Source organism: Capra hircus, chromosome 22 (assembly GCF_001704415.2).
Source record: "Capra hircus breed San Clemente chromosome 22, ASM170441v1, whole genome shotgun sequence".
Taxonomy (NCBI): Eukaryota; Metazoa; Chordata; class Mammalia; order Artiodactyla; family Bovidae; genus Capra; species Capra hircus.
In genome coordinates this window covers 111,390-183,478 of record NC_030829.1, presented here as the reverse complement: position 1 = coordinate 183,478, position 72,089 = coordinate 111,390, and the positions used below count along the sequence as shown (strand labels likewise).

Below are 72,089 nucleotides of genomic sequence, written 5' to 3'. Positions count from 1 at the left end.
AATCCTTTGTCTCTACTTTTTTTTATATCTTTTGCCCTACATCATTCTGTGGAGATTAGCTTGCCTTTTTGGACGTCTACGGTCTTCTGCCAGTGTTCAGGTATTCTATAGGGGTTGGTCACATGCAGATGTATTTTTGATGTAATTGTGGGAAAGGTAATATGCCCATTCGACTCTTCTGCCACCTTGTGTGGGTCTCCCAAATAGATTTTAGAACAAAGTCCATTGCCAGGAGCCACCACGGGAGATCCCACCCATGACAAGGTCATGTGTAAGAGAACTGTTAAGCAAGGCTTCAGGACTCGAGGGGCTCCCTAGAACTGCTCGAGCATCTACCCCAAACCCAGAATCTGTCTGTCTTACTATTTCATGACTTTCACCAACTCCTCTGACATTAACAGGAGGCTATTCCTGACCACCTTTCTCTGGAGAAAATCAACTTAGGGCTATAGCTAATAAGTTTCTTGGACATGAGAAAAATATTTCAAATCAACCCCCCTCTGTTAGCATTCTAGCTTGCTTGGCAGGTATATCCAGACTCTTGCAGCAACGCATGTGATTATTTACAGCCTCCCAACTGTGAGAGGCATGGAAAGCCTAAAACATAGAGCCTTTCAAAGAGTTAAAAGTTATTTGAGTAGTGCTAATGTAGGATTTCATTACTGGGCCAATGCTTGTTGCTAAGTTCCCATATCTCTTATCCACTGTGCACCTGGGAGTGCATTAGTTGACATAGTTGGAATGTAAGAAAAACAAGTGTAGCCTTGAAATTAACCACATCAAACTTTTGAGCTAATTGGTTCTTTCTTGTAACTCACTGCACCTTTGCTCCATGAGAAATGAAACTTGTTTAATACGTTTTGAGGCTGACATAGATTAGAAACATACGAAAAATCATTTCAAGGGAAAATAAGTTTTTTGGTTGAACAGCCTTTATCAAAAGAGGGTCATAAAATGTTCACAGGCCTCCAAGGCCAGAAGATAATGTACACAATATTGTTTATGGGAAAGGTTTGCAGAAAAATCCTGGTTTCGATAAAGAAAAAACAGATGTAATATTTGGGCTGACTCTGTATGACTTTGCATCTTTCATTTCCCTCCATGTATAAGACAAGGTATAAAAGTACCTTTTAATAATAAAGCTATTGGGCCTTGCTTGAAGAAGCTTGGTCACCCTGTGTTTTTCTTTTTCTCTCTTTTTTTCTCTCTTACTTTCTTTTTCAGGCTAATCTCTTGGAGCATAGAGGCTCCCTGCATTCACTTATCTGCCTGGGTTTCTAAGAGCTGAATGGGAAGACGTTCTGTGTTTTCACTCCCTCGGGAGACCGGGAAGGCACCTGTGGCCTCCGTGAATAGGGCAAATTTCTTGTCTCAAAGTTTTATTGGCTTTCTATGTAAACCAAGGAGTATCAGCCTCTTTCTTTCTTCTATTTTCTTATCTACAACATTCTTTCCATATCTCTCTAAATCAATCACCGACGCCGTTTTTCCTTCAGGTTCCCCTGGATCCTGCAGGGGCTGGACCCCGGCAGTCCATGAAGAAAACAATGGACATTACATAATGATAAAGGGAAGAAGAAGGTTATATTAAACGCTTTAACATATGCACCCAATAGAGGAGTCCCCAAATATATAAACAAATAATAATACAAGTAAAGGGAGAAATGGACAATAATACAATAATAGTAGGAGACTTTAACAATCTACTGACACCAATGGACAGATATTTCAGAAATGAAATCAATAATGCAATAGAGGTCCAAAATGACACAATAGGCCATTTGGACTTAATTGATATCTATAGGACACTACATCCAAATACATATTCTTTTCAAGCAGACAGGAAAAGTTCTCTGGGGTGGACCACATTTGATGTCACAAAACAAGTCTCAACAAATTCAGTTGGATAGAAATTAAAGCAATCATCTTTTCCAACCACAGTCATATGAAATTAGAAATCAATTGCAAAAAGAAAAATGGGAAAAGAACAAATATGTGAAACCTAAACAAAATACTACCAAAAAAATCCAATCAGTCAATTATGAACTCAAAGAGGAAATCAGAAAATACCTCAAGACAAATGACAATGAAAACATAGCCTTATAAAATGTATGGAATGCAGAAAAACAGTTCTAAGAGGGAAGTTCATAGCAATATAGGCCTTCCTCCAGAAACAAACAAACAAACAAACAAAAAAAACAAATGGAAACTCAGATAGAAAAATCTAACTTACCACCTAAAAGAATTGAGAAAAGAAGAACTAACAGAACCTAAAGTCAGCAGGAGAAAGGAAATAATAATAATCAGTGAGGAGATAAATAAAATATATATTAATATTAAAAACAATAAAAATGATCAATGAAACTAAGAGCTAATTTTTAAAAAGGTAAAGCCAACAAACCTTTAGCCAGATTCATTAAGAAAAGAGAGAGAGAGGACCCAAATAAACAAAATAAGAAATGAAAGAGGAGAAGTAACAACCTCAGGAAAAAAAAATCATAAAAGAATACTATTAACAGTTGTATTCCAACAAATTGGTCCACCTAGAACAAACAGACAAGGTTCTAGAAATATAGAGCCTGCCAAAACTGAGTAAAGAAAAATTAGGTAATTTGAACAGGCCAATCACACGAAGTGAAATAGAATTTGCAATAATAATAATAAAAACTCCATGTGAACAAAATTCCAGGATTGGACAACTTCTTCAGGTAATTCTACCAAACATACAAAGAATTTACACCTATCCTCCTCAAAATATTCCAAAAACTTGAAGAAAAAGGAACACTCCCAAATTCATTCTATAAAGTCACCAGCACCTTGATTCCAAACTCAGACAAAGACACCACACCAAAAAAAAGAAAGAAAAAAGAAAATTACAAGTCAATATCTGTGATGATTATAGATATAGAAATTATCATAAAATGTCAGCAATCTAGATCCAACTACACATAAAAAAGGATCATACACCATGATCAAACTGGATTCATTCCTGGGTCAAAAGTGTGGTTCAACATACACAAATCAATCAATGTGATACAATACATTAACAAAAGGAAAGACAAAAAATATGATAACCTCAACTGATGCAGAAAAAGCATTTAACAAAATTTATTATATGTTTATGATAAAAACTCACCAAAGTGGGTATAGAGGTAACACATTTTAACACAATAAAAGCCATTTATGACAAACCCACAGCCAACATAACACTCAAAGGTGAAAAGCTGAAAGCCTTTCTGCTAAATTCAGGAACATCTCACCATTTCTATTCAATATAGCATTGGGAATTCTGGTCACAGCAATTAGACAAGAAAAAGAAATGAAATATATACAGTTTGAAATGGAAAAGGTAAGATTGTCACTATCTGCAGATAACATAACATTACATAAAGAGAACCCTCAAGTCTCCACAGAATTATTATCAGAATAAATGAATTCAACAAGGTAGAAGAAAACAAGAAAAAATCTTGATACAGAAATCTCAAGATACAGAAATGTTTTGGATCTTTACACTAACAATGAAATGCCAGAAAGAGAAAGAAGAAGAAACAAAACAATACCATTTAAACCTTGTCCACAACGTGGAAGAAATGGACAAATTCTTAGAAAAGTACAACTTTCCAAAACTGAACCAGGAAGAAGTAGAAAATCTTAACAGACCCATCACTAGCACAGAAATTGAAACTGTAATCAGAAATCTTCCAGCAAACAAAAGCCCAGGTCCAGGTGGCTTCACAGCTAAATTCAACCAAAAATTTCGAGAAGAGCTAACACCGATCCTACTCAAACTCTTCCAGAAAATTGCAGAGGAAGGTAAACTTCCAAACTCATTCTATGAGGCCACCATCACTCTAATACCAAAACCTGACAAAGATGCCACACACACAAAAAGAAAACTACAGGCCAATAACACTGATGAACATAGATACAGAAGTCCTTAACAAAATTCTAGCAATCAGAATCCAACAACACATTAAAAAGATCATACACCATGACCAAGTGGGCTTTATCCCAGGGATGCAAGGATTCTTCAATATCCGCAAATCAATCAATGTAATTCACCACATTAACAAATTGAAAAATAAAAGCCATATGATTATCTCAATAGATGCAGAGAAAGCCTTTGACAAAATTCAACATCCATTTATGATAAAAACTCTCCAGAAAGCAGGAATAGAAGGAACATACCTCAACGTAATAGAAGCTATATATGACAAACCCACAGCAAACATTATCCTCAGTGGTGAAAAATTGAAAGCATTTCCCCTAAAGTCAGGAACAAGACAAGGGTGCCCACTTTCACCACTACTATTGAACATAGTTCTGGAAGTTTTGGCCACAGCAATCAGAGCAGAAAAAGAAATAAAAGGAATCCAAACTGGAAAAGAAGAAGTCAAACTCTCACTGTTTGCAGATGACATGATCCTCTACATAGAAAACCCTAAAGATTCCACCAGAACATTACTAGAGCTAATCAATGAATATAGTAAAGTTGCAGGATATAAAATCAACACACAGAAATCCCTTGCATTCCTATACACTAATAATGAGAATGTAGAAAAAGAAATTAAGGAAACAATTCCATTCACCATTGCAATGAAAAGTATAAAATACTTAGGAATATATCTACCTAAAGAAACTAAAGGCCTATATATAGAAAACTGTAAAACACTGATGAAAGAAATCAAAGATAACACAAATAGATGGAGAAATAAACAATGTTCATGGATCAAAAGAATCAATATAGTGAAAATGAGTATACTACCCAAAGCAATCTACAGATTCAATGCAATCCCTATCAAGCTACCAACAGTATTTTTCACAGAGCTAGAACAAATAATTTCACAATTTGTGTGGAAATACAAAAAAACTCGAATAGCCAAAGCAATCTTGAGAAAGAAGAATGGAACTGGAGGTATCAACCTGCCTGACTTCAGACAAAGCCACAGTCATCAAGACAGTATGGTACTGGCACAAAGACAGAAATATAGATCAATGGAGCAAAATAGAAAGCCCAGAGATAAATCCACACACCTATGGACACCTTATCTTTGACAAAGGAGGCAAGAATATACAATGGAGTAAAGACAATCTCTTTAACAAGTGGTGCTGGGAAAACTGGTCAACCACTTGCAAAAGAATGAAACTAGAACACTTTCTAACACCATACAGAAAAATAAACTCAAAATGGATTAAAGATCTAAACGTAAGACCAGAAACTATTTAACTCCTAGAGGAGAACATAGGCAAAACACTCTCTGATATAAATCACAGCAGGATCCTCTATGACCCACCTCCTAGAATACTGGAAATAAAAGCAAAAATAAACAAATGGGACCAAAGCTTCTGCACAACAAGGGAAACTATAAGCAAGGCTGGAAAGACAGCCTTCGGAATGGGAAAAAATAATAGCAAATGAAGCAACTAACAAAGAACTAATCTCAAAAATATACAAGCGACTTATGCAGCTCAATTCTAGAAAATAAAATAAAATAAAATAAACTGTGGAAAATTCTGAAAGAGATGGGAATACCAGACCACCTTGACCTGCCTCTTGAGACACCAATATGCAGGTCAGGAAGCAACAGTTATAACAGGACATGGAACAACAGACTGCTTCCAAATAGGAAAAGGAGTACGTCAAGGCTGTATATTGTCACCCTGCTTATTTAATTTATATGCAGAGTACATCATGAGAAACGCTGGGCTGGAAGAAGCACAAGCTGGAATCAAGATTGCCGGGAGAAACATCAATAACCTCAGATATGCAGATGATGACACCACCCTTATAGCAGAAAGTGAAGAAGAACTAAAGAGCCTCTTGATGAAAGTGAAAGAGGACAGTGAAAACGTTGGCTTAAAGCTCAACATTCAGAAAACGAAGATCATGGCATCCAGTCCCATCACTTCATGGCAAATAGATGTGGAAACAGTGGAAACAGTGGCTGAATTTATTTTGGGGGGCTCCAAAACCACTGCAGATGGTGATTGCAGCCATGAAATTAAAAGACGCTTACTCCTTGGAAGGAAAGTTATGACCAATCTAGACAGCGTATTAAAAAGCAGAGACATTACTTTGCAACAGTGGTCCGTCTAGTCAAGGCTATGGTTTTTCCAGTGGTCATGTATGAATGAGAGAGTTGGACTATAGAGAAAGCTGAGCCCTGAAGAATTGGTGCTTTTGAACTGTAGTGTTGGAGAAGACTCTTGAGAGTCCCTTGAACTGCAAGGAGATCCAACCAGTCCATCCTAAAGGAGATCAGTCCTGGGTGTTCATTGAAAGGATTGATGTTGAAGCTGAAACTCCAATACTCTGGCCACCTGATGTGAAGAGCTGACTCATTTGAAAAGATCCTGATGCTGGGAAAGATTGAGGCAGGAGGAGAAGGGGATGATAGAGGATGAGATGTTTGGATGGCATCACCAACTCAATGGACATGGGTTTGGGTGGACTCCTGGGGTTGGTGATGGACAGGGAGGCCTGGCATGCTGCGGTTCATGGGGTCTCAAAGAATTGGACATGACTGAGCAACTGAGGTGAACTAGGTTTGCCATAGCCTTTCTTCCAAGGAGTAAGTGTCTTTTAATTTCATGGCTGTAGTCACCATCTACAGTGATTTTGGAGCCCAAGAAAATAGTCTGTCACAATTTCCATGGTTTCCCCATCTATTTGCCATGACATGATGGGACTGGATGCCATGATCTTAGTTTTCTGAATGTTGAATTTTAAGTCAGCTTTTTCACTTTCCTCTTTCACCTTCATTAAGAGGCTCTTTAGTTCCTCTTCACTTTCTGCCATAAGGGTGGTGTCATCTACATAGCTGAGGTTATTGATATTTCTCCTGGCAATCTTGATTCCAGCTTGTGCTTCACCCAGCCTGGCATTTCTCATTATGTACTCTGCATAGAAGTTAAATAAGCAGGGTGACAATACACCGCCTTCATGTGCTCCTTTCCCAATTTGGAACCATTGTTTCTTGTTTGGTTCTAACTGTTGCTTCTTGGCCTGCACACAGATTTCTCAGGAGGCAGGTAAGGTGGTCTGGTATTCCCATCCCGTTAAGATTTTCCATAGTTTGTTGTGATCCACACAGTTGAAGGCTTTTGTGTAGTCAATGAAGCAGAAGTAGATGTTTTTGTAGAACTCTCTTGCTTTTTCAATGATCCAGTGGATATTGCCAATTTGATTTCTGGTTCTTCTGCCTTTTCTAAATCCAGCTTGTACATCTGGAAGTTCTCAGTTCACACACTGTTGAAGCCTAATAGCTTTTTCAGGTCAGTTCAGTTCAGTCACTCAGTCCTGTCTGACTCTTAAATCACAGCACGCCAGGCCTCCCTGTCCATCACCAACTCCTGGAGTTCACTCAAACTCACCTCCATCGAGTCAGTGATGCCATCCAGCCATCTCATCCTCTATCGTCCCCTTCTCCTCCTGCCCCCAATCCCTCCCAGCATCAGAGTCTTTTCCAATGAGTCAACTCTTTACATGAGGTGGCCAAAGTACTGGAGTTTCAGCTTCAGCATCATTCCCTCCAAAGAAATTGCAGGGCTGATCTCCTTCAGAATGGACTGGTTAGATCTCCTTGCAGTCCAAGGGACTCTCAAGAGTCTTCTCCAACACCACAGTTCAAAAGCATCAATTCTTTGGTGCTCAGCCTTCTTCACAGTCCAACTCTCACACCCATACATGACCACAGGAAAAACCATAGCCTTGACTAGGTGGACCTTTGTTGGCAAAGTAATGTCTCTGCTTTTAAATATGCTATTTAGGTTGGTCATAACTTTTCTTCCAAAGTGTAAGCATCTTTTAATTTCATGGCTTTTTAGTTTGATATAATTCTGCTTGAATGGGTTTACTTTTGTTGCCTGAGTGTTTGGTGTCATATCCAATAAATCATTGCAAAATCCATTATTTTGTTTTTTCTATGTTTTCTTCAAGAGTTTTATGGTTACGGGTTTTATGTTTATGCCTTCAATGCATTCTTGTATATTATGTGAGATAAAGATCTAATTTTATTCTTCTGCATGTATATATCCAGTTTTCCTGTCACCATTTATTGATCAAACTTTTCCCCAATTTTGCATTTTTTGAGGGGAATGGTGCCACATGGTTTATGGATTCTTAGTTCCTTGACTAGGAATTGAACCTGAGCCCTCAACAGAGAAAGCTTAGAGTTCCAACCACTGGACAGCTAGGGAATTCCCAGTATTCTTTATACACTTCTTAAAGATCTGTTGACTGTAGAAGTGTGGGCTTATTTCTGAGCTCTCTACTATGTTCCATTGTTTTATGTTTGTTTTAATGCCAGTACCATAGTTGTTTTTTTTTTTTATGTGCTACTTTTCTTTTATTCTCAACTCAAAGACCAGATAAATTCAAAGTTTTTTCTTTCCTTGAAAAGAAGATTAAAATAAATATCTGAAACAGCATCATTGCTAGATAGTAGGAAAAGGACAAGTAGATTAACTCAAGCTCAGTTCTGGCACACCGACTTGAGAATGCCAACTCTCTCTCTTAGGAATGAAAGATATTTAAATACAGATTATTCCTTCTGTACTCTTTAGTTTTGTATAATTTTAATTGTTTTATAATATATTTTCAAGTCAGTAAGTGTAATGCCTTCAGCTTTGATCTTCCTGTGTAAAACTGCTTTTCGTATAAAAGGTCTTTAATGGTTTCAAGTGAATTCTAGGTTTATTTTTTCTATTTCTGTAAATAATATCATTGGGATTTTGGTATGGATTGCATTGAAACTATAGATCACTTGGGTAATATGGATATTTTAACAATGTTCTTTCAATCCACGACATGGCATGTTCTTCCATTTATTTATGTCTTCTTCAATTTCTTTCATCAGTGTTTTATAGTTGTTAGTGTACAAGTCTCTCACCACTTTGATTAAGATTATTACCAACTTTTATTATTTTTGATGCTATTATAAACAATATTTTTAACTTTCCTTTTTGTACAGATTTTTGTGTATAGGTATGCCATTGATTTTTGTATACTAACGTGTGTATGTTGCAAATTTACTGAATTCACATATTGGTTCTAACAGTTTTTGGTGGCATCTATAGGGTGTTCTACATAGATCATGTCATCTGCAAACATAATTTTGTTTCTTTCTTTCCGATTTGGTTGCTGTTCCCTGTTTATTGCTTAGTTGCTCTTTCTAGGACTTATAGCATGATGTTGAACAGAAGCGGCAAAAGACAGCATTCTTTTTTGTTGTTATTTCTGATTTAGGGGGGAAATTTATAGGCTGTCATCGTTGCTCTGGGTTTTTCACATATGACCCTTATTACAATGAAAAATTTTCCTTCTATTCCTAGTTTTAGTGTTCTACGTTGTGAAAGATTATTGAATTTTGTCAAATGCTGGCTTTTTTTTTTTTTTTTTTTACTGTGTGAATTGAGATGATCGTGTGTTTTTTCCCTTCATCATATTAATTATATGTTACAAGATTACATCATATGGCATCATATATTACATAGAAAGATGTTCATGTGTTGAAGCATCCTTGCATTCCAGGAGTATATCCACTTGGTCATGGTGTATAATTCTTTGCTGTGTTTCCGTGTTGTATTTGGAAGGCTTTTGTTGAGGAATTTTCCATCAGAACTCATAGGGCATATTGATCTGTAGTTTTCTTACAGTGTCTTTATCAAGCTTTGGTATCAGGGTAATATTGACTTCATAAAATCAGAGGTGCTCTTTATTTTGGAAGAGTAAGAGAAGTATTGGAGTTAGTTTTTCTTTAAATGTTTGTTGAAATGCACCTGGCCATCAAGTGAAGCTATTTAGACAGCAGTTTTCTTGTTTGGGAAGTTTTCTGACTACCACCTCAATGTCTTTTACTTGTTACAAATTAATTCAGACTTATTTCTTATTGAGTTATGGTTGACAGTGTGTTTCTAGGAAAACTTTTTTAGGTTATCCAATTCGTTGGTATACATCTATTATAATGCTCTCCAAAATTATTTTTGTTTCTGTAAAATCTGTAGTAATGTCCTCATGTTTACTTCTGATTTTAGTAATTTGAGTCTTCCTTTGTTTTTTCTTAGTGAGTTGAGAAAAGATTTGTTAATTTTGTTCTTTTCAAAAAGTCAACTTCTTAAAAAATATTTGGCTATGCTGGGTCTTAGTTGTGGCATGCGGGATCTCCTATCTTCATTGCAACATGTGGAATCATTTTAGTTTAGGCATGAGGGATCTTTAGTTGTGGCATATGAACTCTTATTTGTGGCATGCAGGATCTAGTTTCATGACCAGGGGTCAAACCCAGGACCCAAGCACTGGGAGCACAGGATTTTAGCCAGTAGATCATCAGGGAAGTCCCAGAATCAACTTTTTACTTCATTGATTTTTCTCTCTAGTTTATCCTCTACTCTTTATTTTCTCTGCCCTAATCTTTTTCTTCTGTTTTCATTTTGCTAGCTTTGAGTGCTCTTCATTTTGTTTGTTTGTTTTGTTTTTCCTTAAGATACAGAGTTAGGTTATTAATTGGAGGTCTTTCTTCTTTAACACAGATATTCACAAGTATAAAATTCCTTCTTAGCCTTGATTTTGCTGTGTCACATAAGCTTTAACATATGGTGTGTCTTATTTTCATCATGGTATTTCCTAATGTTCCTTATGATTTATTCTTTAATCCACTGGTTTTTAGAGTCAGTTTTTTAATTTCCACATATTTGTGAATTTTCTAGTTTTCCTTCTTTTTTCTACTTTCATTCCACTGTGATCAGAAAAGTAACTTTGTAGTGTCTTTAAAGATCTTTAAAGATGATTTGTCTTTAAAAAAATTTGGCCTAACATAGGGTCTATTCCAAACAATGTACCATGTACACTTGAGAAGAATGTGTACTCTGCTGTTATTGAGTGGAGTGTTCTATATATGTCTATGTGGACTGCTGGGGCAATCACATGGGCCAGCTGGGGCAATCACGTGGGCCAGCTGGGGCAATCACGTGGGCCAGCTGGGGCAATCACGTGGGCCAGCGTGGGCCCCCGCCGTGCGTGCTTGCTGGCCCAGTAAACAAATTATGTTGCTGCCATCAGTGCCTATAACCACCCCAGACTTTATATCCCAAGGACATTCAGGATGGTTAAGAACAGGATACTGGTCTTAGATAGTTAAGGTGCATGTCAAAGGAATGTTTATAATGAGCCTATACTCTTGAACCTTGCCATACATTGAAAAATGATAAATTCATTAACTTGAAATATCTGGCTTTTCTTTAATTAATCATCTTTTGAAGTTCTGACTACCTGGTTTTTGTTGCAAAACTTCTATGTGTCCTGTCTCTCCCTTACCTCTTCAGAGCAGTCCCTCACAGCTATATGAAAGGCTGTCTTCTGGAATTAAGTCCTCAGAAAGCCTTAAAACATAATTGCCAGCTTTTAGATTGTGCACTTTTTTCTAGTTGACACCTGTTAAGTAAAACTGACTTGTAGTACTGTTTAAGTTATCATTTTCTTTTGTCTGGTTATATCTACTATTGAAAATGATCACTGAAGTATTCAACTATGACTGTGGAACTACTTCCCCTTCAATTCTGTGAATGTTTGCTTCATTATATTTTGAGGCTCATTTTTGTACATATATGTTTATAATTAGGTCTTGTTGAATTAACTTTTGTGTATTTCATAATGTCTTTATCCTTTGTAAGTTTTAAAACTGAAGTCTATTTTGTGTGAATTAGTATAGCCTACTCAGGTTTCATTTGGTTAATATTTACATGGAATATCTGTTTCCATCCTTTCATTTTCAGTCTATCTTTACATCTAAAGTGAGTCTCTTGAAGACTATATATTTGGATCATTTTTCTAATCCATTCAGCTATCTCTGCCTTTTGATCAGTTTGATCCATTTACATTTAAAATAACTACTCATGAGGAGGAACTTCTTACTGTCACTTTGCTACTTTTTAAAAAGTCTTATAGGCTTTTTTTTGGTCTCTATTATTGCCGTCTTTTCTATTCAGCTTTTTTTTTTTGTAATGACATGTTTCTAGTTCCCTTCTCACATATACTTTTCTGTATATTCTATAGATATTATCTTTGTGGTGACCATGAGGAAAACATATAACATTCTAATGTTATAACAATCTAATTTGGATGATACCAACTTAGCTTCAGTTGCATACAAAAACTCTACTCCCTAAAAGTTGTTTCCTCTTTATGTTAATATCACAAATTACATCTTTATATGTTGTATGTCCAATAATATATTTATAATATGTATTTTTAAAGTCTTGTTGGAAATAAAAAATGGAATTGCTACCAAAATTAAAATAATATTGCCCATGCATTTCTTTTATATTGTCCATGTATTTCTTTTTTGGATCATTACATCTTCATACTGCTGTGAGTTACTGTCTAGCATCCTTTCATTTCAAACTGAAGGACTGATTTTACCATTTCTTACAGGTCAGGTAGCATACAAATAAAGTCTGCTCTGCTCCGTCCAGTTCAAGGTGATAGGAATGTGGGGATTGGAAAACAGGATGCTACCATCTCAAGACCAAGACCACTGCCACACTAGAGAATGAGTAGGGCAATGGAATCTGAAAATGCCACTAAACTTTTGTGTCATTTTAAAGATGGCTTTTTCTTGCTTGAATGTTTGCTTGGTTGCTATGAATCTTTTGATTTTTTTCAGAGTATCTACAAAATCAGTTCAGACAACTTGTTTGCTTTCTTCATGTTTCTTTCTATGGGAAAAGGAGAGCTTGGAACATCCTAGTTTGTCATTTTGTCAAAATATTGTTTTTTAACCTATTAAATTTGCAATGATAAAGAAATAATAAAATTTATTGAGAGTTTTGGCAAACTGGCACCATCATTGGTGTTGGTGACTGCTGGAACAGCAATCTCTATGTGGGTATGTTAGTATATATATGTGTGTGTGTGTGTGTGTGTGTGTGTGTGTGTACATGCATAAGTATATATGTTTGTGTGTGTTTGTGTAATTAAGTAAAAAAAATACAAACAGAGATTATATATGTATCTGAAGAGGCCTAAAATACTAGTATCATCCTGGGAACTTAGCTTAATGAAATACTCATGGGTATATATACAGAATTTTGGCTATATTTATATTTATAGTCCATATTCTCTATAATAATGAAATATTGGAAGCAAAATTTTGTCTAATAATATATATGGAAAAAGTGAAAGTGTTAGTCGCTCAGTCATGTCCAACTCTGTGACCCCAAGACTGCAGGACTGCAGTCCGCAAGCCTGCCCATCAGGCTCCTCTGTCCATGGGACTATCCAGGCAAGAATACTGGAGTGGGTTGCCATTTCCTCCTCCAGGGGATTTTCCCGACCTGGGAATTGAATCTGTGTCTCCTGCACTGCAGGCGGACTCTTTACCATCGGAGCTACCAGGGAAGCCCAAAGTCATAGCTGTGGAGCCCTGTATGAAGGTCACAGGACAAAAACCTCTGGAACTGACCAAGTCTCATAGCAACTGTTACCTTGAGCCTCTGGATCTAAACAGGCCAGTTCCCTGACCCCATATTAGGTAAAATGTCCACCCTATTACCCACCCTGAGCTTCAATTCCTAGATCAGGGAGATGCCCTGGAGAAGGAATAGGCTACCCACGCCAGTAGTCTTGAGCTTCCCTGGTAGCTCAGCTGGTAAAGAATCTGCCTGCAATGAAGGAGATCTGGGTTCGATCCCTGGGTTGGAAAGATCTCCTGGAGAAGGGAATGGCTACCCACTCCAGTATTCTGGCCTGGAGAATTCTATGGACTGTATAGTCCTCAGGGTCGCAAAGAGTTGGCCACAACTGAGTCGCTTTCACTTTCACTTTTCATTACCCACCCTACAGAACTCTAACCAATCACCTAATGCCACCATTCCAGCAGGAATTTTCTGTGTCTTGAGGCTATAAAAATTGGCTATAATCCTGCGAAAGGGTTCTGCTGTCTCTCAGGCTGGCCTTCTGTTCTAACAGTGCTTCCCACTCTAATAAACTTTATTCTCCTCTCATTCTGCCTCATATGAAAAGTAATTAGCCTCCAATTAAAATAAATAAATTTAAATTAAAAAACAAAAGCAAACAAACAAACAAACAAAAAAAGAAATGCTTTTCCAATCCACACATGGACCACAATAATAGGGGTTGGTTAAAACATATGATGGTCCACCATGCAGTGAAATGCTACATACCTAGTATAACTCATATTGAGGAAGAATATTTACTTTCATTGAACTAATACTAGTCATTATTTCAAAACATATTTTAAAACCAACAGCTTATTTTTAAAAAACATTGGACCTCCTCTGCTCCAATGGCAACTACTGCTGCCTGGAATCAGGCCACTTTATCAGTTGCCCATTCCCCAAACTCTTCCTTAACCCTCTAAGATTCACGCCTACTTTGGGTCTCACAAACCCCTGTAGCTTTACTTTTCAGCTCACATTTACAGAGCATTATCTTCTGAACTCAAGGCATCAATCGTGACATTCCATTTTACTGAAGGAAAGAGGATTCTCAAAACATTGGATGGGTTCTCTGGAGGTTAAGAGGCTGAGAAATGGAATATTTCCTCCCATATCATTAAACAAGAATGTCACAGTCACCAGTGATTACAGCTACCATGGATGGTAAGCTGGTGAGCCACAAGGGAATTCAGAAAGGAAAGAATACCTGCCATCCCAATGTTCACTGCAATACTATTTATAATAGTTAGGACATGGAAGCAACCTAGATGTCCATCAACAGAAGAATGGACAAAGAAGTTGTGGTACATATATGCAATGGAGTATTACTCAGCCATAGAAAGGAATGCATTTGAGTCTGTTCTAATGAGGTGGATGAACTTAGAGTCTATTATATAGAGTGAAGTGAGAAAGAGAAAAAAAAATATTGTGTTAATGCATATATATGGAATCTAGAAAGATGGTACTGATGAACCTACTCACAGGGCAGCAATGGAGACACAGACATAGAGAACAGACTAATGGACATGGTGCAGGTTGTGGGGGGAATGAGAGAATGGGACAAATGGAAAGAGTAACATGGAAACATATACACTTGTTATTCAGTCACCAAGTTGTATCCAACTCTTTGTGATCCCATGGGCTGCAGCATGCCAGGCTTCCCTGTCCCTCATCATCTCCCAGAGTTTGCCCAAGTTCATGTCCATTGAATTAGTGATGCCATCCAACCATCTCATCCTCTGTACACTACTGTACATAAAAGAGACAGCCAATGGGAATTTGCTGTATGACTCAGGGAACTCAAATGGGGACTCTGTAACAAACGAGAGGGGTGGGATGGAGTGGGAGGCGGGAGGTGAGAGGGAGGTTCATGAGGGAGAGGATGTAGGTATACCTATGGCTGATTCTGCTGAGTTTTCCAAATTTGCTGGCATATTGAGTGCAGCACTTTCACAGCATCATCTTTCAGGATTTGAAATAGCTCTACTGGAATTCCATCACCTCCACTAGCTTTGTTCGTAGTGATGCTTTTTAAGGCCCACTTGACTTCACATTCCAAGATGTCTGGCTCTAGATGAGTGATCACACCATCATGATTATCTGGGTCGTGAAGATCCTTTTTGTACAGTTCTTCTGTGTATTCTTGCCACCTCTTCTTAATATCTTCTGCTTCTGCTAGGTCCAGATCATTTCTGTCCTTTATTGAGCCCATCTTTGCATGAAATCTTGCCTTGATATCCCTAATTTTCTTGAAGAGATCTCTAGTCTTTCCCATTCTGTTCTTTCCCTCTATTTCTTTGCATTGATCGCTGAAGAAGGCTTTCTTATCTCTTCTTGCTATTCTTTGGAACTCTGCATTCAGATGCTTATATCTTTCCTTTTCTCCCTTGCTTTTTGCTTCTCTTCTTTTCACAGCTATTTGTAAGGCCTCCCCAGACAGCCATTTTGCTTTTTTGCATTTCTTTTCCATGGGGATGGTCTTGATCCCTGTCTCCTGTACAGTGTCACGAACCTCATTCCATAGTTCATCAGGCACTCTATCTATCAGATCTAGGCCCTTAAATCTATTTCTCACTTCCACTGTATAATCATATGGGATTTGATTTAGGTCATACCTGAGTGGTCTAGCAGTTTTCCCAGCTTTCTTCAATTTAAGTCTGAATTTGATAATAAGGGGTTCATGATCTGAGCCACAGTCAGCTCCTGGTCTTGTTTTTGTTGACTGTATAAAGCTTCTCCATCTTTTGCTGCAGAGAATATAATCAATCTGATTTTAATGTTGGCCATCTGGTGATGTCCATGTGTAGAGCCTTCTCGTGTTGTTGGAAGAGTTTGTGTGCTATGACCAGTGCATTTTCTTGGCAAAATCTATTAGTCTTTGCCCTGCTTCATTCTGTATTCCAAGGCCAAATTTGCCTGTTACTCCAGGTGTTTCTTGACTTCCTACTTTTGCATTCCTGTCCCCTATAATGAAAAGACATCTTTTTTGGGTGTTAGTTCTAAAAGGTCTTGTAGGTCTTCATAAAACTGTTCAACTTCAGCTTCTTCAGCATTACTGGTTGGGGCATAGACTTGGATTACTGTGATATTGAATGGTTTGCCTTGGAAATGAACTGAGATCATTCTGTCATTTTTGAGATTGCATCCAAGTACTGCATTTTGGACTCTTTTGTTGACCATGAAGGCTGCTCCATTTCTTCTGAGGGATTCCTGCCTGAAGTAGTAGATATAATGGTCATCTGAGTTAAATTCACCCATTCCAGTCCATTTTAGTTCACTGATTCCTAGAATGTCAACATTCACTCTTGCCATCTCCTGTTTGACCACTTCCAATTTGGCTTGATTCATAGACCTTACATTCCAGGTTCCTATGCAATATTGCTCTTTACAGCATCGGACCTTGCTTCTATCACCAGTCACATCCACAGCTGTGTATTGTTTTTGCTTTGGCTCCATCCCTTCATTCTTTCCAGATTTATTTCTCCACTGGCCTCCAGTAGCATATTGGGCACCTACTGACCTGGGGAGTACCTCTTTCAGTATCCTATCACTTTGCCTTTTCATACTGTTCATGGGGTTCTCAAGGCAAGAATACTAAAGTGGTTTGCCATTCCCTTCTCCAGTGGACCACATTCTGTCAGATCTCTCCACCATGACCCGCCCATCTTGGGTTGCCCCGCAGGCATGGCTTAGTTTCATTTAGTTAAACAAAGCTGTGGTCCTAGTGTGATTAGATTGACTAGATTTCTGTGAGTATGGTTTCAGTGTGTCTGCCCTCTGATGCCCTCTTGCAATTCCAGTAGAGCTATTTCAAATCCTGGAAGATGATGCTGTGAAAGTGCTGCACTCAATATGCCAGCAAATTTGGAAAACTCAGCAGTGGCCAGAGGACTGGAAAAGGTCAGTTTTCAATTCAATCCCAAAGAAAGGCAATGCCAAAGAATGCTCAAACTACCGCACAATTGCACTCATCTCACACGCTAGTAAAGTAATGCTCAAAATTCTCCAAGCTAGGCTTCGGCAATACATGGACCGTGAATTTCTGATGTTCAAGTTTGTTTTAGAAAAGACAGAGGAAGCAGAGATCAAATTGCCAACATCTGTTGGATCATCGAAAAAGCAAGAGAGTTCCAGAAAAACATCTGTTTCTGCTTTATTGACTGTGCCAAAGCCTTTGACTGTGTGGATCACAATAAACTGTGGAAAATTCTGAGAGAGATGGGAATACCAGACCAACTGACCTGCCTCTTGAGAAATCTGTATGCAAGTCAGGAAGCAACAGTTAGAACTGGACATGGAACAACAGACTGGTTCCAAATAGGAAAAGCAGTACGTCAAGGCTGTATATTGTCACCCTGCTTATTCAACTTATATGCAGAGTACATCATCAGAAATGTTGGACTGGAAGAAACACAAGCTGGAATCAAGATTGCCGGGAGAAATATCAATAACCGCAGCTATGCAGATGACACCACTCTTATGGCAGAAAGTGAAGAGGAACTAAAAAGCCTCTTGATGAAAGTGAAAGAGGAGAGCGAAAAAGTTGGCTTAAAGCTCAACCTTCAGAAAATGAAGATCATGGCATCTGGTCTCATCACGTCATGGGAATAGATTGGGAAACAGCGGAAACAGTGTCAGACTTTATTTTTTTGGTCTCCAAAATCACTGCAGATGGTGACTGCAGCCATGAAATTAAAAGACGCTTACTCCTTGGAAGAAAAGTTATGACCAACCTAGACAGCATATTCAAAAGCAGAGACATTACTTTTCCGACTAAGATCCATCTAGTCAAGGCTATGGTCTTTCCTATGGTCATGTATAGATGTGAGAGTTGGACTGTGAAGAAGGCTGAGTGCCGAAGGATTGATGCCTTTGAGCGGTGGTGTTGGAGAAGACTCTTGAGAGTCCCTTGGACTGCAAGCAGATCCAACCAGTCCATTCTGAAGGAGATTTCTTTGGAAGGAATGATGCTAAAGCTGAAAACTCCAGTACTTTGGCCACCTCATGCGAAGAGTTGACTCACTGGAAAAGACTTTGATGCTGGGAGGGATTGGGGGCAGGAGAAGAAGGCTACGACAGAGGATGAGATGGCTGGATGGCATCACTGACTCAATGGATGCGAGTCTATGTGAACTCCGGGATTTGATGGACAGGGAGGCCTAGCGTGCTGCGATTCATTTGAGTCGTGGAGAGTTGGACACACTGAGTGACTGAACTGAACTGAACTGAACTGATGGCTGATTCATGATGATGTGTGTCAGAAACCAACACACTATCATAAAGCAATTTTCCCTCAATTAAAAATAAATAAAATTAAAAAAAAGAGAGAATATATGCCATTTAGCAGCTGTCAGACTGCAGTTATTACCTACAGTGAGCCTCCAGGAAGCTCAGGATATAAAAACAGGATACCTGCCCCAGAAAGCTGGAGTACATATCAAAGGAATGGTTTCAGGAAGCCCAGACTCTTTTATCTCTCCATAGAGAGAAAGTGCTAAATTCCTTAACTTGGGTTATCTAGTTTTCTTTAATGATAACGTTTTGATATTCAGACTACCTGTCCTTTGTTACAAAACTTCTTTGTAACTTGGCTCCTCCCCTCACCTTCTCCAAGCAGTTCTCTCAGGGTCACTTGAGATGCTGTCTCCAGGCTTAAAGTCCTAAAAATTCCCACTGAATAAAACATAACTCTCAGCTTTTAGGTTGTTAATCTTTAAGTCAACAAGGCCATCTACCAGGCAATGTATTAATCACTTTAGAAATATTAACTCATTCAATCCTCATAGAAAGGAAGGGACCTATCATTATCCTCGTTTTTTAACTGAAGAAACTGTAGCCCTGGGAAGGTTCTATCTTCCTATGGTTCCACAGATGGTAATTAGTACAGGTAATCATCTAGGTATTTTGGCTCCAGAGCCAAGGCTTTCAGTCACAACTTTATTGTCTCTTAACTCTTATTGTTAGTAAAAATAATGAAATAATGATTAATAATATTTAATATAACACAGAAGTGTAATCAACAATGATTTTCATTATCCAGAGCTTTTTACTAAGTGTTCTTACTTATAAGAGCTCGTTTACCTCTGAAAACTCATTTTGCTGAGACAAGAACTGAGGTTCAAGTACTCATCATTGATGCTGTGAAACCCACTGCAGGAATTCCAGAGCCATCACTATGGATAAACAGTATAATGTAAAGAATAATTTTAAAAAGTGCCCTCACAGTCCTCAAGGCTTCACAATGTGATTTTACACATCTTTTACAACGGATAACTGACTCCGAGGCTAACATTCACGCAACACAGTACACCAAGTAAGAAATAGCAAAGTTACTGTTTTAGTTCATAGCAACAACACATCTTCACACACCAGCGCTAAAGAAAAGGATTTTCTTAAGGAAATCAAACTCAAATCTGGGAGGTTCTGACTTCATCTGGGTCCTGAAGCTGTTTAGTGGCCCCAGGGCAGGTTCTCTCGCTGGTTTGGCACCGAGTCTTCCAGCGACTGCTGGCCTCTAGGTAGCGGTGCACCTGAGCAGGTGGGAGGATCAGGCCTGCGGGTCGCGCACCGCCCTCGTCCTCGGTGCCACCCAGCGCCGTCAGAGCGCCCACTGCCCCCCCGCCCCCCACTCTGGGCGCTCGGAGCGGGCCCTGGACCCCCTCCCGAGGCCCCACCGCCCTAGACGCTCAGAACCGATGCCCGGCTTCAGCCTCATCTGGCCGCCGGCGCGCTCACACCGTTCTCCCGCTGACCCCGGGCCCTCCCCGCCGTCTCCGCCGCCTGCTGGTGGAGTCGGGCCGGCGAGAGGCCCCTCCCCGGCGGAGCGGCTCAGCGCGGAGGAAGCACAGGCGGCGACAGTACCGAGGCCTCGTCGCGCTCATGGCGTCGGCCGGGTGAGTGCGGCGCTCGCGGCCGCGCCGGTGCGGGCTGCGCGGTGGGTGCTCTGGCCCACCGCCGGCGGCCTTCCCCGGCTCGCGGCTCCGGACCCTCGCCCGCCCTGCCCTGCGGCCCTCCGCTGCCGACCTTGGTCGCGGACGGCCGAGGCGGGGGCAGGGGCGGGCTGGGGGGGCGCGGGCTGAGGCTCTGAGCGTGGGGGGCGGGATCGGGGTCCCGGGCCGCGGAGGCGGGCAGCGCGGGGGGGACGAGGGCTTGGAGCGCGGGCGCGGCAATTCCCCACCCCCACTGGCGCCCGGGGCCTGGAGCCGCAGCGCCCGGAGCTCGGCTGGGGTTTGCCACCCTGCCTTCCGCATCTGTTTTCTCCTCTTGTTTTCGTTAGAGTTGATGCTGGGCTCTCATCGCAGTCAGGACGCAGCCTGAATGTCCCCTAACGTCAGGGGTAAGGGTAGGGTCAGCCCTCGACTTGGCCAGGTCGGGGCCTCCTTCTTGATCTGGGCCGTGGGCCTGGTTACAGTGGCTACCGCGATTCCGACATCACCTCCATTCTACCGTCTTGGTGTTAAAATGTTCTTTTAGGAAGTGATGGTGACACAGAGTTTGTAATTAAAAAAAAAAAAAAAATTATTGCAAAGTAAAACCTCAGCAATTCATTATGATCATGAAAGCTAGGACTGACAGAATTAATCAAACAGAGGAGGAAAATTAGTCTCAAGGTCATTGCTTTAGTTGTTACTAGTATTCATTTGACTATTGTCCACTGTTGAGAGTGTCATAGACCTAGTGGCTGTGATAACAATTCAAGTTGTACATCCTTTCACATCTCAAAGGGCTTTTACCTGTTCGTGGTGTGGGGGTGGGGTTGCTGGGAGGTAGAAATGATGGATATTACGACCCTTACAGGTGATGGGAGTTCACTCATGCCATGGCTTAATGAACTGACTCAGTGGAGTGGGTCTTAATGGAGCAAGCTGGATTTGACTCCAGCCAAGTCATGGGCATTTTCCATCTACCTGCCGTCTTTCTAGGTTTGGGGAGGAGCAGTCAGAAGTACCCAGTACTTTGAGGTTGTAAATATAATAAACAGTCATTCCTCAGAAGGCCGGGTTGATTCACCCAAAGGTTCAAGGTCCCACTGTGTTGCTGGCCCTCTTGTCAGGAAAGGGTGAGGCAGGGCAGACTGGAAGTAGCAGGGCTGGCTGAGCCTGTGTGGGGCTTCCATGAGGCCCTTAACAAGTCATGGTGCATTAGGTGTCCACTACTTTGTAGTCATGGGTCAGAGGTGGACTTAATACTGGGCTGGTATGCCCTTCTGTGAGCCGATAGTCCCTAAACTGTGTCCCTGTGGTAGATCACATAAGTGCAGATTTGATATTTGCAGTTTGAAGTAGTTTTGAGTGATCTCATAAGTCTGCAGTTGGTGCTTATTTCTTAGAGGTACCCATTTGAAAACTGAGGTCACATTTTTTGTATACTTTATTTTCATTTCATGGAAAGAACTATGTACTTACTATGGTATGTACAAATTTGGAAACAGTCCGCATCTCCAGATGTCTGGAGATTTTGCTGATAGACCAGTGTCTAGCCAGGCAGACCTGGTTTCTTAATCCTTTGGCCTTTCCAAGTCAGTCTACTAGACGAGGTGCTGCAGGAATAAGTCCAGAGATTCAGGGCAGGGATAGAGGGGAGCCATGATTTCTGCTGGGCTGTATATGGAAGAGCCTCCAAATCTAGTGTTCTTTCCTAAGTGTCAATTTCCATAAGAGAATTGGTAAGGAAAGAAGAAATTCTGACAATTTTTGAGGACCTTACCAATGTGCTAGACATTATACAAAAGAAAATGGCAAAATGAAGTCATGAAAGGGAAAAGATATATTTGAGATGACTCACAGCTCAGTGTGTTTGGAGCTACGTAGAGATAAGGCCAGAGTTGGAGGCAGGGTCAAACTGCAGGACCTAGCCTCCTTTTGTGGGTTTACTGCCCACTGTTCATGGAAGGATGTTTGTCATACAGTTCTTGGGCAATTCATGTGACAGCAGTTTGGAGGTGGCAGAGGGGACAGGAGAGATGGAGCTCATCAGCCTGCTACCATCTACTCTCTTCTGCAGGCCTCCACTCCTTACAGCCTGCATCTCTTCTTTACTCTGCCTGCTGCTTCATTGTTGGGGGTTCTTTGGGTTCTACAGTCTCTCTCTATTAATTCCTACATAGCACATATTCTTTGCATGATTGCATCCATTTCTGCAGCTTTAAATGTCCAAATCAAAGGTTCTTAACCTGGGGTTCATAATTTATAGGTGGACTTCCAAGGTCCTTCATTCCTCGAAATTGTGTAAAGTATTTGGATATACTTGAATTTGTATGAAATACTAATAAAGAATTAGTATTCTTTATTATATAAAGACATTGTACAAAGTGTGTATTTTCCTGGGACCAAAGTCTGTGGCCTTCATCACCTGCAGCCCGTCTTGAAGGGGCTCCTACCCAGAGCAACTTTACAACCATCCATCCATACCTATCTAGAGGGATAGCAAACCTAGTTAACTGTATTTTTTAAATCAGGCCATTATTTTATCAGAGAGACATGCTCCACTCTCCACCACCCCCTGCCCCTTCTGCCATCTTAGTTAGGCAGGTATCCTGACAGACATTCTCTATTGCATTTACATGTTTTATCCTTCCCCCCATTTTTTAATTTATTATTTTACACATAACATAAAATTTGCCATCTTAAACCTTTGCTCTCTCTTTTACATAAGTGGTCTCATACTGTTCTGTAGCTTGCTTTATTCATCCAGCAGTATGCTTTGAAATGCTTTCCATGTGAAAACAAAAACAGATCTACCTAAAATTTGACATTTACATAATATTCTGTCATGCTTATGTTATCTAGTTAAGAATGCTTTCAGTTTTCTTCATAAGATAATGCTGTACAATTGGTGTCTCCCTATGGACATGCACAAGTGTTTTTCTAAAATAGATACAATGAATTATGGTCAGAGGACCTGTCTGTTTTTTAGCTGATGCTACCAAATATCCTTATAAATGATTGTACCATATTCCCTTTCCACCACCACATTGTAAGGGTCCTCTACACCTTCCAACATGTGATGACATCAAACTTTAAAAGTTTTGCCTGTCTGATGGAATTATTAAATCAAGAAATAGTAAGCTAATAGTATCTCCATTCACCCTGTCTTCAAAATAGAAACTTCATCCCTGACTCCTTATATCTCCTTGGTAGCTTAGTCGCTCAGTAGTGTCCAGCTCTTTGCGTCCCCATGGACTGTAGCCCACCAGGCTCCTCTGTCCATGAGGATTCTCCAGGCAAGAATACTGGAGTGGGTTGCCATGCCTTCCTCCAGGGGATCTTCCCAACCTAGGGATCATACCCAGGTCTCCCACATTGCAGGTGGATTCTTTACCATCTGCGCCACAAGGAAAGCCCTTGGAAATAGTCCTAATTTCTTTGATCTGGTTGATAACATTGAACTCTAACCACTGATAATATCCCATAAGTAAACTCATACCCTCAGGTTTTTGTTTTAGAAGATGTGGTCATTGTAACACTTAAGTAGTCTCTATACAGGGCCTGGAGTGATGATGAGATCTGTCCTGGACTGAAAGTAGGGGAAGCAAGGAGAGCCACCGAACACCTCACCTGCCCTCCTGGCCACTCCCCCTGGATTCTTCTCCCTTGGCAGCTGAAAGTAGCTCCCATTAACATCGACTGGACATTTAAAAGTACCCCAGACTTAACTGCAACCTTTTGTCTTTCCAGTCCAGGAAGATTCTCTCCAACACCAACATTTTGTGGGAAAGGAAAGGATCCTGGGCTTCCCCTCCTGGGAAGGACTCAGCTTTCCCACTGAAGCCTGTTCTGGTCCAAATGGACCACAAGAGCTTCAAGCTCTGCACACTGGGTGGAGAATGGGTCTTCTGGCCAGGCAAGGGGAGGAAGGAAAGGGCCCACAGATCACACCATGAAGATGAGACACTGAGGAACTCACATGAGGTATATATATCTGCTCCTGGGTGAAGTCCAAAAGAGCCCTGAGCCTCTGCTCAGGAGCTGCTGTGGCTTCCAAAGAATCCATGCATGTGGCTTTGGCAGCAGGATGCAGACTTCACTCTTCCTCTGTAGATCTGGGGTTGCCCAGTGAACCAGCAGCCACCCCAGTGGGTCCCCACTGGAGAAAACTAGAGAACTGGGAGGGTTGGTATAGCTGACGCATCCCTGGCTCTGCAAGAGCAGCTCACCAGACTCCACTTACATGCTCACGGGTGTCAGATGTGCCAGTGCTTCGTCAGATGGAGTGCCATGTGGTGACTTCTCTCTCAACTTAAAGGAGAGCCTCTTCTTACCCATAACCGTGAGTGTCAGGAGTTTTCCAGCCCAAGGGAATGTTCTTTTAAATTTAGATCCTGCCTGCTTCTAAGGAGTGTGTTTTTAGGCCCTCTTGAAGTGTTTTTGTATATGTTATTTAAGCTTCATAGTAACCCTATAGTAAGTACTATTATTACCTGTATTCTAAGGATAAAGAAATTGAGGCCCAGCACGACTGACTTCACTTTCACTTTTCACTTTCATGCATTGGAGAAGGAAATGGCAACCCACTCCAGTATTCTTGGCTGGAGAATCCCAGGGAGAGAGGAGCCTAGTGGGCTGCCATCTATGGGGTCGCGCAGAGTTGGACACGACTGAAGCGACTTAGCAGTAAGAAGTTTAAGTTAAAACTTGATGCCTAACAGCCCCATTATGGATAACTGGTTTAAATTTATTTACTGAGGCACAACAAAAATGTTCGATTCAGTATTTTGTTCTGATCACAAAGCACATGCAGCATCTCTGGCATGCTCGGAATGAAAGTGAAGTGAGGAGGTGTTCACTTGGTTTATTGGAGCAAGAAGCTGTTTTAGTGGAGTGGTTATACCCTCAATTTTGCTTGTATGAACTATGGCTGAGTGTAGAATAACTTAGACACAGCTCTTTCTTTTAAAGAAGAATTCCCTCTAGGAGGTTTTACATTCCTATTGAGATGACCTGCATGTCAGGAAGGCCTTTTTTTCTGTTGTAGTTCAGACGTGGTTCTGTCTTAGATTCTCTGCATTGTAACTTCTTATAAAACTGTTAGTTGTCTTAATTAACAATGCACATGGTAAAATTTTCTTTTTTTAATTTTTATTTTTACTTTATTTTACTTTACAATACTGTATTGGTTTTGCCATACATTGACATGAATCCACCACGGGTGTACATGCATTCCCAAACATGAACCCCCCTCCCACCTCCCTCCCCATAACATCTCTCTGGGTCATCCCCGTGCACCAGCCCCAAGCATGCTGTATCCTGCATCAGACATAGACTGGCGATTCGACTCTTACATGATAGTATACATGTTTCAGTGCCATTCTCCCAAATCATCCCACCCTCTCCCTCAATTTTCAAAATGAACGTAAATGAAAACTCAGGCACCTTGCCTCCTGCTCCTGTCTGAGCAGCTGGCATCCTCATTAGAGAAGCATCTCCCTGGGAGGCAGGGCACAGTGTGGATTCCAGTCCTTCTTGTTCTGTGTTAAACCCAGAATGCCTTTTGGAGATATCTTTGTTACTTTGCTTCTATTTAGCTTAGCTCTTTCTCATGGATTTGTAGATCTTTGTACATTGAGAAAACTAACTTTCATCCTTTGTGTTACACATGCTTTTCCACTGTCTGGCCTTTCGACTTTATGAAGCCTTTCCTACTCTGAGATTTTTTTTTAAGTCTTAAATATTTATTTCAGTGCGTTTTTGTTTCATTTTCTAATTTAACTCTTTGATCCAGGTAGTTTTCATTTTGGTGAAAGGAGTAGTAAGAATTTACCTTTTTTTTTTCCAAGTTGTTATAACTGAATAATCACCAGATACTTAGAGCTACCTGGATCAGGGACAAAATTCCCAACTGTATTTGGGCCTACTCTGGGCTCGTCTTTTACTATTTGTGAACCAGCAGGAGAAGGGGATGACAGAGGATGAGATGGCTGGATGGCATCACCGACTTGAGGGACATGAGTTTGAGTGAACTCTGGGAGTTGGTGATAGACAGGGAGGCCTGGCGTGGTGCAGTTCATGGGGTCGCAAAGAGTCGGACACGACTGAGGGACTGAACTGAACTAACTGAACTACAGCTTTAATTTATTGTCGTTTATACTGTGTTTTACTGTCTGGCAGGTTTTGTCCTCCTTCATTACTATTCTTTTTCAGAATTTTCCTGATTATTATTGTACAGATATTCCTGAATAGAGTCAGCTTATCTGTTTTTGAACCTAAATTCACTTACAGGTCAATTTAGTTAGAATTGACTTTAAAATTATGGTAAGCCTTTCTTTCTCCAAAAAGGATATGGCTTTTCATTTATTCAAGTCTTTTATATTCTTTAGTATTTAGAAATTCTTTTCATTTAGAGGTTGCACATTTTTATGTATATTAAATTTTTTTTTCTTTTTTGATACTCTACATGGGAGTCCTCCTTTCACATTGTTAAACTTGTTTGTATATAGGAAGGCAATTGGGTTATTACAATTTTTTTTTTGTATGTCCCCAGCTTACCGAGTTCTCTCATTGCTCACAGCAATTTTTCAGTTGATCTCTTCTATTTTCTTTCTGTTATCACAGATAAATAACAAGTTGATTCTTCTTTTGCTATGGGCAGACTGTGTATCTTTTGGGTCCATGGTGGAATGCTGTTTTTCCTAAGTGCCCCCATCCCCTGTGCTGCTCAGCATCTCCAAGGAGGTTGTTTGTGGGTCCTGGGCCAGAACATAAGCATTGGCTTGCTCATGGTGCCCTCCAGCCAGGCTCATCTATGGCCTTCCCATTTGAGACAGTAGCACCTCTATTGAGTCTTAACATTTGAGGTTTACCAGACTCTTTCTCACATGCTCTCCAGTCCTGCACAGAGTTCAGAGCCCAGCCCTGTGTTGTTGCCTCTGGTGCTGGCACCCAGATCTGATCTTCCTCATCCCTAGTCTGTTCTCAATAGATAAAGGCATATTGACTTACACTCAGACCACCTTCCAGAATAAAAGCCGGAGTCTTTTCTATGACCTGGAAAGTTTGGTCTTACCTGACCTCTTCTGTGCCTTCCTCCTACTCAGTCCATAACAGTTGCACCATGTTCCCACTGAACATTGAGCACCTTCTGGCCTGTGTGGTGCCTGGAACACTCTCCTCATGGAGCCAGCCATATGCCCCCACTTGCCAAGCTCGCACTTGATGTCGCCTTCTCTAGGAGGCTCACCCTGACCTAATTACTGCGGTCTGTGCTGCCCATTCACCACATGTCTGGTACCCTGATCCTAGCCTACATTTTCTTTCTTTCTTCCATGGTGTTTTAACACCTCCCAGTGTGTCTTCAGGTATGACCTAAATCAAATCCCTAATGATTATACAGTGGAAGTGAGAAATAGATTGAAGGGCCTAGATCTGATAGATAGAGTGCCTGATGAACTATGGAATGAGATTCGTGACATTGTACAGGAGACAGGGATCAAGACCATCCCCATGGAAAAGAAATGCAAAAAAGCAAAATGGCTGTCTGGGGAGGCCTTACAAATAGCTGTGAAAAGAAGAGAGGTGAAAAGCAAGGAGAAAAGGAAAGATATAAGCATCTGAATGCAGATTTCCAAAGAATAGCAAGGAAAGATAAGAAAGCCTTCTTCAGCAATCAATGCAAAGAAATAGAGGAAAAGAACAGAATGGGAAAGACTAGAGATCTCTTCAAGAAAATTAGAGAAACCAAGGGAACATTTCATGCAAAGATGGGCTCGATAAAGGACAGAAATGGTCTGGACCTAACAGAAGCAGAAGATATAAAGAAGACGTGGCAAGAATACACAGAAGAACTGTACAAAAAAGATCTTCATGACCGAGATACTCATGATGATGTGATCACTCATCTAGAGCCAGACATCTTGGAATGTGAAGTCAGGTGGGCCTTAGAAAGCATCACTACGAACAAAGCTAGTTGAGGTGATGGAATTCCAGTTGAGCTGTTTCAATCCTGAAAGATGACACTGTGAAAGTGCTGCACTCAATATGCCAGCAAATTTGGAAAACTCAGCAGTGGCCAGAGGACTGGAAAAGGTCAGTTTTCATTCCAATCCCAAAGAAAGGTAATGTCAAAGAATGTTCAAACTACTGCACAATTGCACTCATCTCACACACTAGTAAAGTAATGCTCAAAATTCTCCAAGCCAGGCTTCAGCAAAATGTGAACCGTGAACTCCCTGATGTTCAAGCTGGTTTTAGAAAAGGCAGAGGAACCAGAGATCAAATTGCCAACATCTGCTGGATCATCGAAAAAGCAAGAGAGTTCCAGGAAAACATCTATTTCTGCTTTATTGACTATGCCAAAGCCTTTGACTGTGTGGATCACAATAAACTGTGGAAAATTCTGAGAGAGATGGGAGTACCAGACCACCTGACCTGCCTCTTGAGAAACCTGTATGCAGGTCAGGAAGCAACAGTTAGAACTGGACATGAAACAAGAGACTGGTTCCAAATAGGAAAAGGAGTACCTAAGGGCTGTATATTGTCACCCTGCTTATTTAACTTCTATGCAGTGTACATCGTGAGAAACGCTGGACTGGAAGAAACACAAGCTGGATTCAAGATTGCCGGGAGAAATATCAATAACCTCAGCTATGCAGATGACACCACCCTTATGGCAGAAAGTGAAGAGGAGCTAAGAAACCTTTTGATGAAAGTGAAAGAGGAGAGCGAAAAATTTGGATTAAAGCTCAACCTTCAGAAAATGAAGATCATGGCATCTGGTCCCATCACTTCATGGAAAATAGATGGAGAAACAGTGGAAACAGTATCAGACTTTATTTTTTCGGTCTCCAAAATCACTGCAGATGGTGATTGCAGCCACGAAATTAAAAGACACTTACTCCTTGGAAGAAAATTTATGACCAACCTAGATAGTATATTCAAAAGCAGAGACATTACTTTGCCAACAAAGGTCTGCCTAGTCAAGGCTATGGTTTTTCCTGTGGTCATGTATGGATGTGAGAGTTGGACTGTGAAGAAGGCTGAGGACTGAAGAATTGATGCTTTTGAACTGTGGTATTGGAGAAGACTCTTGAGAATCCCTTTGACTGCAAGGAGATCCAGCCAGTCCATTCTGAAGGAGATCAGCCCTGGGATTTCTTTGGAAGGAATGATGCTAAAGCTGAAACTCCAGTACTTTGGCCACCTCATGCGAAGAGTTGACTGATTGGGAAAGACTCTGATGCTGGGAGGGATTGGGGGCAGGAGGAGAAGGGGACGATAGAGGATGAGATGGCTGGATGGCATCATGGACTCGATGGACGTGAATCTGAGTGAACTCCGGGAGATGGTGATGGACAGGGAGGCCTGGCGTGCTGCGAATCATGGGGTCACAAAGAGTTGGCCATGACTGAGCGACTGAACTGAACTGAACTGAACTGAGTGTATCTTCTATTTAAACTTTCAAAAATAGTTTAATGTCAATTTCTCTTACCTCCTTGAATGTAAGCTAAGAGCAGAGGTATTTATGTCCTTCCCAGATATATCCTGAACTCCTAGAAAAGTTCCTAGCAGTAAATAAATATGTGGATAAATGCAGGAGAACAATGCCTTATATAAACTTGCTTCACATATGTAAATCTCTCTGAATCCTTATAGCAACCTCATTAGGTGTGCAGAGCAGAGATGGCCAGCTTTGTTTTAAAGATTAATGTGCATGTATTCTGTAGGGTTTGTATAATGAGTGTTCACAGTATCTCTCCAACCCAGCCCTAGTAGAAGCTCCTGGAGGACTGGGGCAGCATTAGAGCTATTTCCTTGTGTATGGTGATCCTACATGGCATGAACCTGGGACGAAGACCTGTTGCTCATTACACCTGTTCTCTCCTTGGGACCCTCTTAGGTTGGGCTGTTTCAGTGATTATTGCCCTAGGGCCTTGCTTGAGGGGCATTGGCTGAGGCCAGGACACATTTGCCTGACATATGACAGGTATGCTCTTTCTCAGTGTGCTACCTTTGCTGCCATCAGGAAATTCTAGGTGTATAAAAGCAGGACAGCAGTGGGCTCCTCTGCCATGATCCCTGCACATGCTAGTGTGTTTCAGGGACTAAACTGCCAGGCTGCAGAGTGCTTGTCCATTACCTGTTTTATAATAACTTGTCCTCGTGTGCTGTTTGATGGAACTTTTTCACGTATGTTTTCTCAGCCAGTCCTCACAGCTGCACAGTGAGTTTTAAACTTTTCAGTGGCTGGTCACCTTGCAAAGGTGGGATGGTCCCTAGTTTTGGCTGAATATTGTGGATCAGTTGTGTCCCCTCTGAAACATATATTGAAGTCCTAACCCCTAGTACTTGTGATTGTGATCATTTTTGAAAATAGGCTCTTTGCAGACAAATGTGATTAGTTAATTTGAGGTTGCACTGAGTTAGGGTGGACCCTAATCTAGTGACTGGTGCTCTTATAAGAAGCAGAGAACAGAGACAGACACATACAGGCGAGAACCCATGTCAAGACAGAGGCAGAAGCTAATACAGCTGTCAAGAGCCATGTGTATATTGTCTTAGTTTGGTAGCAATTCTGTAACAAAGTACCACAAACTGGGAGGTTTAAAGAAATCAGAAATTTTTTTTCACAGTTCTGAATGTCTAAAACTTAGGTGTCAGCAGTATTGGTTCCTTCTGGAGGCTCTTTCTGTCCTAAGCCTCTCTCCTACCCTTTGGTGGCTGCTGGCAGTCCTAGGTATTCCTTGGATTGTAGACACATCACTCCAATCTCCACTTCTGTCGTCAAATTTTTTTTTCCCCGTGTAATCAAATTTTCCTCTTATAAGGATACCAGTTCATTGCGCTAGGGGCTCACCTTACTCCAGTATAACATTGTGTTAATTTAACTAATTAGATTGGCTAAGATTCTATTTCCAAATAAGGTTACATTCATAGTAGGGAGGTAGGATCTGAACATAGCTATGGGAGACACAGTTCAACCCACCAAGAGGGTTTCAAAAGTTATTACTAATTTAGTGACACTTTCTGGGTAGAGCAAGTAGCCTCAGGTTAGGTTTTATTTTGGGGGCTGTGATGGAGTAAGGGTCCCCAGCCAGCACCAAAGGAGGGAGACCTCAGACTCTCTTGTCTGTTGGCCCAGATGTTGGGCAGGGAGGAAAGTGGAAGATCTCGAAAGCTATTAGCATCAAACAGCAAAACAAACAAACAAACAAAAAAACAAAACAAAACAAAAAAAAAACCCAGGGTCAAACTCTCTATTATCCAAAGTTATCAACAATATACTGTTAACTGCATTATGGTAAGCAACACCCCTGTATTTTGTCTCCGTTTGTTTGATTTTCTATGCTATCTTATTTTATTGGAACCACTTAGTGAAGGAGCCAGGTTTGTTGCTAGGAATTAGCCCTGCTCACAAGGTTTGGACAGTTTATTCTTAGCCTTGAGGGACAAGGAATGTTTGATTCTGAGGTGGTAGCATGCTTCTCCATTTCAGAGGTGGGTCTCCTGAATCAGAATCTTTAGGTATATATAGAAAAGTTCCTCACGTAATTCTGTTGTGCAGTGTAAAAGGAAAGAATGAAGGAGAAGCAAGTGTGCCTTGTTCTGTTTCCTAGGAGGGACAGCCAGTGCGGCAGACAGCTTGGGGTTGTCAGAGTCTTGATTCTGCCTGCCAGACTTGAAGGGAGCCTGGTGTACAGACCAGGATGTCTGCTTCCTAAACTTAGAATTGTTGGACACACTTGGTCCTCAGGATGGCATTCAGAGCACCTCTTGTCCTGGAGAGAAGCTTGTATGGGAGGTGCCTCCAGAAGGGAAGTTGAGTAATGGTGCCATGGTCCCGAGGACACTGGCCTGGGCAGCACAGACCAGGAGCCAGGGACTGAGCTGAGTTCCACTCGTGGTGCTATGCTCTGGGGTCCTGAAAGGACCAGCGTGGGTCTCAGGAGAAGACCGAGAGCCTTTAGATAACCCTTCCTTTAAATAACCCTTAAAGGAAGCAAAACAGGACACATAGAATATAGTCCTATATATTCACTAATGCAATAAACTGCAGCAGCACAAATAGGTCAAAAGTGAGAGACAGGTGTAGGGGAGAATTGGTTAATTAATATATTGAGTAATTTTTCAAAAGAGCAAAGGCATTTTCTTGGTATTTTTCTGTATTATACATTTGTCTTATAGTAATTTTCAAAAATTGCTTTGTAGAAAGCCACCTCCCCCCATGTCTGGGACCAATGGAAACACTGTTTTTATTCCCTTGGCCTGATCTACCTGTGCACAGGCAGCAGTAGGTTTGGCAAGACTTGGAATTGGCAGATGGGCTGGTTTTTATAATTTTTGTAATTACCAGCTGTAATTATCAGTTACCTAAAACCTATCTGAGCCTTAAGAATTAATGAGCCAAAAGAGAACTAGAAGATTCATGTCTGGGTTCTGGCTTTGCACTCCCTAGCTTGGTTATGTTGGGCAGCTTAGGCTGCCACAACAATGAACCACAGGTTAGGTGACTTAACATTTGTTAACATTTGTTCCTTGCAATTCTGGAGGTTGAAAGTCTCAGAGCACAGAGAAGGCAGATTCAGTTTTCCTAAGGCATCTCTTCTTGGCCCGTGGATACCACTGTCTTACTTCCCTACATCGCCTTTTTCTGCACACCTTCAGAGAGAGAGAGCAAGCTCTTGGGGGTCTCCTCCTCTCATAGGACACCAATCCCGTCAGATCAGTGCCTTACGCTGGTGACTTCATTCAACAGTAATTACTCCTCTAAAGGTAATATATTCAAATATAGTCTCACTATAGAAATTTGGGGGAATATAATTCAGGCTGTGCAATTATTGAAAGCAGAGTTGTAAACTAAAATGCATGGCACAAAGGTGAGATTCTGCTGCTGCTTTCTCTTGCAAGACTTGGCTCTGCTTCCAGTTGACAACACAGAGACTCAATTAGATGTGAAGTTCTTTGATGAGAAAAAAGAAGAGATTTATATGTATATTTTTTAGAAATGAGCACAAATTCAGGGTTGTCCCTGTGGTAGTTACACTCTTGTCTTCTACCTCTTGCATGGAAAAGAAAGGGCTGAAGTTAAGTTCCTGTCTTGGGGACTCCTGACAAGTGTATCCTGAGAGCCTGTGTGCAGGGGGAAGAGGCCAGGGAACACCCTGGGTGGAACTCCCTGTCCTCTGCCCTTGTCCTCCCTGTGTCTCAGCACAGGGCTCCATGTCACCTCCAGGACAGGCCTGCTTTTTCCCCTCTGGAAAACTATTTTTAACCAGTCATGGTTAATTTTTTATTCTTTTTACAAAAGCAGTATATGTTCTTTTCAGAAAAATGAAGAGAAGACAATGAAAACTTCTATTTTTGTCAGCAATAGGATCAGATTTAGTCAGAGCGTTGCCTAGTACCCTCCAATGATAACCTGGAGTAGGAAATAGCAACCCACTCCAGTATTCTTGCCTGAAAATCGCATGGACAGAGGAGCCTGGTAGACTATATAGTCCATGGGGTCGGAAAGAGTTGGACACAACTGAGCACACACACACTGCACTGTTAAAATGGCTAAAACAGCTGTGAACACCATAACCACTGGGGTTACAAGAACTCTTTTCAGAGAAGGCTGAGGATGTGACCTTCAAGGAACATGCTGGAATAATAACCAATGGTCCTGAAATCCTTCTTTCCTCTAGGAGGATGAATTTCATTAACACAAAACATTTGTTTTGCTGATGAATTAAATGGAGCTAGATTGCTTGTCTCTAAGGGGGCCTGCCACAGTGTTTTACACTCTTGGAAAAACATTGGTTTGAAGGGGCAGCAGATTACAAGTTTTCTTGGGGCAGACACACATCCAGTTCTCACCCTGACCCTGACTAATAGCATTACTTTAATAGCTCATTTAGCTTTATTAAATCAATACGAGCCTCTTCTATTTAAAAAATTCAACTAAGACAAAGTAAACTGATACCATACTACCCAGAAATGACTAACACTATTAACTTTAAGGCATTTTGTTTGGAAATAACTTCTACTTAAAGATAAGTTACAAAATTAAAAAGGCACCTCATACAGAGTCTCCTATTCTTAATCTTTTAGCTCATATTACCATTCCCATTTATCATTCTATGGGTATGCATGTGAATACACACACACATAAATACATACATATATACTTTTTTCTCTTAACTAGAACTTAAGAAAAAGTTAGAAACTAACTTGCATATATCATTACCCTTTATCCCTAAATTCTTCAGTACTTTATTTCCTAAGAGTAGAGATATTCTCTTACTTAACCATAGTACCAGTTATCAACATCAGTAAATGTGACATGGATAGCACCTATATTTCAATTTAGTCAATAGATCACAAAATGTCTCCTTCTGGTTTAAGATCCAGTCTAGCGGTAGTTACTACATTTTTCCCTTGTCTCTTTAGCACCCTTAATCTGGAAAGCTCCTCAATATTTTTTTTTCTTTTGAGACATTCATTGTTGTTGTTTAGTCATGTCCAGCTCTTTGTGACCCTATGGACTGTAGAGAAGCCCCATTCTCCAGGGTCCTCTGTCCATGGAATTCTCCAGGCAAGAATACTGGAGTGGGTTGTATTCTCCAGGGGCTCTTCCCAACCCAAGGATCAAACCCGGGTCACCTTCATCACAAGCAGGTTCTTTACTGCAGAGCCACCAGGGAAGCCTAAGACATTCATGCTTTGTGATAATATTGTTTTCCCCTGTCACAATACATTTCATTTTGGGTTTGTCTTTATGATTATATCAAGGTTCTACAGTCTCAGCCAGAGTGCATAGGTGATGATGTGTACTTCCTCAAGGTACCACAGCTGGAGGCACATACAGCTATCTATCCCCATGTTCACTGGCTTTGCTTACCCCATCAAGTATAATTGCTAGTTTTTTTCTTTTTTCCTCCTGGCACCTAATAAGCAATCTGTAAGGAAACATTATGGGCCTGGGCAAATATCTTGCTCCCTGTCAACATTATCTTGCCAGAACAGGCATCCATTGGTGTTTCTAGCTTGAACCATTCTTTATTAGGATAATTCTAAAAGTGATGCTGTGCTACCTGCAGCACCCTCCACATTAGCGTTCTATTATAAGCAACAGCCCTCATTTCCTCCCCCTGCCATTTGTTTATCTGTTTTTCAATGGTTTTAAATTGATTACTGTATTTAATTATATTCATGCTCAAACTGACTAACACTTGGTAGTGGGAGCCCCTTCAAGGTGGCTTCTGTGTCCTATGATGTACCCCAGCATTTTCTTTTTTTGAGTACTTCCTAGTTTTCAGAGGGATTCCCTGGTAGCTCAGCTGGTAAAGAATTAGCCTGCAATGCAGGAGTTCAGTTCAGTACAGTCACTCAGTCGTGTCCGACTCTTTGCGACCCCATGAATTGCAGTATGCCAGGCCTCCCTGTCCATCACCAACTCCTGGAGTTCACTCAGACTCACATCCATCGAGTCAATGATGCCATCCAGCCATCTCTTCCTCTGTCGTGCCCTTCTCCTCCTGCCCCCAATCCCTCCCAGCATCAGAGTCTTTCCCAATCAGTCAACTCTTCGCATGAGGTGGCCGAAGTACTGGAGCTTCAGCTTTAGCATCATTCCCTCCAAAGAAATCCCAGGGCTGATCTCCTTCAGAATGGACTGGTTGGATCTCCTTGCAGTCCAAGGGACTCTCAAGAGTCTTCTCCAACACCACAGTTCAAAAGCATCAATTCTTCAGCGCTCAGCCTTCTTCACAGTCCAACTCTCACATCCATACATGAACACAGGAAAAACCATAGCCTTGACTAGATGGACCTTTGTTGGCAAAGTAATGTCTCTGCTTTTGAATATACTATCTAGGTTGGTTATAACTTTTCTTCCAAGGAGTAAGCATCTTTTAATTTCATGGCTGCAGCCACCATCTGCAGTGATTTTGGAGCCCCCCCCCCCAAAAAAAAAGTCTGACACTGTTTCCACTGTTTCCCCATCTATTTCCCATGACGTGATGAGACCAGATGCCATGATCTTAGTTTTCTGAATGTTGAGCTTTAAGCCAACTTTTTCACTTTCCACTTTCACTTTCATCAAGAGGCTTTTTAGTTCCTCTTCACTTTCTGCCATAAGGGTGGTGTCATCTGCATATCTGAGGTTATTGATATTTCTCCTGGCAATCTTGATTCCAGCTTGTGTTTCTTCCAGTCCAGCGTTTCTCATGATGTACTCTGCATATAAGTTAAATAAGCAGGGTGACAATATATAGCCTTGACGTACTGCTTTTCCTATTTGGAACCAGTTTGTTGTTCCATGTTCAGTTCTAACTGTTGCTTCCTGACCTGCATACAGATTTCTCAGGAGGCAGGTCAGGTGGTCTGTTGTTCCCATCTCTCTCAGAATTTTCCACAGTTCCTTGTGATCCACACAGTCAAAGACTTTGGCATAGTCAATAAAGCAGAAACAGATGTTTTTCTGGAACTCTCTTGCTTTTTCCATGATCCAGCAGATGTTGGCAATTTGATCTCTGGTTCCTCTGCCTTTTCTAAAACCAGCTTGAGCATCGGGAAATTCACAGTTCACATTTTGCTGAAGGCTGGCTTGGAGAATTTTGAGTATTACTTTACTAGCGTGTGAGATGAGTGCAATTGTGCAGTAGTTTGAGCATCGTTTGGCATTGCCTTTCTTTGGGATTGGAATGAAAACTGACCTTTTCCAGTCCTGTGGCCACTGCTGAGTTTTCCAGATTTGCTGGCATATTGAGTGCAACACTTTCACAGCATCATCTTCCAGGATTTGAAACAGCTCAACTGGAATTCCATCACCTCCACTAGCTTTGTTTGTAGTGATGCTTTCTAAGGCCCACTTGACTTCACATTCCAAGATGTCTGGCTCTAGATGAGTGATCACACCATTGTGATTATCTGGGTCATGAAGATCTTTTTTATACAATTCTTCTGTGTATTCTTGCCACCTCTTCTTAATATCTTCTGCTTCTGTTAGGTCCAGACCATTTCTGTCCTTTATCGAGCCCATCTTTGCATGAAATATTCCCTAGGTATCTCTAATATTCTTGAAGAGATCTCTAGTCTTTCCCATTCTGTTCTTTTCCTCTATTTCTTTGCATTGATTGCTGAAGAAGGCTTTCTTATCTCTTCTTGCTATTCTTTGGAACTCTGCATTCAGATGCTTATATCTTTCCTTTTCTTCTTTGCTTTTCACCTCTTTTCTTTTCACAGCTATATGTAAGGCCTCCCCAGACAGCCATTTTGCTTTTTTGCATTTCTTTTCCATGGGGATGTTCTTGATCCCTGTCTCCTGCACACTGTCATGAATCTCATTCCATAGTTCATCAGGCACTCTATCTATCAGATCTAGGCCCTTATATCTATTTCTCACTTCCACTGTATAATCGTAAGGGATTTGATTTAGGTCATACCTGGATGGTATAGCGGTTTTCCCTACTTTTTTCAATTTAAGTCTAAATTTGGTAATAAAGAGTTCATGATCTGATCCAGTCAGCTCCTGGTCTTGTTTTTGTTGACTGTATAGAGCTTCTCCATCTTTGGCTGCAAAGAATATAATCAAGCAGGAGACCCCCATTCAATTCCTGGTTCAGGAAGATCCACTGGAGAAGGGAATGGCTACCCACTCCAGTATTCTGACCTAGAGAATTCCATGGACTGTCTAGTACATGTGGTCAGAAAAAGTCGGACATGACTCAGATACTTTCACTTTCACTTTTAGTCTTCAGAAATGAAATGCTCAGGCTCATCTTGTTCTTTTGCTGCTCCAGCTCTGGACTCTGTAATTTCTCCAAGGAGACCTGATACTTTTTAGTGTGGTGTGATATTGAAGGGTACTTGGTATGCTCGCTGATACCGTAGTGTCTTTGCTTCAGGCCTTTTCAATGGACAGAGCTAGGAAACGTATGCACATGTACACAGATACACGAACATGCATGTAGAAATCATGAGTGCATACCTGTACCTCCAGTCCCAGGATACCTCTGTGAATTCTTTTTCTAACTTCCTCCTTTCCTTATTTGTGTGCCCTTTCTTCAACAATGGAATCCTGACTTCTGGCAAATGAACACATTTAATTATTCCCATAATATTACCTTAAATAATTTATTCTTAAATAGATTATACTTATCAAGGCTACTTAAATTAATTCAGGATCATCCCTCCCTGCCCACACTATTAACTTTTGATGAACATCCTTCTAGATCTCCCTGCATACACCTTTAGATAGAAAGACAGTTTTATTAAATAGTAATCACACTCTACATACTCTTCTGTAACCTGGCTTTTCCCCAACCAATGAAAATATCATTAACATCATTCCATATCATACAGCATCTTTTTTTCCCACAAAATGAGATCCACAGAATATTTTTTAATGATTACACAATAAGACTGTACCATAATTCCTGTTATTGGACTTTGATTTAAAAGATGTCCAATTTTTCACATAGTAGTGTAAAACAATGAAAATCTATCTTTTATCCACTTGGCATCAACATATTTGTAACTAAATTTTAATTGTTTCAGTAGGATAGAAGTGGAATTACTGGTCAAAGGGTATATATTTTTTTATGCTTTTCTGGATGGCTGTTGGCTCTGTTCCACAGTTTTTGAGTGCTGATTTTTTTAGACACATGTGGGCCTGGCTTCAAGATTCTAGTTTTGAGGATCTGAAGTGTTACCAGGATTTGTAGTTTTTAAAGGCTTCTTAAGAGATTTTGATGTGCATCCAATTTGATAGGTGAAAGTGGTATTTCATTAATTTAATAATAATTTTCTTCTGAAATTGTTTCAGACACTCAGATTTGGGAGAAGTAGCATCAGGAATAAAAGCTTCTGAGAGACGAACAGCTGTGGCCATTGCAGGTAAAGTTGGGTTTGGGCCCACCTTGGAGCAAATCCATTTCTTCTGTCCCACTGGGATTCTGGATTCCAGCACCATACTGGGCAGGATCATGGACCTCAAAAATAAATAAGCATAAGGTTTTTTATTTTTCCTTTCACAAGAAGATCCATTTAAGGGTCTTTTAAGTTTCCCTCATATATTCAAAATAGGGTTCACTTTTGAAAAGGTATTTGCCACAGTTTTACCAGGAACACTGGTAAATCACTCCAATTTGAGCACATTGTTATTCCCACATCCTGAGCTGTGTTGAGGGTGACTGTCTAGTTTCTAAACCGGGCACACATGAGAATGAACAGTGTGTTTTGTTGGGACAAGAGGAATAGATTGCGACTGTCCTAGTAGACTGGAGCTTATAATCTTTCTGAATATGGTCCATATTAGCTGGTTTTCATTTCTCTGGGAATTTGGGGTATGGGGTGGGGCTGTAGCTGCCCCTCATGACTTCAACCAGAGTCTAGACATCTTAACTTCTTTTAATAACTTCATTTTGGATCTGAAAGTAAAGTGAAAGTGTTAGTCGCTCAGTCATGTCTGATTTTTTGCTACCCCATGGACTGTAGCCTGCCAGGCTCCTCTGTCCATGGAATTCTCCAGGCAAGAATATTGGAGTGGGTAGCCATTCTCTTTTCCAGGAGATTTCCCCAACCCAGGGAAGCCCCCATTTTGGACCTATCTTTTATTAATTTGGTGCTTCTCAAAATGAATGTGTCCTATTGGATATTAATAGTGTTATGCAAAAATAACCCTACAAAAATATGCAAATAAGTTTGGGTTAATCACATTTTATTTTATCCATTCAAACAAATATTTGTTGACTATTTACCATGTGTTGGCTTTGTTGTAGGGATTGTGAATATAAGAAACAATAGTGAATGCAATAACCAAAAATCCTAGTCTTTTTGGAACTTAAGTTCTAGAAGGTAGGCACTGTGGGAATTCATGGTCAGTTGGTCAAGGCTAAGCAAAGTTGAGATCAAGCAATAATTGCTCAAAGCCCTTCAGTTTCTCAAGACCTTGAATTGTACTATTCAATACATTAGCCACTAGGCACACATTTAAAATTAAATAAAATTAAAAATTCAGTTCCTCATTCACACTAACCATATGTCAAGTGCTCAGTAGCCATACAGCTAGTGACTGCATGTTTAACAGGGTAGATATAGAACAAGGCAGTCTATTGGCAGGCAGTGCTATAGAAAATCAGGAAGGAAAATTTCAGGGTGGGCTGGGGAAAAGCAGTGGACTTACTGGCTTATTGTGAGCTAGGTTGCCCTATTTAGTTTTTTACAACAGCCTCATAAGATAGTCATTATCAGTTCTTTGTTTCATTGAGGAAACTGAGGCTCAGAGATGTTCTGACCCTTCTCCAAAATTCTACCTTCCCACTGAATAAGGCTTTTATAATTATTAAAAAAAAAATTTCTTCCTGAGGAATATGAATTCCTCTTAAGCATATTTTTAAGACCTAAAGCAAGCTTTTTAACCTATAAGATTTTAAAAAAGTTACATTGAAGTATAATATAAATATGGAAAAGTGCCCATATTGTAAGTGCATAGCTTGATAAAGTTTCACAAAGACTGACCTATGTTAGCCAGCATCCAGAAGAAGCTAAACAAAAACATTACCTAAGAAGTCCACCTTCTAATCACTTCCTACGCTGACTTTGCCAGACATAACCAGTCTCTAGACTTCTAAAAGCTTAGATTAGTTTTGCCTGATTTGTGCTTCATATAATTATCCTATAGAATATATTTGGTTTTGCTTTATCTCAAGTCTGAGGACTCTAATTACTTCATAACTTTTTCTTTTAAAAAAAAATAATCTAAATCATTGAAGAGAATTCTGGAAGATGGCACAGCAAGATGCGCCAGGAATATCTCTCCTCACCTGGACAGCAGTTGCACTGGCAGAATCTGTCTGATGTAATTACTCTGGAACTCTGAAGTCTGATGGAGGCTCCCAACTTCCAGGGGGAGAATTAGAGGGTAAACTGCAGTTAATTGTGGTCCGTTTCAGCTCTTAATACAGTAGCAGCTACCCATCTCCACCCACAGCCAAGTGGCAGGCAACTGGGTACATGGTCTTGGAGTAACTTGACACAGCATGTGGGATCCAGGGTGAGCAAAAAAACCCCATCCTCTAAATATCCAGTATCAGTATCTGTGCTCTAATTGTGGATTGCTGTTTCTGATCACAGAACTGAAGGCAAAGAGGGGGGCAGCAATTGTCAGAACTCCAAACACTGTTGCAAGCCCCTCCCCCTCCAGCTGAAGGGCCTTAGAGGGGGAATCAAAAGATCAACACCTTCCTATCTATCATTATTTGCTTATTTCTATTTTGTAAGCCACACATTAAAGAGTAGAACATTCAAAAACAACTGCATATATATGAAAAATTAGAAAATAACTGTGCATTCCCAGGAAAATGCACAAAAAAAGATCAGAGAAGACTTTACATCTTAAGCTGAATCTCAGCACAGCAACAGCCAACAGCAATCAAAAACAAACAATAAAAAAATAACAGTAGCAAACCCTGAGTAAGGGGAAATAATCTGATTTCCATAGTTAGCACATTATTAGATTCAAAGGTGTTCAACAAAAACATCACAAAGCATAGAAAGAAACAGGAATATGTGGTCCATTCAAAAGGAAAAATATATCAACAAAATCTGTCCCTCAAAAGACTTTGTGGCAGATATATTAGATAGACTTTAAAACAACAATCCTAAAGATGCTAGAAGAACTAAAGGAGGATATGGAGAAAGTCAAGAGAATGGTGAGTGAACAAAAGGTGAATATCAATAAAGAAATAGAAAGCCTAAAAATAAGCCAAAACAAATTCTAGAGCTGAAGAGTACAACAACGGAAATGAAAAATTCACTAGCAGGATTCAAAGGCAGACTTGGCAGGAGGAAGAATGAATTAGTGAACTTGAAGATTAGACTGTGGAAATTATCAAAGCTGAGAAACAGAAGAGGAAATATTGAAGAAAAGCAGACAGAGCCTGTTGGACACCATCAAAAGGACCAAGATACTCATTGTAGGAGACCCAGAAGGAGAAGAGAAAGAAGCAGAGAGAATATTTGAAGAAATATGGCTGAAACTTCCTGAATCTAAAGAAAGATGTGTATGTAATCATCCAAAAAGCTCAATGAATTCCAAGGAAAATTAATTTGGAGAGACCTACACCAAGACACATAATACAAAGAAAAAGAAGAAATCTTGAAAGCAGCAAGTGATAAGTCACTACAAGTGATTTTCAAAGAGATTATCTGCAGATTTCTCATTAGAAACTTGGGAGGCCAGAAGATATACTCAAAGTGTTTAAAAAACTGTCAACCAGGATTCATATATCCAGCAAAACTGTGCTTCAGAAAGGAGAGAGAAATCAAGACATTCCCAGATGAACAAAAGCTGAGGGAGTTTGTGACCACTAGTTATCCCTAGAAGAAGTGCTTAAGGGAGTGCTGCAAAGAGAAAGGACATTAGACAGTAACCTTATGCTGTATGAGAAATAAAGATCTCAGTAAGGTAGATACATGGGCAATTATATAGCTAATATTATTGTAACAGTTGTTTGTAACTGCACTTTTTGTTTCCTATGTGATGTAAGAGACCAATATATTTAAATTAAAAATTAATGTAATAGCTAGCATTACTGTAACATTGATTTGTAATTCCAAATCTTGTTCTGTGTGCGACTGAACTGAACTGAATTTAGGAGACTAATACATTTGAAGAGGTATTAGTTTATGTTTAGGGGCACACATTATATAAAGATGTAATTTTGTGATATCAAAAAACAAAAGGGGTTTTTGGCTTTACAGCATGTAAACAATTTTAGAGTATATGTTGTTGACATTAAACTAGTGTAAATTCAAATTAGAATGTTATAAATTTAGGAGACTAAATGTAATCCCCATGGCAACCACAAAGGAAATTGTTATAGAATATACACAAAAGGGAATCAAGAAGGAATTTAAACATTTTACTACGAAAAAATAAATAGACACAAAAGAAGAAAGGAATGCAGGAAATGAGGGACAAAAATATATAGCACAATGACAGAAATAAGTGCCTCCTTATCAGTAATTACTTTAAATGTAAGTGGATTAAACTCTCCCATCAAAAAACAGAGATTGGCAGAATTGATAAAAACACATGACTCAATTATATGCTGTTTATAAGAGACTCACTTTGAGATCCAAAGACAACTTGTAAAAGTAAAAAGATGGAGAAAGATATTATGTGCAAATAATTATCAAAAGAGAACTGCAGTGGCTATAATAATTTCAGATGAAATAGGCTTTAAGTAAAAAACAACTACAAGAGACAGAGAAGGACATTACATGTTAACAAACATTTCAATACAGCAAGAAGATACAATAATTATAAGCATTTATATAATGTCAGACCATCAAAATATAAAAAGCAAACCTGAGAGAACTGAAGGAGAAAATAGACAGTTCTACAGTAATAGTTGTGGATTCCAATACTCCACTCAAAATAATGGATAGAACAACCAGACAGAAGATAAGTGAGGAAATAGAGGCCTTCAACAACACAATAAACCTACTAGATCTAAGAGACATATGCAGAACATCCCCCTCCCCCGGCCAGCAACAACAGCAGCATACACGTTCTTCTCAACTGGACATAGGATATTTTCCTGGGTAGACCATATATAGGGCCACAAAGTAAGTGTCAGTGGTTTCTAAAAGATAGATATCATACAAAATATCTTCTTTGACTGTAGTGAGATAAAGTTAGAAATCAATAACAATCTGGAGAATTCACAAAATTTTGGAGACCTAACAATGTCCTTTCAGACAACCAATGGATCAAAGACAAACTCTCAAAGAAATTTAAAAAATAGTTAAGACATGAATGAAAATATAAACACATCATATTAACACTCATGGACTGCACCCAAAGTGGTACTAAGGGGAAATTTATAAATGCTCATGATAAAAACAAGAAACATCCCATATAAACAGACTAACTTTACAACTTTTAAGTTGTAACAGGAAAAGAAAAACAAGCTAAACGCAAAGCTCACACAAAGAGAGAAAGAATAAAAGATTAGAGCAGAGATCAATGAAATAGAGAATAGAAAACTAATAGATTCCAGTTCAAGATGGTGGAGTAGAAGGATGTGTGTGTATCTCCTCCCGTGAGAGCACCAAAATTGTAACTAGTTGTTGAACAACCATCAACAGGAGGATGCTGGAAACCACCAAAAAAAACAGTGCACATCCAAAGACAAACAAGAAGCTGCAGTGAGACAGTAAGAGGGGCACGAAGAGAAAGAGAAAGGACCTGGGAAAATATTTGAAGAGATAATAGCTGAAAATGTCCCAAACATGGGAAAGGAAATAGTCAGCCAAGTCCAGGAAGGACAGAGTCCTAGGAAGTAAAAACCCAAGGAGGAACACACCAGGACACAGACTAATCAAACTGACAAAAATTAAATACAAGACAAAATAGTAAAAGCAACAAGGGAAAAACAACAAATAACATACAGGGAACTCCCATCAGGCCATCAGCTGATTTCTAAACAGAAACTCTATGAGCCAGAAGAGAATGGCATGATTTATTTAAACTGATGAAAGGGAAGAACCTACAACCAAGAACTTACTCTACCCAGCAAGACTCTCCTTCAGATTTGATGGAGAAATCAAAAGCTTTCTAGACAAGCAAAAATTAAGAGAATTCAGCACCACCAAACCAGCTTTACAACAAATGCTAAAGGCACTTCTCTAGGCAGGAAACACAAGAGTAGGGAAAGACCTACAGAAAATAAACCCCAAACAATTAAGAAAACAGTAATAGGATTATACATATCTATCAGTTCAGTTCAGTTCAGTCACTCAGTCATGTCCGACTCTTTGCAACCCCATGAACCGCAGCATGCCAGGCCTCCCTGTCCATCACCAACTCCCAGAGTCTACCCAAACCCATGTCCATTGAGTCGGTGATGCCATACAACCATCTCATTGTCATCCCATTCTCCTCCTGCCCTCAATTTTTCCCAGCATCAGGGTCTTTTCAAATGAGTCAGCTCTTTGCATCTCGTGGCCAAAGTATTGGAGTTTCAGCTTCAATGTCAGTCCTACCAATGAACACCCAGAACTGATCTCTTTTAGGATGGACTGGTTGGATCTCCTTGTGGTCCAAGGAACTCTCAAGAGTCCCTGGTGGTCCAGTGGTTAGGACTTTGCACTTTGACTTCCCAGGGCCTGGGTTCACTCCATGATCCAGAAACTAAGATCCTATAAGCTGTGTGGCATGCCCCCCACCCCAAAATAGTAAATTTTATGTTACGTGTATTTTAACACAATTTTTAAAAACGGAAAAATACTGAAGGAAAAAAGTGTTTTATGGTGAACAATTCTATGACATTTAGTACATTCATAAACTTATGAAATCACCATTTCTTATTTATTGATTTCCAAAACAATTCCATCACTTGAAAGTAAAACTCTACCCCTTGAGCAGTTTCTCCCATCTCTCCTCCCAGTTTCCAGGCTGGACCACCAATCTGTATTAAGTCTTTGTTTATATTTATGTTAAGTATTTTCCTATAAATGAAGTCATACAATATATGCCCCCTCCTTTTTTTTTCACCTAGCATAGTGTTTTGGAGTTCCTCCATATTGTTCCTTTTTAGAATTGAATTATATGCTATTGTATGGATAGACCACATTTTGTTTATCTATTTATCTGTCAGTGGCCATTTTGCTCTTTGGTTCCACCTTTTGGCTATTGTGAATAATCATGCTATGAACATGCATGTACATGTACTTGTTTGAGTCCCTGTTTTAAGTTCTTCTAGGTATATACCTCAGAGTGGAATTACTGAGTCAAATGGTAATTCGGTGTTTAACTGTTTGAGGAACAGCCAAATTGTTTTCCCAACAGCTGCGCCACTTAAAGTCCTATCAGAAATGTACAAGGGTTCCGATTTCCCCTGATCCTGTCAATGCTTGCTACTTTCCATCCTTTTTTAAAATCACCATCCTAACAGATGTGCAGTGCTATCTCACTGTGGTTTTGATTTGATTTCACTAGTGACTGATGATGTTGAGCATCATTTTATGTGCTTGTGACCATTTGTATATTTTTTTAGAGAAATGTCTATTCAAGTTCTTTGAATATTCTGCTTTTCAATTAAGTTTTTTTTTGTCTTTTTTTGTTGTGAAGTTGTACTTGTTTACATATTTCAGATACTAGATCCAATCACATATGGTTTGCACATATTTTCCACATTCATAGGTTGTCTTTCACTTTCTTGAGAATGTTCTTTGATGCATACAGAATTTTACTTTGATGAAGTCCAGTTTATGTATTTCTTGTGGCCTGTGCTTTTGGACTAGTAATCCTAGAGCAAATCATTATCTTGTGTGTGTGGTTATTACTACTTTGGGTCATATTTGGGGTTCTAAGCAACTGAAATTTACATAGGAAAAACTGAAACCAATAATAGTACTCAAAATAAACATTGTACCTTCACTTGAATTTTCTGGTAGAAAGGTCCTAACTTGATGAAACTAAATGTGTATGTATGTTTTTTTCTTCCAGATTTAGAATGGAGAGAAATGGAAGGAGATGACTGCGAGTTTCATTATGGAGGTAGAAATTACAGGATTTGGCAACAGATTGGATTAGGGAAAGAGATAAGGAAGTGATAGGTAAAGATAGGCAAAGTGAAAAAAATAACTGGGATTTTAGATTTTGAACAATTGGGAGAAGTTACTACCTTAGTAAGAAAGAATGGGGGTTCTGAGTTTAGCCTAAATTAATTTGTGTCAATTCAAGCCCCCTGATTTGATTGATATTTCATTTTCCTTTGCTTTTTTTTTAGAGGGTCCGAATGAATCTCAGGATAGTGACTTTCCAATAGGTATGTTTCATCTCTCTGCTCTATCTGTGTTATTGATGGAAAACATCATCTGGGCTGGTAGTTTCAACCCCTGACTGCATCAGAAGCACTGCTAGTGCATTAATCCTTTATGTGCCATTAATAATACTGCCAGGAAAATAACCCCTAGGGAGCTGTTACCATATAGAGTAACATAATGAATTTACATATTTGGACGTAAAGCTCCAGTTCCCAAAGTGATTCTAAAGCTTATCCAAGTTTGGGAGTCATTCATCTGATGCAGTGGTTTCATTTATAGATCTGCCAAGGGTCATGGACTGGGCATGGGTGTACACATTAATAGGTTTGTTTGCTCTGGCTTTCCCTGTCACATTTAGCTACCATGCTACTTAAAAAAGTTATTCTATGTCTGGATAAGAAAAACAATGTCCCTGGTTTCATTCAGGCAACAATCAGAAAACTAAGTTACTTATATGATGAATTTCTACTAAGGTGAGTCTCCCCATGTGGTTCTTTTGTTTCTGCAACAACTTTGCCAGCTCTTGACTCTCTGGGATGGTAGCATGGCCAGTTAGCCCCTGTGGAAGGCTGAGCTTCTGAAGAGAGACATTAGGCAGCAAGTGGATCGCTACAGGGGAATGAGTGCTTTGAGTCCTGCTCTTCACCCAGGCATGGTCCTGATCCCATCATATAACTTACTGGGAACAAGAAGAAGGCTGATCACCTGCACTTCCTCCTGTGGTTTCTGTCAGCACCTAAGGTAGCATCATAGGCATAGCTTCCTCTTTTAAGAAAAGAATGGAGAGAATCCTAGAGCTCAGCAGGATTTGTGTTTGTTTTGTTAAAATATTTAACATTTAAAGTTTTCTAATTACATGCAGTGCTATCAAAGTGCCGCACTCGATATGTCAGCAAATTTGGAAAACCCAGCAATGGCCATAGGACTGGAAAAGGTAAATCCTTATCCCAGTCCCCAGGAAGGCAATACTAAAGAATGTTCAAGCCACTGGACAATTGCACTCATGTCCCCTGCTAGTAAGGTTATGTCCCAAGTCTTACATGCTAGACTTCAGCATTACATGAACAGAGAACTTCTAGATGTCCAGGCTGGGTTTAGAAAAGGCAGGAACCAGAGATCAAATTGCCAACATTCACTGGATCATAGAGAAAGCAAGGGAATTTCCAGAAAAATATCTACCTCTGTTTCATTGACTATGCTAAAGCCTTTAACTGTGTGGATCATAACAAACTGTGGAAAACTCTTAAAGAGATGGCAATACCAGACCATCTTACCTGTTCCCTGAGAAACCAGTATGTGTCAAGAAGCAACAGAACCAGACATGGAACAACTGACTGGTTCAGGATTGAGAAAGGAGTAAAACAAGGCTGTTTATTGTCACCGTGTTTATTTAACTTATACACAGGGCATATCATGTGAATTGCTGGGCTGGATGAATTACAAGCTGGATGAATTACAAGATTGCTGGGAGAAACATGAACAACCTCAGATATGCAGATGATAGCACTGGCAGAAAGTGAAGAGGAACTAAAGAGCCTCTTAATGAGGGTGAAGGGGGAGAGTGAAAAATTTGGTTTAAAACTCAGTGTTAAAAGAACTAAGATCATGGCATCTGGCCCCATCACTTCATGGCAAATAGAAGGGGAAAAGGTGGAAGCAGTGACAGATTTCCTCTTCTTGGGCTCTAAAATCACTGTGGATGGTGACTGCAGCCATAAAATTAGAAGACGACTGCTTCTTGGCAGGAAAGTTATGACAAACCTAGACAGTGTGTTAAAAAGCAAAAACATCACTTTGCCAACAAAAGTCCGTATAGTCAAGGCTGTGGTCTTTCCGGTAGTCATGAATGGTTGTGAGAGCTGGACCATAAAGAAGGCAGAACACTGAAGAATTGATGCTTTTGAACTGTGGTGCTAGAGAAGACTCTTGAGAGTCCCCTGGACTCTCAAGCAAAGAGATCAAACCAGTCAGTCTTGTAGGAAATCAACCACAAATACCCATTGGAAGGACTGATGTTGAAGCTGAAGCTCCAGTACTTTGGCCACCTGATACGAACAGCCAACTCATTGGAAAAGACCCTGATTTTGGGAAAGATTGAGGGCAGGAGGAGAAGAGGGTGACAGAGGATAAGATGGTTGTATGACATCATTGATGCAATGGACATGAACTTGGGCAAACTCCAGGAGATGGTGAGGGACATGGATGCCTGGTGTGCTGCAGTCCATGGGGTCACGAAGAGTTGGACACAACTTGGTGACTAAACAAATTATATGAAGTAAATTATATGCAATGAAAATTGGTAAGATGCTGTGGCCAAGAACAGGGATGGTGGAAGAAACTTTTGCAGGTGGCATTACTGTTCTGAGCATCTAGTGCTTGTAAGAATTCATACTCTATTGGATGTTATGGCTGAAAATCTGAACAAATAAGTACAGACTTATGATCTCTACCAAGTATTTTAATACAGTAAAAATTTAGAACCATACTATTGGCTTCAGGTTTGGAGAAATGTTATTTAAAAGTGATTGCTATTACTCTGTACCAAGAGTAACTCCCTGTTTCCTTTACAAAATTTCCAACTTGTTTGTAGGCAGAAAATAATATCAACCAGAAAATCACAGTGAGTCAGTTATTGTGTCCACTGTGGAAAATTCCTGGTAACAGTGTGAGGGAATCCACTGCTGGGCCAGAAGCACAGGAGTATGTTGAAGGGAGGGGTGTGTGGCCAGAGAATGAGGCCCGTGTTCCACATCTAAAGTGCATAGCTGCTCACTCTAGCCAATTAAATTTGGGCTTGGCATTGCTAAATCTTGGAGGCTTCAAGAGAAACAACATATTTTTTACATAAAATCTCCCAATTCTTAAATGTAGCCACTGGATGTCCCTTTCTTTTTCGTCTCTAATGTCACATGTATCTGGCTGCTCTTGGGTCTGGGGTGGGTGATGTTACCTTTGTCTTGTTCTCAGGTGGCCTAGGGGTGCCTGCATTTTGCTCTGAAGGAGGCCATCTCCTACCTGCTGAGTTGGGCTCTCCCTCCCCACCTCTAACCTGGGTCCCCTGACATGCTTAGTAATCAATTATATCTTCATTTCTCTCCACAGAAGAGAGGAGCCGACTACAAGAAATGCTGTTCCTTTTGGGACTAGAGACATACCAAACACAGAAACTCAGCCTCCAGGACGCCTTACAGATCAGCAGTGACAGCATGAAGAACTGGGCTCCTCAGACTCCCAAAGACTTGCCCTGGAATTTCCTCAGGAAGCTGCAGGCCCTCAATGCTGAAGCCAGGAATACCACCATGGTCTTGGACCTTCCCCGGGACACCAGGCCTGTGGAGAAGGAGAGCCAAATGGAAGAGGAGATCATCTACTGGGACACGGCTGAGGACATCTCAGCAGACATATATTCCTTCTCCGAGCTGCCAACACCCGACACACCTGTGAATCCCTTGGACCTTCTCTGTGCCCTTCTGCTTTCCTCTGATAGTTTCCTGCAACAGGAAATTGTGTCAAAAATGTCTCTCTGCCAGTTTGCACTCCCTCTCATTTTGCCTGACCCAGAAAACCACTACCACACATTTCTGCTGTGGGCCATGAGGGGGACTGTGCGGACATGGGGGTCACAGCCCCCAAGGGTGGTGGGAAGCTTCAGAGAAGACAGCATGGTCCTGTCCCGAGCACCTGCCTTCGCCTTTGTGCGCATGGAGGTCAGCAGCAACTCCAAATCCCAGCTTCTCAACGACGTGCTCAGCCCCGGCCACAGGCAGCAGGACTGTTTCTGGCATCGGGATCTGAACTTGGGCACCAACCCTCGGGAGATAGCAGACGGGCTGGTAGAAATTTCCTGGTTTCTTCCCAGTGGCAGGGAGGACTTGGATATTTTCCCAGAGCCCATGGCCTTCCTAAACTTGAGAGGTGACATTGGGTCTCACTGGCTGCAGTTCAAGTTCTTGACAGAAATCTCCTCGGCCATATTCATCTTGACTGACAACATCAGTAAGAAGGAATACAAATTACTGTCTTCCATGAAGGGGTCAACCACAAAATACTACTTCATCCTGAGTCCCTACCGTGGGAAACGAAACACAAACCTGAGATTTCTGAACAGGTTAATTCCCGTGCTGAAGATGGACCACTCTCACGTCCTCGTGAAGGTCAGCAGCACAGACAGTGTGGGCTTCGTGCGTAGGGTCCGCGCCATTGTCACTCATGTGACCCGGTCCCCCTGCAGGAGGGTATCCGTGGAGGATATGGCGAATGCGGCCCGCAAGCTGGGGCTGAAGGTCGATGAGGACTGCGAGGAGTGTCAGCGGGCAAAGGACCGGATGGAGCAGATCACCAGGAAAATCAAGGACTTGGAAACCTACTGCAGGGATGAGCTGAGGCTACAGGGGGAACCTTGGAGAAAGGTGGCCCAGGTGGAAAAGGAGCTCTGCCAGATCCAGTGGGCCAGTGACCCTCCGGAGAAGTACAGGGCTGAGCTGAGGCATCGGTTACTGGAACTTCGAATGCAGCAGAATGACCATGACCCTTCCTGGGGGGTCCAGGAGTTCATCTCGGGCATCAGCAGCCCCTCCCTGGGGGAGAAGCAGTATTTCCTGAAGTGGATGGAGTGGGGACTGGCCCGGGTTGCCCAGCCAAGGCCAAGACCATCTCCAGAGATGATTTTTACCCTGAGACCAAAGCACTGTGGGGCCATGGACTTCAGTGAGCCGTTCTGGCCTGAGCCCCTGGGAGTGGAGCATTTCCTGCGGGAGATGGGACAGTTTTACGAGGCCGAAAGCTGCCTTGTGGAGGCAGGGAAGCTGCCAGCAGGGCAGAGGCGGTTTGCCCACTTCCCAGGCTTGGCCTTGGAGCTGCTGCTGAAGGGGCTTCCCCTGGAGCTGATCGATGGGAACACCCTGAGCCCCGCCTTGCGCTGGGTCACAGGGCTCCTGAAGGAGCTACATGTCCGCCTGGAGAGGAGGTCGCGCCTGGTAGTCCTTTCAGCACTTGGCATGCCAGGCACTGGCAAGTCCACCCTTCTCAATACCATGTTCGGGCTGCGGTTTGTCACAGGAAGGGGCCGTGGTCCTCGAGGGGCCTTCATGCAGCTCATTAAGGTGGCCGAGAGCTTTAGCCAGGACCTGGGCTGTGATCACATCCTGGTAATAGACTCTGGGGGCTTGATAGCTGGAGTCCGGACCGAGGCAGGGGAGAGGTTTGAGCGGGAGGCTTCCCTGGCCACTTTGATTATGGGGCTGAGCAATGTCACTGTGGTCAGTTTAGCTGAAACAAGGAACATTCCACCAGCTATTCTGCATGCATTTCTAAGGCTGGAAAAAACAGGGCACATGCCCAACTATCAGTTTGTATACCAGAACCTTCATGATGTGTCTGTCCTTGGCTCCAAGCCAAGAGAGCGGAGGCAGCTCCTGGACCAGCCCAGTGATGTGGGCAGAGCCACAGTGCAAATGGAGAAACAGGGTGATGGGATCCAGACGCTGGCTGACCTGGCCTTTTGGGACCCTGAGAAGCAGCACATTTGGCACATCCCTGGCCTGTGGCATGGAGTGCCTCCCATGGCCGCTGTGAACTTGGCGTACAGTGAAGCCATTTTTGAACTGAAGAGATGCCTGCTAGAAAACATCAGGAATGGCCTGTCCAACCAAAATAAAAACATTCAGCAGCTCATTGAGCTGGTAAGACGGCTGTGAGTCATCAAAAGAATAAATCAGCTGCCAGAGGCCTCCTCTGGGCAACCTGTTCTGATGGGCGTGTCCACGTAGGGCTGTGCCCAGCTTCTGAGAGGAGAGAAAAGTGAAAATGGGGCTGGGTCTGGAGTTGCCTACATAGTGTTAGGAAAGGAAGTTACCACACAGACCAGCTCAGAGATGCTTTCAGGAGTATAACAACCTGGGGCAGGAGCTATTGACACAAGCAGTAAAGTGTTCTTTGTGAACTTTGCAGCCCCTGGTGGTTTGCCTTTTGTACAGCTACTCTCTGTCATTAGCCTCTGAAGCAGAGAGTAGCTCCTGACAACTGCAGCCCAGGCAGACAGTAATCAGGACAGGGCTGGGAAGGTGCCCTGAGGAAGCAGGTAGGCCTTCCCACTAGCAAACTTCAGCATCAGCATGGGTGACCCGGTCCTGCCCACTGAGGGAGTGCCCGCTGTGTGCACACGATGTATGGACTGCTCGTGCCTCAGGAGGGCTCCTGCTGGTTCTGTTGCACCCACAGCACTTTGTTTACACCTCTGCCACAACACCCAACATGTACAGTGTCTTACCTGTGCATATGTTTGCCTCTCGCCTAGACCTGTGAGCTCCTTGAGAGTACATGACCCACATTTGTACCCCCAGAGCCTGACACACTGTAGCACTTAATAAATGTGTGTTGAATGAATGAAATTAGTGAATGCACAAACGGTAAGTAATGGGCAGGTTCCTCTCTGTGCCTTTTCTTTTCATTCAAAGAGGATCACAATGTCGTCTTAGGGGGTTGCTTACTAGAACATCTGAAATAGTGGACACCTGGGAGAGCATCTTTAAAAATGCCATCATGTCCCCTTTCTTTAAGCAGAGATCCAGTCTTCAGGCTATTAATAGAAAACTGAACTAAATATCTTCACGCGAACTCTGTGATGGTGATGATAGCTCCATCATTACCCATTTTAGGAAAGGAGGCCTGGAGCAGTTCAGCAGCTCATCCAGCCTGCAAACCTGCATTGGTGGTGAGGAGCTGATGAGGAAGCGGGTGCCTTCTGCCCTGCACCTCTGCTGGTGACCACTTATTGTCCCCAAACTTCCACAGCTTCCAGGCTGAACCTGAGCCTGGCCCCTGGGCATCCCCAGTTTGATGCCTCCAGAGCCAGACCACTGACATCATCCATGGCCCACTTGACACCATGAGCCAGAACATGGAGTTTCCCCTCTGGTGAGTCTCCAGCTGAAATCCATCTGTGCTGGAACAGCTTGAATCAATTTTTAAAGGAACTGGTTGATTTTCAACCGTTGTAAGAAATTTCAAGTGCTTGAATTTGGGACCCAGGAATGTCCTGGGAGAAATTCCGATAAGTGCTAGAGAGGCAACTGGGTAGTTTTCATGACTCTAAGAGGGAAAAAGGAAGGACAGGTTTTGGTATTTCCAGGTAAACCAACATCTTACTATTTGTGTATATAATGATCCAGGAAGAAATGAATTTTTAGTGCCTGAGCGCTAGAAACTCTTTTGAGTTTCAGAAGTGATATGTGAAAGTCATATCATATGACTCTTTGTGACCCACCTACTGTAGAGTTCATGTAATTCTCCAGGCCAGAATACTGGAGTGGGTAGCCTATTCCTTCTCCAGGGGATCTTCCCAACCCAGGGATTGAACTCTGGTCTCCCATATTGCAGGTGGGTTCTTTACCATCTTAGCCACAAGAGAAGCCCTCAGAAGTGATAAGGTTTTCCTAAATTTGTTAGCAAAAGACTAGGTTCCCCGAGTTCCAGCACTTCTTCCAACCTCTGTTTCACATATCCAGAGCCAGGCTCCCAGAGCACAGGGACCACATTCTGAACATCAGGGGCAGTAGGCGGAACATCCGGGGGCTCTGGAACAGGGGCTCTGGAACGTGCTGAGGAGCCTGCCATTAAAGAAAGGGTTCCAGTCTGTCAGGCTCCCTTTCCAAGTGTGGTAGGAGTTCAGGGAACAAACAGAAGTTCCTGGTCCCCACCTGGAGGCCTCATTTTCTTGAAATTGCAAAGTACAGAGGGGAGGAGGCCCTAGGGCCCAAGCAAGAGATTTCCAGAACTAGTGACACAGCTAGGGTTGGGGTCTGAGGCTCAGACAGGTGACCCTGGCCCTGGAGCTCAGAACACTAAACATCAGCCTACTGTAGCCATTCATGGGTGCATCACAGTCAGAAGGCCTCCCCACATCAGACCTGAAGACATCTTTAGGGTCTGAGAGGTCATGGAACTTGCTGTGGGGCTACTGGGCAGTAATGTCTTTGGAGCCCAGCTTCGTGATGTGAGAGCCTCTCAGAGGAATGGGTGGGTGGACAGCTCACAGGGTATCAGGTACTTTGGCGAGAGCATAAACCATGTCAATGATCTTGGAGTAAATGGGCCTAGGAATCTTAAGACTGGGCACAGAGCGCCTGCCCCATTCCCTGGAGACAGAAAGTAGGATGTGGAACTCAAGGCCTGGTTTTGAACTTGGCTTTACTTCCTGCTAATTACATGGCCCTTAAACAGAGTCATTCAACATCTCTAAGCCTTATCTGTCACTACTAGCACCTCCTCTGTGGTGAGTGCACAAAAGCTGGTTTTGGAGGAGCCAGTCTGTGTGCACAAACAAGTAAGGCACCTGAAGATGTGTCTATACCAGTCTGCATACCCATGAGACTCATGCAAAGGAAGCTGCCTGCCTTCTCCATCAACTTCATTTTAACAGGCCAAAAAGGATTTATCTTGTAATTGATTAGTGATATCTTAATTTTGCAGCCTTTTCTCCTTTAATGTCTTCTAAACGATGTGATCTTAGATTTACTGAAACATATTGTCTAGCAGGGCTACTGTTGAGGAATCTGTACCAGTGTAAACCTGATCTGGTAGCTCTCCCCAGCTCCTCAGATGTGAATTAGACCAATAAAGAGAAATCCTTTCTTTCTGAGTCAGTAGTAAAAAAATGATTTTCGCTACAAACCTATCCTGAGTTCCTAAAATTTCAACAAAATAACATCAGAATGCAGCCTTACAAGCACCAGTAAGTCAGAGCCGCAGAAGAGAGCTCCAAGGTGGTCTTGCTCCAGCTTCCGTGACTTTCCAGCCCGCATCCGCAGCACCCACACTCTGGGCTCGATGGCTGCATCTACGCTGTCTGCCTGGGGCCTCCGTCCACTGTCCTTGGTCCTGGCTGGGCCTTCAGGATGGCTTTGATGGCAGCCCCACCTCCACTCTACCACCTAAGGGGGTCATGGTCCTTATCTAAGCCCCTTTTACTTGTCTCCTCCTCTGCCTTCCCCATCAGAAGAAAGGATATCAAGCCCGTTTTTTTGTGTCCATGTCTAGCACAGTAGCTAAGAACCAGGGAGTGACATCTCAATGCCTTTCATACATGAGGCCCACTTCTATCCATCTACTTCAAGGGGTCCTGAAGTAGGACCCTTTTAGCTTAGGCTACCAGTGTAGCAAAGGGTGTTTCTAATTGGTTCCACCATCAGGAGACTGGACTTCTCAGCATGCCAATGCTGGTCAGTAATGATAGTTTTGGATGTAACCCCTCTTCTTGTGCCTCAACAGAAGATGAGTTGATGGGTAGGAGTAGAGGCTCATGGGGAAACATGGGATTAGGGCCCCTTTAGCTTCCTATGCAAGAGAGAAGACAATTCAAGACTCTACTTTAATTTTGTTTCAGTGGTTGGTTGCCGTAGTTCACAGAAGAGAGGTTGTGAGAACTTCTGGGATTCTCTTAGTGAATGGGTTGGTTATTAGCAGAAAATGACTTACCAAGAGTGACACAAAAACCATAGGGTTACGAAATTTAAAGTATCAGCAGTTCTGAATTATAACAAGTCCATTTTGTGAGGAGAACCAACATGAGTGGAGCTGTGTCCATGACCCCACAGCCAACAGGATTGCAGACGTCTCTGCGTGAGACACCTCTCCCAGAGGCTGCACTCTTGTGAGTTCTAGGAAACAAACACTGTTCTAGGCTGTGCTGTGCTATGCAGTCTCCTCACACAGTGCCACCCCACAGCCTAGCCACTGCTCTATCCTTTGATACAAGTCAGCCTTTGGGTTACACTGGACCCACTGAACAGACCATCTTCAAAAAAAAAATGTCCAGACCACACAGCACCCCCCCTCCTTTTTCTAGTCCCCTCAGAATAAGAACTGTGATGGTCTCACAAGACTGGTGGTAGGAAAGGGTTGTAAGGATCATCTAATATCCCTCTCCTGCAAAGGGGTCTCTACAGATCAGGTTCTGAGGATCTTTCACATAAACCTGGAGTTGAGGATGCTGTTTCTCAACCTTGGCTGTAAAGGATTATCTAATCCCAAGGATTATCCTTGGGATTATCTAAGGAGTGCTGCAGGAGGACAGGTGCCACCCCTCTGCTCAGTACTGTCCTTGTGGCATGGGGTCCAATGGACTCTAATATGCAGTCAGGGTGGAGAATTGCTGCTCTGAGTGTAAACAGGGGAATCTGGATCCTCCTGGCTACCATGAGGAGAGCAAAGGAGCTCACCGGTGAGAATAAACAGCTGGACACCCTTGTCTCTCCAGGTTCTGGTCTGGATTCCCAGCAAGGGAGTCCCCCAGGGCCAGTCCTGAGCACTCTGTGCCCAACCATAGACACATGGGCCATTCATCCATTCTCTATGGTTCTGAATACTCCCCCCCACTCAGTGATGCAGTGGAACCTCGGAATGAGCACATGCTTTGGAACAAGAAGGCTGCTTCCCTTTGCTAGTTCTGTAACCTCAGGGGAGTCTCTGAGCTTCCACCTTCTGATCTGCAAAACCAGGACAATACTGCCTCCTTTCTAGGATTGATGGGAGAAGCAAAGTACATAAAAACACCATTAGTGTTTTGTTAAATGGAAATTACAGAAAAATAAATATCCTACTAAATTTTTTCTCTTGGTGATCTAAAACAATGTAAGTTCATGCTAATGTATTAAAATGTACTTTTATGTTGTTTAAATCATGCAGACACATTCATGTGATCCCCCCTCCCCCACCACCCCCTTTCAAGGAACCAGCTGAATCCCTTTTTGCAACAAGGCATAGTATAAAATAAAGATAATAAACAAAAGGTAGCAAATGATCTGGATCAGTTTGAAATTCCTTGGGTCAAGGTGGTGTTCCAGTGAATTCTCATGAACCCTCAATGGCTGGTTCATTTCTCTAAGAGGATATAGATATCAGGGACTTTATTATTTAAACAACAACAAGTACAAAAAAAAATTATTAGCTGTTCACTCCATCAGGCATTTTACAATGTGAGTTTCGCAACAACCATCATTGTCCTCATTTTATAGATAAGAGAAACTGAGACTCAGGAAGGTCAAGTCACTTGCCTAAATTGACAAGCCAGGAAGTTGTAGTTCTACCTGATCTCTATCTACTAGATCCCACGTTCCTCACCACTTTGGAGATTTAAAAATGCTTCTCTTGTGGCTCAGCTGGTAAATAATCCACCTGCAATGCGGGAGACCCGGGTTCGATCCCTGGGTTGGGAAGGTCCCCTGGAGAAGGGAAGTCTACCCACTCCAGTATTATGGCCTGGAGAATTCCATGGACTGCAGTTCATGGGGTCACAAAGAGTCAGACACAACTGAGCAACTTTCACTTTTCAAAATTTACCAAAATATAAATTACCAAACTTTATGGAAACTTAAAAAAAAAATACTATCAGCTTAAAAAAGTCCTTCAATTAAAGTTGAAAGTTCTTATATTTGAAAAATTATTGTGATTGAAGAACATCTCAGTCCTATTCTGTCCCCTTATTCAATATGGAGAACAGCTGGAGGCCACAGTTAAAAATTTTAGAAATAAAATGTTCCTAGTAAAGTGGGCTGAAAGATGCTGTCCCTTTTTGGAGAAGCCAGTGCCCAATGGTTAGAGGAAATGTGATCATGGAAAAGGTACTGCACTGTAGCCAAGAGTCCCCTCCAAACCTCCCCTTGTCATCTGAGGCAGCTCACCATTTGCCTATGCCTCTGTTTCCCTTCGCCTCTGTTTCCCTTCCACACACATGATAATCTAGTCCTCCCTCCCATGGGAAACCACAGCAGTTTTAAGCAGCGTAAGGGTGAATGATTTACGTCAAAATGGTCAAATGGTGGCAACTTCACATGATTCACGCTAACAGTACCAATAATAGCTCTGTGCTACTGCTACTGCTAAGTCACTTCAGTCGTGTTCGACTCTGTGCGACCCCATAGGCGGCAGCCCACCAGGCTCCCCCATCCCTGGGATTCTCCAAGCAAGAACATTGGAGTGGGCTGCCATTTCCTTCTCCAGTGTATCCAAGTGAAAAGTGAAAGTGAAGTTGCTCAGTCGAGTCCAACTCTTGGACCCCATGGACTGCAGCCTACCAGGCTCCTTTGTCCATGGGATTCTCCAGGCAAGAGTACTGGACTGGGGGTGCCATTGCCTTCTCCATGAGGTGGTATTATTAACACAACCAATTATATAGATTATGGAACTGAGGCTCAATTGTACAAAGATTGTTATACCTGAATCCAGAGTCTGTGTTTTTTCCATTACTATGTTGAATTCTGAACTAAGATATCCAGTGTTGATATCTTCTCCTCTGACAATAATTTCTGGATACAATTACAATGGCAATGCTTTGGTTTGAGTAGAGCAGGTTCTATAATATCTGCAATAATTTTCTGACCATCAGTCCTTTCTCCTTTAAAATTTCCCTTCAAGGACCAGATCCTGGGGTATGGTCAGATGTGAAAACCTACCCTCTGCATAACCCATCCTTGAAGACTTGGATGCTTTTTAGTTACAGCTAATTTATTAATATTAGTGTATAATATTATATTAGGTGTACAACAATATTAATAATTCAATATTTTTATAGATTACACTTCATTTAAAGTTATTATAAAATTAAAACCTTTTTATATTCCCTGTATTGAACAATATTTCTTTTACCCTATTTATTTTTACATTGCAGTCTGTGTCCCTTAACCCTGTCAACTAAAAAATATTAGTTACAACCTGTAAATACAGTTATTTTATTTGGTGGGAATGCATAGGACCCTGAGCCTGGGAGACAGCAGCTCAGTAGCTCTGAGAACACTCTCCAAGGAGGCGGGCGTGGGTGCCAGGTGTGCAGTCAAGTTTGCAACAAAGGGAGGGGTGGGGGCAGGCAATCTAAACGTCGAAGATGACTGTTAAGTAAATAAACCCAGCTATCAAGTTTAGGAATTTAGTATTCTTCTATGTAATGGGAAGATGCAAGAGTGTGGTATTATTTAAGTCATTTCTTTCATATGCTTCTCAGCTTGAGGCCACCATCTTGCGTATTTACAGAGATAATTTCTCTTTCCTGAGTTCCCTTAGGGCCTTCTGGCTCACATTGGAGGCTGTAACTGTGACTCTGGTCAATCACTGGTGACTGTGACATTCTTAAGTTCCTTATGTAGGGAGTGGTGCCGAGTGTCAGCAAGGCTTAGGAATTCACATTTGGAAGGCTGGAATCATGCAGGAAGCTGTGACATCGCTTGCCCACCAATATGGCAGGAAATATTTCATTTCAGTTTCGTACCCCTATCTTGACACTCCCAAGAACTGTATAAAGTTTTAACCAAAAGATATTTCTTCTTTATTTGCGGATAAGTCAGTCACCTCCCCCCCCCCGCCCTTTTTTTTTTTTTTTTTAAAGGATATTATTTGAAGACAGAGCTCAGCATTCTTATCTGTCAGACGTGGTAAAACGCTGTTTCCCTAGAGACCCTGGCAGGCGGTAGGGTTTGCACCAACCCTCCGAAACACTCGTCACCCCACCTGTGAGAACTCTCAAGACAGCGAATCCTCCCATTCAGCATCCTTCAGTTTTCGCATCGATGACGCAAACCACGACTGTGGCACGGCGGAGGGGTGCGAGACGTGCACAGGGTTGCGGGGGGAAGAGCAGAGTCCAACTCCCCGCACCTCCTGGTCCCACACAGCCCGGCTCCTGCGCCCGGAGCCGGGGCCTCCACCGCCCACAGCAGGTCGGTGCCGATGGTGCGCGGCCCCGACAGGCCGAGGGGCTTGCCCCCCTGCGCCAGCCCGCGGGTGGTCTCGCCCTGGTGGAAGCCTCGCGAGGTTTGTGTTTACCCGGCCCGTTCCGCTCCGCCCCGCCCCGCCCCCACGTCCAAGATGGTGGCCCTCCAGAGCGGTCGCGGGCTCAGGCCTCTGGTGAGTGGGCGGTGCGGGCTGGACGGCCGGGTGGAAGTGAGGGCGCCTCTCTGGGTCTCACCCCTCACTGTCCCTACAGATGCTGTCCTGGAGCCGGGATCTGCCGTGCATCTGGCGCGCCCTGCATACCTCCGCGGTCTGCTCCAAGGTGAGCGCAGCATGGGGAACTCGCGACCTGGGGGTCTGGCACCTGGGGTTGGGGACATGACCTGGGGCTCGCCCTTGGTCAGTGGCCGCGGAAAGTCATGGCCTCGTTTCTTTTCAGAACCGGGCGGCCCGAGTCCGAGTGGACAAGGGGAACAAGCCAGTGACCTACGAGGAAGCGCATGCGCCTCACTACATCGCCCACCGCAAGGGCTGGCTGTCACTGCACACAGGTGAGGGGACGGTGCGGGACAGAAGACGTGCTGTGTCGTGACTGTCACATAAAACACGAATTGAACACTTGTCAGAGATTTTATTTAACTCAGTAATAAATGGGTGGATCAGAAATCAGTTAAACAAAGTAAAGGAGAATTAATAGAGATGAGAGGTATGTGATACAGAATGTCCAAATGTATTGAAGGGATGCAAAATTGATTTTTTCCTTGGGGGGCGGCGGTAAGGACTTTCTTGAACTTACACAGAAATTACTTGCATGCCTAAAGATAATTGTTTTGCATTGCTGTCGGTTATTTGGGTCTTCCTGCATGGTTCAGCAGTGAAGAATCTGTCTGCAGTGCAGGAAATCTGGAGACACTGGTTTGATCCCTGGGATGGGATGGCAACCCACTCCATTAATCTTGCTCTGAAAATCCCATGGACAGAGGAGCCTGGCCGGTGACACAGTTCATGGGGTTGCAAAGAAAGTCAGACATGACTAAATGACTAAAACAATAAAACTCGACTATAATTTAGAGATATGAAATAGCACAGAGGCAGTGAAAAAAGTGAAACCCTGTAGAATTTGAACAACTCAGGAAACTGTTCTAAATATTGCAGTCTTCCCCCAGAGCACAAATCTACATACAGTTGACACCATTATTTGCAGATTTCATGTTTGTGAATTTGCCTGCTCGAGGTGCTTTTTGATTTCGAACTTGTGTAACACTAGGCGGTAGCTTGCAGCAAGTAGCAGTAAGTGGTAGCTGATAACAGGGCCTTAGTTTCCCAGACAGGGAGTCCTAACCACTGTACCACAGGACCCAGCAATTAGGGCCACGTTCCCTAGTCTTGCCTGCCCAGTCAAGAACAAATTCAGGTGAGGAGGCAGAAGATAAAGAATAAAGTAGAAAGTTTATTGAAAGGAAAAATACATGCAGAAAGCTGCATAGACAAGCTCAGAGAGAGCTGCCCCTTTAGGAAGTTTAAGTCCTTTGTAAAGGGGCAGTTTTCCAAGTCTGTGTCTTCCCTCAGGCCAGTCACCTTGCTTTGTTCCCTTTCGTTAATTTGTCTCAGGACCCTCCTCTAGGGTGCCCATGCACACCCTAGCCAAGATGGATCTTCAAGTGAAGGCTTCTGGGAGGAGCAAGACTCATTGTGGCTTGGAATTGTCCTCTGACTTTTGACCCCAAGAAGCCCTTTCGTGCATGTGTAGTGTTCCTCTTATCAGACGGGGTTTTTTTCCTTTCTCTGTCCTTGCCATGATTATTCCCTTGAGGTGTTAGCAGAGACAAAGACTGGCTATATGCCCTGTTTTTGTTGCCTGTAAGTCCCTTAACTGAAGCCCACCTGTCTCTTATCTCAGGAAATGCAAGCAGAAGAGTGGCTGTTCATAAATGTCCGACCTGAATTCCATCTATCTCCTACCTCACTTTGACATTCATCCTCATATGTGGGTGGAGCAACAACTCTGCGTGTGCCTTCCTAGCCAAGGTTGAAGAAGGCTCTCTGCCTTCTTGTTTCAGCTTTCATGCTGTAAACGAGTCCTCTTTTTGAGATCTGTTAGAAGACAATGGCAACCCACTCCAGTACTGTTGCCTGGAAAATCCCATGGATGGAGGAGCCTGGTAGGCTGCAGTCCATGGGAGGCGAAGAGTCTGACACGACTGAGCGACTTCACTTTCAGTTTTCACTTTCATGCATTGGAGAAGGAAATGGCAACCCATTCCAGTGTTCTTGCCTGGAGAATCCCAGGGATGGAGGAGCCTGGTGGGCTGCCATCTGTGGGGTCACACAGAGTTGGACACGACTAAGCAACTTAGCCACAGTGCCATGTTTTCAAGTTATGTGCTTGTTGTTGTTGATTCCCCTGACATGCTCTTGTTACCAGCAAAATCTTGCTTTTCTCTGCCCACTGATGCCCCGCCCCAAAAAATACAGGCAGAGTTTTGAGGGAATAGAAAGATGGCTTTAATCTTTAGCCAGCTGAGGGGAGAACACAGCAGGCTAGTGTCTAAAGAGCTGTGCCCCACTCCTAGGAGAATCGAGACTTTATATAGCCTGGGTCTTATGGTCTTAGGGTAAATGATAATGCTTAAAGTAATGAAGATTTTTAATTTTTCTTGAATTGTTTCAAAACAGTCATAGTTGGCATCAGATAACCTGGTAATTGGGTCTTGCAATCTGGTAGCCCAGTAATTGGGTCCATTTGTCTCTGGTTTATTGTACTGTGGCCTTCTGTCTGAAATGCAAAAAGCTACAAGGGTGGTCTGCAAAGGGAGTGCAGTGAAGGTAAGTAAGCACAGATCCAGGGTGTAATTAGCATAGAGTTATAGGGTAGTAGGTGCAGGATGTAACTCATGCAGAATTAGGGGCCAATAGGTACAGGATGTAGTTTATGTACGGTCAGGTTAGTTTTGGGAAAAGCAACCCTAGTTGCAGACTAAGATTAGGAATAGGTAAAGTAAAACTAGGTAAAAAACCAGTAAGACTAAAATTAGCTCTTTCAGGCCTGTTTATGTTCCTTCAGCCTGTTCAGTGTTCTCTTTATTTTCTTTATTCTCAGGAAAAGGAAAGGAAAATAAAGAGAAACTCATTCCTCTTTTTTCCTTTTCACTGCAGCAAATTCCCCAGTGTTAATTTATTTACTCCGTATCAGTGGAGGAAGGGAAATAAGTGTCATTCTTGTCTGGCTGAGGATAAAACCTCAGTTTTGCTCCACTTGAGAGTCACCAGCTGTCCAACCCAGGGGCTCACTTATGTCCTATTTCAAATCCCCTTTGAGAGACGTGAACCCCAAGAAATCTCTTTTGGGAAGAAGAGGGACTATGGTCTGTCTTCTGTAGCTTGTTGAGGCTGACAAGGGACTCGTCAACCCTACCTGGTTGGGGTCGTGGAGTTCTCGCTGTGTTTCATTATGTTTTATTAAGGGGCCCTCAGGTGAATTCTCTTGTTATTCCTCTAGGATCTCTTCTTAGGAGTGCTTAATTTCTGTGTCGTCATTACCTTGAGGTGAATCTTGTAATCTGGAGGAGGCAAAATTTGACAAGTAGTTTTTTGTTTTTCTTAAAGCAGAGGCCAAAGATCAGTGAAAGAATTACTGTAACTAGGAATCAAAGCAAGAATAAGAACCAAGCTACATTTGATAACAATTTTAAGTGCGGTCCAGATAATGGTCACTGCTTGGGTTATCCTGTCCAAAGGATTGGAGCCATTTGCACTCAGTTAGAACTGGAATCAAGATTGCTGGGAGAAATATCAATAATCTCAGATATGCAAATGATACCACCCTTAAGGCAGAAAGTGAAGAACTAAAGAGCCTCTTGATGAAAGTGAAAGAGGAGAGTGAAAAGGTTGGCTTAAAGCTCAACATTCAGAAAACTAAGATCATGGCATCTGGTCCCATCACTTCATGGCAAATAGATGGGGAAACTGTCTGACTTTATTTTTCTTGGCTCCAAAATCACTGCAGATGGTGATTGTAGCCATGAAATTAAAAGATGCTTATTCCTTGGAAGGAAAGTTATGACCAACCTAGACAGCATATTAAAAAGCAGAGATATTACTTTGTCAACAAAGCTCCCTCTCTCTAGTCAAGGCTGTGGTCATGTATGAATGTGAGAGTTGGACTATAAAGAAAGCTAAGCGCTGAAGAATTGATCGTTTTGAACCACAGTTGGAGAAGACTCTTGAGAATCCCTTGGACTGCAAGGATATCGAACCAGTCCATCCTAAAGGAGATCATGTCCCTGGGATGTTCATTGGAAGGACTGATGCTGAAGCTGAAACTCCAGTACTTTGGCCACTTGATGTGAAAAGCTGACTCATTTGAAAAGACCCTGATGTTGGGAAAGATTGAGGGCAGGAGGAGAAGGGGACGACAGAGGATGAGATGGTTAGATGGCATCACCGACTCAATAGGCATGGGTTTGGGTGGACTCCGGGAGTTGATGATGGACAGGGAGGCCTGGCATGCTGCGATTCATGGAGTCACAAAGAGTTGGACATGACTGAGTGACTGAACTGAACTGAGAACGTTAGTAAACAGAATAGAAATTATTTCTTTTTAGGAAAATACACCTGAATCCTAATCTAGACTTTACACTTCAAGGAGACTTGAAGCCAGGGTAGCCAGTTGTCTGGTTTTATCCAAGTAGGTTTTAACCTTTAATATGGCTATTGGTCACTGCACATGTGTTTTCTGTTTTTGTTAACATGTGATCTGAGGCAGTTTCATTGTCTAAACATAAAATAATTACAAGTAGAGACCTTTAAAATGTAACATTGTGTGACCAACTGCAAGCAGACATTGTTTTGAGAATGGCTAATGGCATCCTGGATGGCATCACCGACTAGATGGACATGAGTTTGGGTGAACTCCAGGAGTTGGTGATGAACAGGGAGGTCTGATGTGCTGCAGTTCGTGGGGTCGCCAAGAATTGGACACGACTGAGTGACTGAACTGAACTGAACTGAATGGCATCCCAGGTTGGATACAACTTAGGAAACTCAAGTTTTTAACAATATAAGGACTTGTCTGAAATCATACCCCCTGTGCCATCTAGTTATTTCCTTGAATGTCTGAACCATAGCTACTCTATTTTGACTTTTGATTGTAGTTTTCTCCATAATAGCCAAAGCAAATGTCAGTCTCAATGGTGCTAGTGTTTCTCTAGGTATGAGAAGATGAGCTAGGTATGAGCATATAGGTTTCTCAACAGGCAGGTCAGGTGGTCTGGTATTCCCATCTCTTTCAGAATTTTCCAAAGTTTATTGTGATCCACACAGTCAAAGACTTTGGCATAGTCAATAAAGCAGAAATGGATGTTTTTCTGGAACTCTCTTGCTTTCTCCATGATCCAGCGGATGTTGGCAATTTGATCTCTGGTTCCTCTGCCTTTTCTAAAACCAGCTTGAACATCAGGAAGTTCACGGTTCACGTACTGCTGAAGCCTGGCTTGGAGAATTTTGAGCATTACTTTACCAGCGTGTGAGATGAATGCAATTGTGCGGTACTTTGAGCATTCTTTGGCATTACCTTTCTTTGGGATTGGAATGAACACTGACCTTTTCCAGTCGTGCGGCCACTGCTGAGTTTTCCAAATTTGCTGGCATATTGAGTGCAGCACTTTCACAGCAGCATCTTTCAGGATTTGAAATAGCTCAACTGGAATTCCATCACCTCCACTAGCTTTGTTTGTAGTGATGCTTTCTAGGGCCCACTTGACTTCACATTCCAGGATGTCTGGCTCTAGATGAGTGATCACACCATCGTGATTATCTGGGTCATGAAGATCTTTTTTGTACAGTTCTTCTGTGTATTCTTGCCACCTCTTCTTAATATCTTCTGCTTCTGTTAGATCCGTACCATTTCTGTCCTTTATCAAGCCCTTCTTTGGATGAAATGTTCCCTTGATATCTCCAATTTTCTTGAAGAGATCTCTAGTCTTTCCCATTCTCTTGTTTTCCTCTATTTCTTTGCATTGATCGCTGAGGAAGGCCTTCTTATCTCTTCTTGCTATTCTTTGGAACTCTGCATTCAGATGCTTATATCTTTCCTTTTCTCCTTTGCTTTTTGCTTCTCTTCATTTCACAGCTATTTGTAAGGCCTCCTCAGAGAGCCATTTTACTTTTTTGTATTTCTTTTTCTTCTGGATGGTCTTGTTCCCTGTCTCCTGTACAATGTCATGAACCTCATTCCATAGTTCATCAGGCACTCTGTCTATCAGATCTACTCCCTTAAATCTATTTCTCACTTCCACTGTATAATTGTTAGGGATTTGATTTAGGTCATAGCTGAATGGTCTAGTGATTTTCCCTGCTTTGTTCAATTTAAGTCTGAATTTGGCAATAAGGACTTCATGATCTGAGCCACAGTCAGCTCCCGGTCTTGTTATCTATAGGTCGACAATAACTTAGAATTTTTCCTAGGGGACTCTGTGATGGAACCTTAGAAGAAGTGCTTCGTATTCTAGCTTGAACAGTTAGAACTGGATGTTTGCATGCTCATAACAGTATAAACCAAACTGCAGGAGCAGGAAGTCACTAAAAACAAAGAATGGCAAAGACATGCCCAGAAATCAAAAACAAGGGAGCAGAAAAATGCCCCAAAAGGATGGCATGAAGATGTCCAAAAATCAAAAAGCCAAATGGCAAGAATGCCTCAAGTGTGATTTCCAAGTCCTGCTAAACCTGTGACATTTGTCCAAAGTGACACCTTGTGAAAGCAGCATCTCTTCATAGAATATTCTAAACTGGGACTAAAGCTATTCCCCAAACAGGAAACATCAACCGTCTCTAGGGGGCTTACCAAACATAGCAGTTTGGGACATACCAAACTCCCTCTTTTATTCTCCATGAATTAATGTCTTCTCAGAGTAGAAATCTGTGCCCGAGAGGGCAGTGGAAGAGAAGGCGTCCTCAAGGCAGAAATAAAGCTTCTGCAGCTGTAGGGCATCTTCTCCCCTGTTCTCCACCATAGCCTTGGAATTCTGCAGCCACGTTGGCCAGTTGGGTGTGTTTGGGGTACAGCCCTACAACAGGGAGTCCCAGGCCATCTTGCCTCAGAGAAAACCCCCAATGAGCCATTCTTCCTGAAAGAGCCTGGTGTGGAGAGAGATCCTTAAACTTCCAATCAAGCCAAGGGGCCCTGTAGGGTCACCTGCCCCCAAGCAGATTCTGCATGAGCTCCCATTTATTGCTGCCAAAATCTTGGCTTTCTCTGCCCACCCATGCCAAATAAAAATTATGGAGACAGAGTTTAGAGGAAGAAGTCAGCTGAGGGGAGAACACAACATGCTAGTGCCTCAGGAACTGTGAACCAAGAGACTTCATTTTGTGTGTGTGTGTTTGTTTCTTTAGACTTTATATAGCCTGGGTCTCCTGGTCTTAGGGTAAATGATAAGGCTCAAAGTAATGAAGGTCTTGCATTCTTGTTGTTTCAAAACAGTCATAGCAGGCATCAGGTAACCCAGTAATTGGGTTCATTTGTCTCTGGTTTATTAAATGTGGCCTTCTTTCTGAAATGAAAAAGCTACAAGGAGTGGTCTACAAAGAGAGTGTGATCAGAGTATGCACTAGGTACTGGATGTAATTAGCAAAGAGTTAAAGGGTAATAGGCTTCCCTAGTGGCTCAGATGGTAAAGTTTCTGCCCGCAATGCGGGAGACCTGGATTCGATCCTTGGGTCGGGAAGATCCCCTGGAGAAGGAAATGGCAACTCACTCCAGTACTCTTGCCTAGAAAGTTCCATGGATGGAGGAGCTATGGTCCATGGGGTCACAAAGAGTTGGACATGACTGAGCAACTTGACTTAGGAAAGAGTAATAGGTTCTGGATGTAACTCATGCAGTTAGGGGCCGATAGGTGCAGGATGTAATTTACACAGTGTCAGATTAGTTTGGGGAAAAGTAGACCTAGATACTTGCCGGGAGAAATATCAAAAACCTCAGATATGCAGATGACACCACCCTTATGGCAGAAAGTGAAGAGGAACTCAAAAGCCTCTTGATGAAAGTGAAAGAGGAGAGTGAAAAAGTTGGCTTAAAGCTCAACATTCAGAAAACGAAGATCATGGCATCTGGTCCCATCACTTCATGGCAAATAGATGGGTAAACGGTGGAAACAGTGTCAGACTTTATTTTTTGGGGCTCCAAAATCATGGCAGATGGTGATTGAAGCCATGAAATTAAAAGATGCTTCCTCCTTGGAAGGAAAGTTAATGACCAAGCTAGATAGCATATTGAAAAGCAGAGACATTACTTTGCCAACAAAGGTCCATCTAGTCAAGGCTATGGTTTTTCCTGTGGTCATGTATGGATGTGAGTGTTGGACTGTGAAGAAAGCTGAGCGCTGAAGGATTGATGCTTTTGAACTGTGGTGTTGGAGAAGACTCTTGAGAGTCCCTTGGACTGCAAGGAGATCCAACCAGTCCGTTCTAAAGGAGATCAATCCTGGGTGTTCTTTGGAAGGAATGATGCTAAAGCTGAAACTCCAGTACTTTGGCCACCTCATGTGAAGAGTTGACTCATTGGAAAAGACTCTGATGCTGGGAGAGATTGGGGGCAGGAAGAGAATGGGACGACAGAGGATGAGATGGCTGAATGGCCTCACGAACTCGATGGACGTGAGTTTGAGTGAACTCTGGGAGTCGGTGATGGACAGGGAGGCCTGGTGTGCCGCAGTTCACGGGGTCACAAAGAGTCGGACATGACTGAGCGACTGAACTGAACTGAAACCTAGATGCAGACTACAGATTAGGAATTAATTAAAATTAGGAGTGATTATCTCTTTCAGGCCTGTTCATGTTTGACATCCAGCTTGTTTACTGTTCTCATTATTTCCTTTGTACTCAGGAAAGGGAAAGAAAAAAGAGAAACTCATTGCTTTTTTTTTCCTTTTCACTGCAACACCATCTAGTGTTCCTAAGCACAAGAAGACTGTTGTGCCTTACAGGGCAGGATTGTTAGAAAAGCTTCCTTCTGGCATGTGTTACAGAGCTGTTGGGAGAGAGTTCAGTGTTAATCAGCCATTTGTAGGTGTATTTAACAGAGAAATAAAATAAGGCTTAATATCAATCTTTTGATAAAAATATTGTAACCAGAGACTTGCAGAATTTCCACCAGGAGCAGTGGTTTAGTTCAGTATTTACTAATTTGTCATTCATTTTGATTATATAGAACATAACTCTTAACTTTACAAAGCATAACTACTGTGAATTAATGAGAATCAACAATATTTTGTTCATTATAAGGGTTCTCAACTTGAATGTTTGAGATACATCTGTCTAGATAACTTACTTAAAGTATGGATTTCTATCCCAAACCCTTTTCAAGTTCTTGTTCTGAGGTCTAGGGAGTGGGTGTGGAGACTCATAACAAATATTGTAAGAGGTGCAAAGGTTTATGGTCTACAGTGAGAATTTGCTTGTTGAGGTCATGGCTCTAGCTAGTGAGAGAGCTCACATCTCAGAAGTAGCTGATGACTTCATCTCTCTGGCCCATAGAATGATCAGTGCTTCTGTATGGCAGTGAGGAGAGAGTGGGAAAGGGGTACTCTGTGTGTACATAAAGAAATCATCTCAGTTTTGTGCGCTTCTCTTTTGTGAGACAAGATAATGATAATACATACTTCATAGGATTTGTTTGGGGATTATTGAAATAATGTTCTTGAAGCTTCAGAGTATTATTCTTTTTCCACTGTAGAAGAAAAGAGAAGAGGCTAAGGTGGGGAATTGAATGCTCAGTGCTTTTGGATGTTGCCTCTGGAGTTTTGGCCAACTCATCTTGGTACCCTTCTCTCTTTAGGTAACCTGGATGGGGAGGACCATGCTGCTGAGCGAACAGTGGAAGATGTTTTCCTTCGCAAATTTATGCTGGGCACCTTCCCAGGCTGCCTGGCTGACCAGCTTATTCTAAAGCGCTGGGCTAACCAGGTGGAGATCTGTGCCCTGGTCCTGAGGCAGCTACCTCCACACAAGTTCTACTTCCTTGTGGGCTACAGTGAGACCCTGCTGTCCCACTTTTACAAGTGTCCTGTTCGTCTGCACCTCCAAACTGTTCCCTCAAAGGTTGTGTATAAGTATATCTAGGACATACATCAAGCTTTTTACATCAAGTTGTAGCCTGCGAAGGTCAGAAACTTGTGAAAATGGACTGAGGTAAAAATAGGGGAAATACATCCCCTCAGATTTCTGACACTTTGTCTTCAGAGTTGCTCTTGAATAAATAGACTCTACATGTTGTCTTACTTCTTGGTCTGTCTAGAGAACTAGAATAGGGTCTTTGAGGATGCTCCAGGCTTCCTAAGAAGGCTGCCAGTTACCTGAGGTTTAGGTAATAGCTATGGTTCAGTGCATATCCTGTGCCAATCACTGTGTCAGGAACTTTACCTGAAGTTCTTTCTCTTAAAATGGAAAGATCCATTTTTGGAGATTATAAAGCAGTTATTTTTTAAAAAACCTTTTTCAATTTAAGTCTGAATTTTGTAATAAGGAGTTCACAATCTGAGCCACAATCAGCTCTTGGTTGTGTTTTTGCTGACTGTATAGAGCTTCTCCATCAGCTGCAAAGAATATAATCAGCCTGATTTTAGAATTGACCATTTGGTGATGTCCATGTGTAGTCATCTCTTGTGTTGTTGGGAAATTGTGTTTGCTATGACCAGTGCATTCTCTTGGCAAAACTTTGTTAGCCTTTGCCCTGCTTCATTTTGTACTCCAAAGCTAAACTTGCCTGTTTAGCCAGGTATCTCTTGACTTCCTGCTTTCGCATTCCACTTCCCTATGACATAAGGACATCCTTTTTTTGGTTAGTTTTTTGGTTAGTTCTAGAAGGTCATGTAGGTCTTCAAAGAACTGGGCAACTTCAGCTCCTTTGGCATCAGTGGTTGGGTCATAGACCTGGAGTGGTTTGCCCTGGAAATGAACCAAGATCATTCCGTTGTTTTGGGGATTGCACCGAAGTACTGCCTTTTGGACTCTTGTTGACTGTGAGAGCTACTTCATTTCTTCTAAGGGATTCTTGCCCACAATAGTAGATACAATGGTCATTTGAATTAAATTCTCCCATTCCCATCCTTTTTAGTTCACTAATTACTAAGATGTTGATGTTCACTCTTGCCATCTCCTACT

The 72,089-nt window shown here is 42.0% G+C and overlaps 2 protein-coding genes and 1 long non-coding RNA gene across 4 annotated transcripts; 2 read left to right on the top strand and 1 right to left on the bottom strand.

Annotated features, from left to right (window-relative positions):
• On the top strand, window positions 20,122-53,587 carry LOC102191467 (up-regulator of cell proliferation). Of its 2 annotated transcripts, XM_018067014.1 has the most exons (5): window positions 20,122-20,348; window positions 39,196-39,266; window positions 46,888-46,938; window positions 47,171-47,209; window positions 50,310-53,587. In XM_018067014.1, exons 1-5 carry the CDS (start codon window positions 20,335-20,337, stop codon window positions 52,901-52,903), a joined length of 2,769 nt encoding a protein of 922 aa, XP_017922503.1. In that variant the 5' UTR covers window positions 20,122-20,334; the 3' UTR covers window positions 52,904-53,587. The 2 variants fall into 2 exon arrangements, with proteins under 2 accessions (XP_017922503.1, XP_017922504.1); XM_018067015.1 differs by lacking the exons at window positions 20,122-20,348; window positions 39,196-39,266 and adding an exon at window positions 41,114-41,292.
• On the bottom strand, window positions 38,620-60,787 carry LOC102168308. The gene is made up of 3 exons (XR_001919991.1): window positions 60,705-60,787; window positions 50,363-50,537; window positions 38,620-39,361 (listed from the first exon to the last, which is right to left on the bottom strand). It is a non-coding gene; the product is annotated as an uncharacterized LOC102168308 (long non-coding RNA).
• Window positions 60,924-71,206, top strand: MRPS24 (mitochondrial ribosomal protein S24). The gene is made up of 4 exons (XM_018067017.1): window positions 60,924-61,100; window positions 61,180-61,248; window positions 61,366-61,477; window positions 70,765-71,206. Exons 1-4 carry the CDS (start codon window positions 60,924-60,926, stop codon window positions 71,046-71,048), a joined length of 642 nt encoding a protein of 213 aa, XP_017922506.1. The 3' UTR covers window positions 71,049-71,206.

Coding starts and splice junctions, on each gene's coding strand:
- LOC102191467 (XM_018067014.1), top strand. Junction 39,267..46,887: donor AACAGCTGTGGCCATTGCAG/GTAAAGTTGGGT, acceptor TTTTTCTTCCAG/ATTTAGAATGGAGAGAAATG. Junction 47,210..50,309: donor GGATAGTGACTTTCCAATAG/GTATGTTTCATC, acceptor TTCTCTCCACAG/AAGAGAGGAGCCGACTACAA.
- MRPS24 (XM_018067017.1), top strand. CDS start 60,924: ATGGTGCGCGGCCCCGACAGGCCGAGGGGCTTGCCCCCCTGCGCCAGC. Junction 61,249..61,365: donor CCTCCGCGGTCTGCTCCAAG/GTGAGCGCAGCA, acceptor GTTTCTTTTCAG/AACCGGGCGGCCCGAGTCCG. Junction 61,478..70,764: donor CTGGCTGTCACTGCACACAG/GTGAGGGGACGG, acceptor TTCTCTCTTTAG/GTAACCTGGATGGGGAGGAC.